This window comes from Papio anubis, chromosome 3 (assembly GCF_008728515.1).
Source record: "Papio anubis isolate 15944 chromosome 3, Panubis1.0, whole genome shotgun sequence".
NCBI lineage: Eukaryota > Metazoa > Chordata > Mammalia > Primates > Cercopithecidae > Papio > Papio anubis.
In genome coordinates this window covers 90,367,098-90,439,186 of record NC_044978.1, presented here as the reverse complement: position 1 = coordinate 90,439,186, position 72,089 = coordinate 90,367,098, and the positions used below count along the sequence as shown (strand labels likewise).

The following is a 72,089-nucleotide window of genomic DNA, read 5'->3' as shown; positions in this document are numbered from 1 at the left end:
CAGTGCCCAGGTAATACTCTTCACCTGGGAATATTGGAAAATACTGTGTTCAAGCACTCTTCAAAGTGCTCACCCTAGTCTCTTGGTGAGGGAGTTGCTGCTTATGGATTTAAACCTTGTCCTCTATGAGATGATAAAAGTGAGAATGCTGGGAAGTCTGTGTAAATCCAAGGCATGCTACCATTACCATGATTACATACCTTTAGCCACAGCCACCTGGTGACAATAGCTCGGGTGAGGCTCTTCTCAATACACAGAGCTAAGTGACTGAGAGCCTAGAAGATGGAGTAAGACAAGGAGTGGCCAAAGGCAGTGGAGAGAGGGAGGAGGAGTAAAGCCTGAAATCTGGAAATCAATGCATATGGATTTCAATCTACAATTGCTTTGGCTGCTGATATAAATCAAAGGAAGAAGGAGGGAGATGCAGGGAGAGAATGTAAACAGCTAGGTAAGTGCAGTCTTCTGTTAAACATGAATTTTCAGATAATAAAGAATGAATATCTTAGCAAAGTTATTCATTTATTTATTGAACTTCCAATTTTATTTTTTAGTACTGCTATGTAAATGAATCTGAGTTGGATTCCTTAACTCAACTAGGTGCTAAGATAAGCATCTGTATGAAGGATACTCGTGAGTTTTACTGATTGCCACCCTGGGAAAAGTTTTCTATCCTGCCAATTTTGCTGCTGACTTACACCATGAATTACAGAGGGATGTAGTTAGAGCATGTTCCTCTCACAGACACGAATATCAGGACCTTCCCTACAATATGAATGAAGAAAATTTGCAGTGATGCCAGAAATGAAAGAAATGAGTATTGTTGCAGGGTGCTGGAAGATAATTTGGAGATAACAACTACTCTCTTGGAGATCTGAACAAGAAGTTGCATTAAACAGTGCCTGCAGGAATCGCCTCAGACACACACAAGGAAACCTTGCTCCGTGTCTTCTTAAAAAAAAGATGAACACAGTCTTCTGTGATTGAACTATGTGCCTGCATAGTAACAAGGCAATGGACTAGCTTTTTATGATCCCATCTAGACCTGTGATTATACAGCGAAATGTTAACAATGAATGCAACCTCAGCAAAGGCACATTGTGCAAGAAAATAGCATGTATGAGAAACGAGGTTATATCTTCTAAATGCAATTATTTATGAAGAATCCTTCAAGTCTCTAAATAACTTTTTTCTTAAATATAGAATTGTGCCATATCCTGTCAGAAATTCATCTCACCCTCTTTAGAAGCTGTGGTTCCTTCTGTTGTGACAAACATACGCAAAGAGTTGGATGCAGCTAGGACAAAGCTTTGGGACAACTAGGGAGTATACTAGATGCCGTGCCATCCAGCCAAACATGCCCGCAGGCCTCATGCTGAAAAAGATGTCACCTCACCAGCAATGCCTTAACTGGCCATTTTCTCCTGACTGGCAGCTCTTCCATGCTCATCCTGATGTCCTCACAACCACCCCAAACCTTTAAAATCCAATAAGGTTTTATCTCCCTGCATTGGCCAGATAACGATTTTACAGGCCACTCAGAATTACCAGAGAGAGCTGAAACTGGAGCAGCAGAGATAAATGAGATCCCTGTAGATAAACCACATAATTCAGGGCAGTCAGGAGTTGCATCTTCTTCCCTCACTTAACCTTGTACCAAGGCTGCTGTGGGTAATTTGATTCCCTGCGCACCTTTCTCTGTCGGAATGGAGAGTGAATTTTAGGGAGATGTCAGACTGGCAGAAGGGGAGACAACATCCCGTGAAGGAAGGAAAACTGCGTAAGGATTTAGGAGATTTAACTGAATTATGCCACCTAAGATCGATTATTTCACTACTCACAAATCTTAATTTCCTTACCTGAAAGAGAGAAGGTGGCACTGAACCTATGAGATAGAGATCCTGAGATCTGCAAGGACTGTCTAAAGTCCTTGCTTGGGGCAAGTGGGGAAGTAAGTGGGCTCGGGGTGTGGTTCTCTCAGAATGGTTCTGCTTTGGTTTGTTTACACATTGGGATTTCATGTAAGATTTCATTTTCTGAAAGGTATCCGATGCTAAAGAAAGTTAAAACATCTGTTTCCTTCTAGCTCTACCACCCTCTGATTTTTTTTTTGTAACAGTCTACAATAAGAGGAGATGAATGCCTGCTAAAGTGACCAGAAGGCTCTCAGTAAAAAGTATTAACTAGATATCAGTAGAATCTGCAAAACGAAGAGGTGCTTGAAAGATGTGAAAGAGGAAACTTAAAGAGAAACCCAGATGGCACATCTCTCTTCCTGGCTAGGTACTAGAGGCTGTCTCAATCTTGCTTTCTCACAGCAACATTTCTACCGTTTCTCCAGTGGTGCTCAACTCTGGCTGCCCAGCGGATCCCCTGTGGTGGTATTACATGATAGAAGGGTCTGATCTCCCACTCTGGGGATTCTCATTCAACAGATGTGGTTTTTACGATCCAGAGGTGGTTTTGACCTGTAACTAGGATTGAGAATTTCTGCCTGGCTTCAGCTCTTCGACCTTTAGTAAAACTGCTCTCTTTAAAAGATCGAGATGGTTGGGCGTAACTCAATGCTCGTAATCCCAGCACTTTGGGAGGCCACATGGATCACGAAGCCAGGAGATTGAGACCATCCTGGCTAACACTGTGAAACTCATTTCTACTAAAAAAATACTTAAAATTAGCCGGACATCGTGGCGGCTGTAGTCCCAGCCATCGGGAGGCTGAGCCAGGAGAATGGCGTGGAACTGGGAGTCGGAGCTTGCAGTGAGCTGAGATCACGCCACTGCACTCCAGCCTGGGCGGCTGTGAGCGGTGACCCGCCTCGAAAAAAAAAAAAAAAAACACATGGATGACACCCCACAATGTCAGTTATCATTTTTAGGTAGATGACTCCAAATCCAATCCTCTATAAACAACCACCTTCTATCTGGGTGTCTCATCAACTTTTTTTCCAACAACCAGTCTTGCCTTCCAAGGTCCTCTTATCTGTAGTGGCCCAACCCTTCTTCCAGTGACTCAGGCTCCCAGTGACTTGAAGGTATCCACGACTGCCATTCCCTGTGCTCCAGAATCCCATCTGCACAAACATAGTAAATCTACCCTTGTATCTGATCCTAAACCAGGTCCTTGCTTTCCATTCCTCCTGCCACTCTTCAAACCAGGCTCCCTTTATTACTTGATAAATTGTTTACAGTAATGTGATCCGAGTGTCATTCTCCCATCTTTACCCACTATGATTCACCCCAAGCTGACTTCTTAGCCCCTTATTCAAACAGCAATGGCTCCCCGCTGACTACCTTTTAAAAACAAATCCCTTCATCTGTCTCTTAGATTTCACAATAGGAACCCACTCTAAGTTTCCAGGCTTATCTTGATTACTAGCACCCTGAACACAATCCACCATCTAAAGAGCATTACCCTTTCTTGTGCGAACATGTCCTAGGCTTTTCAGATCCTATGCCTTCGCCCTTACTCCTCTCTCCACCTGAAATACCCTCCTCTCCATGCTAAGCCACCTCCTTCCCAATAGCTCTCCAGCTCTTTCCAAATGAATCTGAATGGCAGTAACATTGTGCTTGACTCTTCCGCAGCAGTCATAACATCCTGTCTTGCAGCATGCTTATCTTCCGTCTCCTCATTTGCTGAGGTGCTGCTTCTTCAGAGCACTGCCCTGTGAGTCTTGTCGCTGTATGGAAAGAGAGTAGGCTTTGAAGCCAGTGATCCCTGTGTTTAAATTTCAGCTCTACCAACAAACAGCCGTTTGAACTGTTAAATTATTTGAACTGTTCAAATTATTTAACCCTTTCCTGCCTTAGTTTCTCCGTCTGTAAAATGGGAATATTAATATTCGATTCCTGGAATTAAGATGAAGCCTGAGATAATGCATGTAAAGTGCCTGAAACACACACAAAAGGCTTTCAACAAATGGCAGTTCCCATTAACAAATGTCAAACGGAGGCTTGACAGGCTTTTATCTATATTGGAAGGTGACACCCTACTAATCCAGCTTGATGGAACCATTTCCTGTAGATATTCACCACCTGGTCCTTCTTACCCATTAAGAAGATTACAGGGCTATTTTTATTTTTGAGACAATACTCTGAAGCAGAGAAGTAATAGCTTCCTCTCCCCACATTCAGTTCCGCTGCCGCACAATAAAGATTGGTGGTAATAGTGAAATGACAGGTAGACAAGAACAGGAAGAAAGAGCATCAAGAAAACTCTGAATTAAAATATTCAGCACTTACTGAGAGACATAAAATGCCCACAACTGGCTGGCTGTGGTGGCTCACACATGTAATCCCAGCACTCTGGGAGGCCAAGGCAGACAGATCGCTTGAGCCCAGGAGTTTGAGGCCACCCTGGGCAACATGGTGAAACCTCATCTCTACAAAAAATACAAAAATTAGGTGGGGGTGGTGGCATTCACCTGTAGTCCCAGCTACTCCAGAGGCTGAGGTGGGAAGATCGTCTGCACCTGGGGAGGTCAAGGCTGCAGTGAGCCAAGATTGTACCCCTGCGCTCTAGCCTGGCTGACAGAGTGAGACTTTGTCTCAAAAAAAAAAAAAGAAAAAACCACTGAAAACCTTCCAAAATAAATATTATCAAGTTGCAAATGTAGTATATAAAACAGTAATTCACCACAGTCAGCTAGTTTATTTCAGAGAGGTAGAAGTTACTAAATAATAGGAAGGTCATTAACATAATACATCCAATCATTATGTCAAATACAAAAGAGAAGACTTGCTTCTATACATGCTTAAAATGTATTTGGTAAGAATCAACAGGCATCCCTGATAATATTATTTTAAGAGGAGAAACAGAAAAAATATTTACTCAGTATAAGAAAAAGTATTTGATTAAAACCAATAGCTATCATTATATTTAACAGCAAAACATTAATGATATTCCCATTAAAATATGCACAAAAAAGGGATATTGTTTAATATCGTTCTAAAAGCTGTGATCAATGCAATAACATGTGATTCAAAAGATATACTATTAACAAAGAGATAAATGATACTTATTTTGTGACAGTTATTGTACAACTATAAGTCCAACTAAATAGTTTTAAAATTGTTTAAGCACAAGAGGCTGAATGTAAGATAGGCAGAAATCAAAAGCACTCCAATATAATTTTAATAATCAGCTAGAAACTTTTAAATGTACATATGTATATATATGTAGTTTACCTTTTCTAAAAAAGATTTGAGATGGTTTTAAAAAAATAAAGCCCATATAGTAGTAAGAAGAAAAAATATATAAAACATCTAGAAGTAGCTTTAATGCATAATGTCTTTCAAATAGTCAAAGAACAAAATTTTATTGAGCTATATTTATTAAAGTTTGAGAAAATGGAAAAATACACTATGTTCCTGGGCAGAAAGATGTTGATATAAATACTTAAATATTTTCCAAATAATGTAGGTTTAATCGAGACATTCAACAAGTATTTCTTGAGCACCCACTGTATACCAAGCAAAATGCTAGGTACTAGGGATATGGTCGTGAACAACACAAAGGCTCTGCCCTCCTGGTGTTTCAATTCCTGTGGACTTGGCACAACAAACAAATAAAGCCTTAATATAATACAGCGTCAGGTAATGATATGTGCATTGAATAAAGATAAAATAGGGTTAAGGGATAGAGAATGAAAGAAGGGGGATGTGGTCAGGGAAGGTCTTTAAGGGAGTAACATTGGAACAGATACTTGAATAAAGTATAGGGGAGAGCCATGTGGCTATCTGGGAGAGCAGTATTTCTTGCAGAGGGAACAGCAAATGCAAAGGCCCCAACATGCTACCAACTTGATATAGTCCAGAAACTGCAAGAAATGGAGGTTATGCATGAAAGCAGCACGCCTATAATCCCAGCACTTGGGAGTGCCGGAGGTGGGGAGGGATTACCTTGAGGCTCTGTGGAGTTCAAGACCAGCCTGACCAACATGGAGAAATCCCATCTCTATTAAAAATACAAAAAAATTAGCCGGGTATGGTGGTGCATGTCTGTAATCCCAGCTACTGAGGCTGAGTGGTGAGGAACTACAGATCCTCGGGAGGCGGAGGTTGGCGTGAGCTGGAGATCACACCACTGCACTCCAGCCTGGGCAAAATGCTAAAACTCCATCTAAAAAAAAAAAAAGAAAGAAAAAGAAAAGAAAAGAAAAGAAATGCAGTGTTGCTAAAGCAGAGTGAGTAAAGTGGAGACCTGTGGGAGATGAAGATGGGGCACTGTGAGGGCAGACAAACAGCAGTCTGTAGAACAGGACTTTGGGGTATAAGTCTTGTGGTAGCTATTTTGACCAGATGAGGATGTGATCTAATAAAGTTTTTTTTAAAGAACTGTCTGGTCTTGATGCTGAGAATAGACAGGGTAGAGGTGAGAGGAATATAGTGTAGTAAGAACATTAGGAGGTTATTTCAGTAATTCGGTCTGGAAAAGATGGGCTTGTACTTGTGTGGTAAGGGTGGAAAGAACCAGAATCAGATTTCAGATAGATTTTGGAGATAGACATAAAAGATTTACTGGTGGGTTGGGTATGAAGGGTGGTACCAAGAGAGGAATCCAGGCTGGTCCCTTGGTTTTTGTCCTGAAGCTACTGGTTAGATCACGGTGCTAATTATTTCACTGGGGAAGACTGGGAAAGGAGCAGGAGCTGGAGATTGAAACCAGGAGTCTTAAGACATGTTAAGTTTGAAATGTCTAATAGACTCCAAGTGGAGATGTTGAGTAGACAGTTGCTAAAAAAGAACATGAAACTGACAGAAACATGTTGGGCCATCAAGGGATAGATGGAATGTACAGCCAGAGGGTTGAATGAGGTCATCCGCGGAGAGAATGCAGAGAAAATCCTGGGGCTCAGCAACATGAAGAATTTGGGACAAGAAAGAAGATCCAGCAGAGAAGACTGAAAGGCAGCTAATAAAATAGGAGAGAACCTGGAGAGCATAGAATCATAGAGGCCAAGAAAGTGGTTTAATATAATCCCTATCAAAGCATTCATAGTTTATTTTTAACTGACAAAATGATTCTAAAACATACCTGAAAAGTATAATTCACACCTAGGATAATGGATCATTCTGCCACATTGTTCCTTTTTCACAACTGATATGAACATGATATTTTCATGACTTTGTAAAATAAAAATGGAATCTATTTTTTTAAAAAAACTGCTTGCTTATGTAAGCCTTCTGTCTCTCACTGTTTAACCCCTCCACTTTTATACGGGCACACGTATTTCTGTCACTTTCCTGGAACCCTTGTAGCAATTAATTAAATGTAGCACATGCTTGAAGAAAAATTTGTCTAGGACATTTTGTTTTTGAGATTCATAAATTGACTCTATTTTGCATAAGAATCTATTATGCCATAGGAAGCTTATTAAACCTTGAGCAGAGACAAATTATTCAATAAATGGTGATGAGATGAATGTCTAGAAATACGACAACTTTGATTTCTCACTTCATTCCACACACCAAAGTGAAATCTAGATTGGTTAAAAATTAAAATATTTAAAAATTTAACAGTAGAAACATTTGAAGAAAACATGGATATTTATTTATAAAACTTCTTAAAGGGAGAAGTTTTCCTATACTAGAAATAACAGAAAAAACTATAAAGATCAGCAGAGCTATAAAAATGAGAAATTCTATACACAAAACAACTATTAGGCAAATATTAAAATGGAAAAATGTTTTCCATAAAATGTCAAAGTTAATGTAGTTTCTATGTAAAGACCTCAGGCAAACAGATATGAAAACCCATAGGGTCCCTGTTGATAGCTGGCCAATGGAATATTTATCAAAGAGATCATTACCCAAAAGAGAAAATTCATTTAGTCAACTCATATATGCAAGCATGTTGATCCTTGATAGTAACCAAAGAAACAACACAAAAAAATTGTGCTCATTTTTCACTAATACTATAACTAAAGGTTTTGTGTTGTTTTTGTTTTGTTTTTGACACAGGGTCTCACTCTGTTGCTTAGGCTAGAGTACAGTGGCACAATCATAGCTCACTTCATTCCTGAATTCCTCAGTTCAAGAGATCTTCCCACCTAAGCCTTGAGTAGCTGGGACTACAGGCACATGTCACCATTCCCTGATAAGTTTAAACATTTGTTTTGGCCGGGCACGGTGGCTCACGCCTGTAATCCCAGTACTCTGGGAGGCCGAGGCGGGTGAATCTCGAGGTCAGGAACTCAAGACCAACCTGGATAAGATGGTGAAACCCTGTATCTACTAAAAATACAAAAAAATTAGCCAGTGGTGGTGGCAGTCACCTGTAATCCCAGCTACTCAGGAGGCTGAGGCAGGAGAATCGCTTGAACCCAGGTGGCAGAGATTGCAGTGAGCCAAGATGGCACCACTGCTCTCCAGCCTGGGCAACAGGCTGAGATTCCATCTCAAAAACAAACAAACAAACAAACAAACAAACAAATTTTTTTTTTGTAGAAATGGGGTCTGCTATGTTGCCCAGGCTGGTCTTGAACTCCTGACTTCAAGGAATCCTCCCACCTCAGTATCCCAAAATGCTGGATTACCAGTGTGAGCCACTGTACTCAGCCCTAAAGATTTGTTTTTAAAAATAATAATATACATCCTTGGGAAAGGTTCAGTTAAGGGGACTCTCTTTTGTACTGATGATATAAATTTAGACAAGCGATTTGAATTTGTATCAAAATTCTTCAAAAAGAAAAAGTCTGTTGTCAGCGGATGACTTGGCATCTCCACTTGTAAACTATCTTAAAGAAATATAAAGCTTTTCATAAAAATATATATCTCGTTCTTTATAATTTTCTACAAATGGAAATACACGTTTCGCAGATACAGTGGACCTGAAACGGTTAAATTGGAAAACAGTCTTCCTGTTGCATCCAGAAAATAATTCCTAATAATGTTACAAAGGAAGCTTCACTGCAGGCATTCTTTTGCCCAGTGGGGATCTCTTTGTAGCCCTGACCCCAATCAGTAAGTTACTTCATCCACCAAAAGAAGAATTTAGCTTCCATCCACACAATGTGGGCACAACCTAGAGGCTGCTGACCAGGGAACACGGAGAACTAGATTAAAGGGCTGGAAAACGACAGGGTCATGCAAATAGAAAGGGAAGCTTCCTCTGATAACAAACAAGTAGCAACAGGCATTCTTGCAGAGTTTATTGAAAGAAAACAACGTCTCCTTTGCAATAAAATTGATACAGGCTATTATTTTGAGCAAATTCAAAGACAGAATTTCTGCAGAGAAATTAGGGTGAAAAATGAAAGAAAATGACTTTACTGAAAATACTGCCTTAGGACAAGTCTATTGAGGAAGATCATCAGCAGATTTTAGGTAAAGTCCAAAGCAGGGGAATCAGACTCAGACTTCACACTCCAAGCATGCATTCATTTATTCACTCATTCATTCTTTCAGTAATTTATGTGTTGACTTAGCAAATATTTATTGAGCAGCAATACATGCTAGACACTAAGCAAACATTGAGGTTAAATTACCTTAGTGAAAAAGACAAGAAGAGTATACTTTCATGGATTTTATAATAGCGGCAAAGCTAGGCATTAAAACAATTTAAAAAACATGATTTCAGTTCAAATTGATAAGTACTAACAACAAGGAAGTTTTGAAATCTGTGAGAGTGAGTGACAGGAGAACCTAACCTAACTCAGGGGATCAGATAATTCATTTTGGGGTTTCTATGAGATTTGAATTTTTTTTTTTTTTTTTTGAGACGAGTCTCAGCTTCTGCCGCCCAGGCTGGAGTGCAGTGGTCGATCTCAGCTCACTGCAAGCTCGGGCCCCGGGTTCACTTACCCCTCCCCTGCCTCAGCCTCCCGAGTAGCTGGGACTACAGGCGCCCGCCACCTCGCCTGGCTAGTTTTTTGTAGTTTTAGTAGAGGCAGGGTTTCACTGTGTTCACCAGGATGGTCTCGATCTCCTGACCTCGTGATCCACCCGTCTCGGCCTCCCAAAGTGCTGGGATTACAGGCTTGAGCCACTGCGCCCGGCCTAGATTTGAAATTTTTAATGAAATTTTAAAGGTGAAAGATATTTACCTAGGGTAATCATTTTTACCAATTCCTTACTGGGGACAGAAATGGAAACTTAACTATTTGTGGTTTACTGAATATACAATATACACATATTTTCTATAGGGCTAAATATTAACTATATTAACTATAGGTTTTATACCATTGTATGAATTCCAGCAAACACATTCTATTATTTCTATAAAGACCTAAATTATTCTTTTGAATAGATATTTAGGCTGAGAGGAACCTTCCCATCTATTTAGTAAAGAGTATGGTATTTAACATCATTTTCTTCTGTCTAGTTATTCTAACCAATGCCAAACCATAACCATTTAGTATAGGCATTTCAAGATAATACATCAATTCAAAACAAGCATGCATCGAGTGTGTGTTGTGTGCTAAGCTGTGTTTTTGCAGCTGAGATAACAGTGGTGAGGAAAACAGACAAGTCCCTGACTTTCTGGAATTTACATCTTAAAATGAACCTAAATTATTTGTTTCTAATGTTCTAATTGACATTTCCAATAGCAATGGGAATAACCACTTTACTGCGCATTGTATTCTCATCAACGGTGAGTACTCCCAATACTTGCTTTCATAGAAGGAAAGTACGAAAAAATGAAGGCATTGTTATGGGTTGAATTGTGTCCCCCCAAAAAAGGTATGTTGAAGTCTTAAGCCCTACTACCTCAGAAATGTGACCTTATTTGGAAACAGGGCTTATGCAGTTGTAGACAAGTTAAGATGAAATCATTAAAGTGGGCCCAACTCCAACGTGACTGTTCTCCCTGTGAATGCCATGTGAAGAGAAGGCAGAGATCGGGGTCATGCAACTATAAGCCAAGAAACACCGATTGCCAGCAACCACCAGTAGCTAGGAGAGAGGCACTGAACAGATTCTCCCTCATGTTCTCAGAAGGAACCAGCCCTGCCAACTCCTCGATCTCCAACTTCTACTGTCCAGACTGAGACAATACACTTGTTGGTTAAGCCACCCAGTTTGTGGTACTTTGTGATGTTAGCCCTATTAAACCAATACAGGTATGTTTCTTAATTTGGGTTCCACTGGAAGCAGAGATTGACGAATGACTTGGGTGGTAATTGATGTTTGACACGTGCTCAGGATATAAATCTCACTCTCAAAAGTATCATGATGTTTTGTTTGTTTTCTCCTATTTTCCTTGTGGGTTTAGACATAAAAGATAACGAAGCCGGTGGTGGCATGTCTGTAATACCAGTACTTTGATAAGCCAAGGTGAGAAGATTGCTTGAGATCAGGAGTTTGAGACCAGCCTGGGCAACATAGTGAGACCCTATACAAAATTTTTTTTAAAAAATAGCCTGCCATGGTGGCATGTGCCTGTAGCCCTACCTACACTGGAGGCTGAGGCAGGGGGACCTCATAAGTCTAAGAATTCAAGGCCATAGTGAGCTAGGATCTTGCGATTGCATTCCAGCCTGGGTGGCAGACAGAGACCCTGTCTCTAATTTAAAACAAAGAAAGATAACCAAGCCATCCAGAAACTGCAATGGGCAATAAAGGCCTTTACCATGAATTAACAAATTTGGGTAATCAGTGATTAGAATTGGATGCAGGAGGAGTAGATCTAACTTTTGGGAGGCTTGAAGTTTATTTAATCTACTCTTTAAGAAAAAGAGTATAAGATTATAAATGTAAAATCAGATACAAAAGTAAATATTTATTTAGAATAAAAATAAAAAATTTCAAACATTAGAAAGATGATAAATACTATGAATACCCATACATTTAGAACTTTTTGTTTTTTAATTCTCTGACAGGTTTTTATAATATATTTTTCTACATATATTGGCTTCATATTCTTTGATCACCTCTTTAACATCAGTTTTGTAACACGGCTTTCTATAGATAGAAAATGGCCTTCCTCTAGCATGGTTGGTCTAAATTTGTGTTTTATTATTGATAGATGGGATGCATAAAACATGCAACCTCACACATAGATGTGTTCACTGCCACAGGATTATGCATCAAAAACCCAAGAATTCTGATAAAATCTACTTCAGATGATTTTCATGAAAATATATTTTGGGTTTATAATTATGTATTATATATGTAATATATATAGTATACTTGTATTATCAAGTATATTCCTGAACAGGAGAGAATTTCTGTCTTGATGGGGCATTGAGGAGAATCAGATTCTTCGTTTACAAGTTTACATGTCTGATGTTCGAAAGGAATTTTCCACAGAATTTCTTCTGGCTCTGCACATTGCAGACCTTGCTTATCTCTCTCCGCACATACTCCTACTACAGGGCAGGTTCATATCCTGATATGGCCTCTGGCCCTAGTCCTTCAACATCATGCCTGGTATGTTGGCTCAAGGGCAGAAGGAGAATCCGGAAGACATTTATATGCCAGATCAGCCAGTAATAGCTTAACTATATAAGGAAGTGACTTGACCCTCATAAATATATCCTACTAAAATCACAATTTATTTAATATTCCCCAATTCAACTTCCCCTTAGCCAGCTCCCCAAAACACTTAAGTCCCCAGTAATACCACCTGACTGCAATGTAATAGATGAGAAGTCAAAGTGAAAAGAGACAAGGGTCATAACCAATTGCAATAGAAATATTTTACTTTTGAGCCAGGTGCAGTGGCTCAACCCTATAATCCCAGTGACTTGGGAGGCTGAGCCAGGTGTTTAAGGCTGCAGTGAGCTATGACGATGGCATTGCACTCCAGCATGGGCCACAGAGCAAAATCCTATTTCTATAAAAAAAAAAGAAAAGAAAAGAAAAAAGAAAAAAATTTACTTTTCTGAATTTTACAAAAATCTACAAGTATGTGAATGTATGTGCCAGGATCCTTCCTGGGACCTTGTAAGGAGCCCAGGCATGAGAGGACCCACTACGTGAGGGACCTGAAGCTTAACCTTCATTCATACATCAGAGTAACCTGCCTTTCACAGTACTAAACAAATGATCTGAAGCTTTATCACAGGTTTTGTTTTGTTTTGTTTTTGAGACGGAGTTTTGCTCACTGCCCAGGCTGGAGTGCAGTGGCACAGTCTCAGCTCACTGCAACCCCGACCTCCCAGGTTCAGGCGATTCTCCTACCTCAGCCTCCTGAGTAGCTGGGATTACAGGTGCCTGACACCATGCCTGGCCAAGTTTTTGTATTTTTAGTAAAGACAGGGTTTCATCATGTTGGCCAGGTTGGTCTTGGACTCCTGACCTCAGGTGATCCATCTGCCTTGGTCTCCCAAAGTGTTGGGATTACAGGTGTGAGCCACTGTGCCCAGCCAGGTAAATTCTTTATATATTTAATTATTTATCATTTAGGCTTTGGCAACAGGGAATGAAATTTAGACCATCCCTCTGGGGTAAGGGGAGGCTGTGATGAGTGGGAAAGAGAGTGAGTAAAAGACAGAGGAATGTTTATAAGAGTTGGAAAGTGGTAATATGGATGGAAATAATAAGCCATGAGTGTAAAATATAGGTATTTTTTTCTGACTCTTCCACTTCTGACATAAAAGGATAGAAGATAATCTTCAAAGAGGAGATATTGTTAGTCTGGCTTATGTAACAAAGAGAGTCAGAAAACTTGGTTTTGTTAAAACCACAAAGGTCTGTGACTGAAGACCTACCCACTGAAAGTTAATTTGAGTTATTACTTTATACCTTATTTATAGGTGGGCCTAAGACCAAATGCTTTTAATTAAAATGTTTATAAATGGAATGTGCACAAGGGTTGTTTTGAGCAAAAGCGATAAATATATTTGAATATGCCCAAGTTTTGTTATTTGTCATAGTGATAATAATGATAATATTAGTTTGGGGGCCCAGCGAATACTGTTTGGTTTGATATTGTTTGGTCCAACGGAAGCCATTGGTGTTAAGGTAAAAATCGTCCTTGGCTGTAGGGTAGATTTCTTTACAGTAAAAGAGGGGCTCTTTTGATTAATAATTAAATGTAGGCCTTCAGATAGCGGAAAGGCAAAGAAATGATCTTAAAGACAGTAATATATGATTCATATCCTTTAGTGAGTATAAAAACAAAATCACAATCTAATAGATCAGTAAAAGTAACAAGGACTTTGACAGGCTTTGACTTTGGTCTAAGAAGCTAGAAATTACTTAGGTGTTCTCCCTAACCACGACGGATCCGTCGCCTAGTTTAACATGGAGCAGTAGGGAGAAAGGACGTGCTGATGAAAAGCCTCAGGCTCTGTAATTGCCTTGACTTGGTCTCTCCTGTATTAGTTTTCTGTTGCTGTTGTAAGAAATTACCATAAACTTGGTGGCTTTAAACTACACAAAAATACATTATCTTATAGCTCTTATACCGGAAGTCGAACGTCGATCTGGCTGGGCTAAAATCGAGCTGTCAGCAGGGCTGCACTCCTTTCTGGAGGCTCTAGGCAGGGAATTCCTTTTCGTGCCTTTCCTGGCTTGTGAAGGATGCCCACACTCATGGCCCTTACTCTCCATCTTCACGTCAGCAACGTAGCATCACTCTGACCCTTCTTCCATTGTCACAGCTTTTTCTAACCACAGCTGGGAAAGGTCCTTCACTTTTCAGGACTCATGTGATTAGATTGGGCCTGCCAGGCTAATCCAAGATAATCTCTCCATCTCAAGGTTCTTAATTTAATTACTTCTGCAAAGTCTCTTTTGCCACGTAAGGTAGCATATTCATGGGTTCTAGAGATTGAAATGTGGACATCTTTGAAGCGCCATTATACTGTCTACCACATTTCCCCAGCCTAAAACAGAGTTGAGGGAGGCACAGTGGTCAGCAGCCTTCCCCGGCTCCTTCCTACTCTACTGCCAGGGACGTTTTATGGAATATCACCAATGTGTAGCCTTCTGGAGAGATTTTCCAACATGGTAATGTGAGAGTGAGGAGGATGAGAATGGCTCCTGTCCTTAAAATTAATAATAATAAAGATTATTGGTAAAATCTCTCCTTTTAAGAACTTCGAGTGTTGTGTTTTGTATGAGTTGAGTGACTATCTAGCCTGAACACACAACCAAGAGATAAAATACTACTATTTTTGTTATTATTTGTCTTGGCCTGATTTAAACTGCTGATTCCACAATAAAATGAAAGGGCATCAAAGTCCATTTCCAGATTCCTGAGAGGTTCATTTCCTTTCATTGCTACTTTGCTATTTTGTGCTTTCCTGATTTTGCGCAAATATTTGCAATTTGGGTGGGGGCCACAGTTTACCAGTCAACCCAGAATTCTTTTCACCTGCATGCTGTTATTCAACTTGTCTAACAAACTTCTTTGAACTTTACATATCAAAGAAAAAAGCACTCTTTCTTAGACTAACATCTAAAGCAGCTCAGCGTGCACAAAGAAAGAGATGCTACTGCTGCAATTGACTTCAAGACCTAACAGATCTTCTGGCAGACCATTCCCTATTGACTGGAGATCTTTGATTTTTAAAATTATTGTTTTTATGTAGATGTTACTCTCTGCTAAGTAATCCTATCCTTTTTATGCTTTTCCATTAAAACTATTTACAACCAAGACATTAACCGCTATCCTGTTGTTTTGCTAATTATGATACATAAATGCTGTCCCACAATCAAGGCAGTTCTTTGTATACTACAATAATGAATGAATAGACGAATGAATGAACAAAAGGTACGATGTTTTGTGGCGGATAAGCCCAAGTCTATCAAGTCTTGGCTGCATCTACTATATCTCTATGGCTTTGGGCCACTTAGCTTCTCTGGACCTCAGTTTCCTCATCTAGAAAATGTGGGTAATAATGCTTATCTTGTAAGTTTATCATAAGTATTTGGGATAATATATGTAAAATCCCTGAAGCACAGAAACAGGCAGTAAATCTCTCTCTCTCTCTCTCAATAGGAATCAGTAATCAGTGTTTTGCTCTTTGGGGATTACACAGCTAACCCTCAATAATCCACATGTGGGTTATTCTCTTTGCAAATTAGCTCCAGTACATTTTTGAAGTAAGTAGATTTTCCCATGAACTCCTCGTTTACTCTTGGCTGACTTCCCACCACCAATCTCATGTGTGTTTATATAATGCAAACAATTTAATATTAAGCTATGTGTTACTTTTGTAGAAAGGTAAATTTACAACCACAAAAAAGATACATTAAAAAAAACCAAACGTGTATGACATTTGAAATTCTCTAACTCGCAGTGACTTGCCAAGTTGCTGAATGAGCCAGATGTAAAATTTTTAATTTTATTGTATTAGAAGGGGGGAACAGGATTGTGTGGCCAAATAATTGTGTGGTTTTGTAAATTTTAATTTTTCTTTTTACTTGCAACTCTCAGACCACGTCTGTGTATAAACAACAATATTAATTTTCACCCAGCAGCTCTTCTGACATCTAAAATGTTTGCTGTCACTGGTTCAGTTGAGATAATCAGATCAGTAATGTCTAACCTCAGACCCATTCCTGGGCCCCTGGAGAGAAGAGTTAATGGAATCAAGGCTGGCTCATGAGTTATCAGCTACTCCACGAAGCTGAGTCTCATAGATTAATGCAGAACTGGCAAGCTCAAAGTCATGGGGAAAAGGCTGAAATGATACATGGGGATGGTTAAAAACAGTGGTAAACATTTGAAAATGAAGGTCTTAGGTACGGTATAGAGGGTAAAGCATCACAATTTCGAACAAAATGAAAGATACTGTACCTCTAATACATCACCAGAGGCTAGCAAATAAAGTTTAAAAAGAAGGAAAAAATAGAACACCTAAGTATTCCTGATGTTTATTGAGGATGAAGAAAAAAATGAATAGAAAGAAAAGAAGGCAAAGACCAAAGAACCTTCTCTGGAAAAGCAGGGCTGTGCTTTGGCATCGGGAGCCAAACCTCATACCCACCTGCGCTTCTGGGCTCCACTACCTAGCTAGGAAGGACAGGGTGCTTGTTGTGTGCTCGTTTCAACAGCTTCATTGAGATAAAGTTCACATGCCAGAAGAGTCACCCATTTAAAGTATGCAATTTAGTGGTTTTTCGCATATTCCCAGATACGTGCAGTCATCATAATTTTAGAACATTTCCTTCAGCTCAGAAAGAAACCTTGTACCCTTGAGCTCTGACTCTCATCCATCCTCCTGTTCATCGCCCAACTCATGCAGCCACTAATCTACTTTCTGTATCTATAGATTTTCCTATTCTGGACATTTCCTATAAATGAAAATGTGACTTTTGTGACTTATTGCACTTAGCCTCATGTTTTCAAGGTCCATCCATGCTGCAGTGTCTATTGGTACTTCATTTCTTTTATAGCTGAATAATATTCTGTTGTGTAACTGTGCCACATTTTGCTTATCCATTCAGCAGCTGAAGGACATTTGGGTTGTTTTCACTTTGGGACTATTGTGGATATTTTGAATAAACATTCATGTGGAGGTTTTTGTGTGGACATATGTTTCCATTTCTCTTGTGTATGTACCTAGCAGTGGAATTGTTGGGTCACGTGGCAATTCTGTGCCTGTTTGAGAAACTGCCAGACTGTTTTCCAAAGTGCCTGCACCATTTTACATTCCAGCAGCAGTGCATAAGGTTTCTCCACAACCTCATCTATCATGTGTGCTCATCTTTTGGCTTTGCATAGCTTCTTCTATGTGACAAGAGAAATGAGATAAAAATATAGGATTTGCTTTCTAGGCAAAAGAACTCACTGTTATTAATATTCTAAGAAATGCTTATTTTCTACTTTATAGTTCTAGTACAAATGTGAGCTTTTTTTTCAGGATGTACTATAATAATTTGAGTGATGAAGAGAAAATCCAATGTTGAATGTGAAATATGTAAAAAATATTTCCTGTGTTACCATTTAAACAGCAAACAGCCCAAAGCCTCCCCCAAATACCCCAATACCTCACCACCTTGAACTGGCCAATTCTTACTCATCTTTGAGCTCTCTGGATGCCTTCCCCAAGTCACTGGCTTGAGCTAGGTCACCTTGGGGTGAAGCTCCCATGGCACCTCTACTTCCTCTGACAAAATGTGCCTCAGAGTTTTGTTTTGTTTTTTATCATTATTTCATATCCGCCTTGTCCTCTAGTCTGTAAGTCACCGGGACAGAGTGACCTTGGCTATCTTTCCTACAGTATCTCCAGCATCTAGCCATGTGTGTACTCCACAAGTATTTGCTGCATGAAGACGCAAAAAAGGTTTTCCACTAAGAAGTTTTCCTGATTACTAAACTTTTCAGTGAATGTGTATAAATTAGGCTTCACTAAAGTGTTTGCTTTGTTTATGAAAAACCCAAGCTGCATCTTAGTTCTTTGGCACACTCTGAGAGCATGCTTATTTTACCAGCAAATTCCTCCCTGAGTCAGCTAATGCTAAGGTATGTTCAATACTTTTCTGAAAACTAACCTAATCTCCCCTAACAGAGGCCAGAGTGTAGCTGAAACAGCTCTTCTGACATTTGGGAAGCTCTGATTCTGTCAGTCATTTTCTGTTCTTTATCACGTTTTTTTAAAGGAAAAAGCTGTTTTCCTGTATGTGAGAACATTCTCTCCTATCTAATAATGCTCAATTGTCTTTCTGTTCCATTAGTGTGTAGGAAACCACCTGTCCAATTGAGATCAGAGCTACAGATGTCAAAGTGTCTCATTTTATATAGATGTGCAGCTGTCAGATCAGAGATCAAAGGTTTCTCTTTAATGAAAACAAGTCATCTTTACCAACATGACTGTAGAATTTATACGAATACAGTTATCTGGATCGAATGATTGGCATTCATGTTTTTCAAGCTCCCGTCATTTTAACAATGACTTGGCTCTGCCGACTTCCTCAAGTAAAAGAACGAGGGAGACATCCTAACCTCTGCTCCCTCCCCTCTAATCCTGCTCCTGTTTCTCTGGTCCCTGTACCAGAGGATTCATAATGGTCTTGATGGATTATGCTTGAGAGAGTTTTATTTGACCAAATACATATAAAAAAAATTGTTGGGATTAAGGGCCAGTAGTTTCAAATTGGAAGATTTCACATAAAAATCAGATCTCCAATTTTTCTTGAAAAATCAGGCAGGCCCAACACTGAGTTGTATTCTCAAAGGTGAATATTGTAGTGTAGTCACTAAGGTGGTTTCCAGTGATGCTTACCTCCTGGTTTGCATGCCTTTGTCAAATCTCCTCGAGTGTGGGGCGAACTTGGCTCACTTCTAATTAATAGAATCCAGCAACAATGATAGGATGTCACTTCTGAGATTGGGTTACAAAAAGACTGCCTTCCATCTTTCTTCTTCACTTGCTCTGGAGGGGTGCTGACCTTCCTAAGGAGAGACCCACATGAAAAGGAACCAATGCCACCAGCCACCGACCACCAAGGACCTAAGGCCTGCCAACAACCACATGAATGAATTCAGAAGTAGATCCTCCCTCAGTTGAACCTTAAGCCAAGACCACAGACATAGCTGACACCTTGATTACTATCTTGTGAGAGACCGTGGATTACAGGACCCAGTTAAACCATGCCTGGATTCCTGGCCCACAAAAACTGTGAGAAAATATGTTTGTGTTTTAAGTCAATACGTGTTGGGGTAATTTGTTACCCAGCAATAGATAACCATTGCAGTTACCATTAGTGATCAGCTGGAGCTGAGCACAGCTGTGCCCTTTGGAAGGCATGCATTCTCTCTGCTTGCACTTGTCCAGCCCACCTGTGGTCACTGAGACCCTGCTCTATGTTGTGTATTAATCCACTGTTCATTCAGTCACCCCATCAGGACCTAGAGTCCTCCCTCGATCCACCAGTTACTAAGTGCTACAGGAGATACCTCTGGTTTTCATTCTTTCTTCTTTGCTCTGCATGTCCTAATCATGGTTCGATCCCTCCTGTTGTCTTGCTTGGACTTTGGCAGCTGTCTCCTAATTATTCTCTGTTTCTGGTCCCGCCTGCCTCCAATTCATCCCTCCATGCTGCTGCCAGACAGCTCTTTCTAAATGCTCTCCAGGATGAAATCTAAACTTTTGGCTTGGTTTCCAAGGCCCTCCAGGATGACCAAGCCCGCCTCATGCTCCAGCCACATCTCTCCCATACCTCCCTTTGCTGCTGATGGGAACTATGCACTCTAGTCACCCAAAACTCCTCACTCCTCCTCAAATGCACCTACCTGCACCATACTTCTGGGCCTTTGCCCACCCTGATCCGTTGGCCTACAATGAAATGCCCTTCTCTGCCTCCCTGCCTCGTGACCACACCTCAACTTACTAGCATCACCTCCTCTGTGAAGCCATTGCTAAATCATGCCCCCAAGTAACCAGCTGCTGCTTGCTGGTGCCCCTGCAGTCATCTGTTCATGCTGTTCTCTTGGTGTCTGGATCACCCAATCACACTTGCTGCCTCATCTGTCATTATCTCACCTGGAGGGAAGGGTGGCAAGATCACCACCTTGTGCCTGCATTGTCCAGCATAGTGCCCAGCACAGGGAGGGGACTCGACTCACAACAGTGTTTCTACAAGAAAACAACAACAATATTTCCATTGTTTCCCCTTAATGCCACCACTTGACAGTTCCCCTACCTGGAATAGAAGCTACCCAACTTTCCTTCTATTTATTCTTCAGGTCACAGCTTAAGCGACATTCTCTGAGACCATTCCCTAAGCCCTTAGATCACACTGACATCACCTTTAATAAGATTCGACACTGCTGTAATCATTTACATGGCATCTCAGTGATTTGATTATATATTTGTTCATTTAATGCCTGCAACAATCCTATCAGGGTTCTCCCAGTTGACAGACAAAGACACTGAGGCATTTGAACCCAGGCAGTCTGACTCAGGGTCTGTATGCCTGAATAGGCACTCTTACAGTATCTGTGTATCAGCTACCCTCCTACCTCCCACACAAACAAACCATTAGACAGTAGGCTCCAACAAGGTCCAGCCTGACTTGTCCCTAACATTCCCCAACCCAGTGGCTGCTACAAAGTAGGTGTATGGATGGATTAACTCTGAATTCCTGAGAACAGATGGACAATGAATTTTGAAAATTCAGTAATCTGTACCTGGCCGTCTGGGTCAAGAGATGCAACTCTAAATAGCCCACCTCGTAGAGCCAGGTGGAGTTCACCACATTTCATCACAAGGCCAGGTGTCTAAAGTTTGATAATGCAGACATTCCAGAGCTGGTTGCAGCCTTCTCAGGAAACAGGAGATATCCGAGCTCCGTATTTGGTTGTGAGTGCCCTGGTAACTGGTCTGACTCTGCCCGTTGAGTGGGCTCAGGAATTCTTGAGTGGACCCTCAAGAATGCATCGACTTCTCGTAGAGAAGGAGCTAATGTCTGTTAAGCCCTCCTACAGTGCTCCGGCAACTCCCTGACAGAAGTTCCGAGCCTCGCAATTCTCCAGGGACACTTTGCTGTGAGGGTTTGAGCTCTGACATGGATGCTCCATGAGGCCAGGGCTCTCTATTCCCAGCACCTAGAACAGCTCATGGTGGCTCAGGGTGGGTGTTGAATGAGTATTTGTTGAGTGAACTTTAGAGAAGAGGACACAGGCTTGGGAAGTTCAAGCGTCCTACCCGTCACCACACAGCTGGTAAGTTGTACAGTCAGGATCCCCATGCAAGGCTCTCTGGAAATAAATTCATGCTTCTCCCACTGTTTCATACTTATTCCACATAATTACCCATTCCCAAGAAACTTCTCAGTATTGTTAGGGTCTTGAGGCTTCTGGGGTGAGGGCCATGTTACCCAAGGCCCAAAATGCGGCTCTTAAAATTTGCACTTATGTGAATTGAGCTGGCTGTGGATATCAGAGAACTTCAGAAACTCTTCAGCCTTAAAGCAGATTGCAGCTATGGGAAAGTGGAAACCATATTCTAAGGGGCTAGTGAATTCTCTTCCCCCACAGTCGTCAAACTAATCTTTTCCCTTCATTATCACGGTTTGCCAAAAAAAAAAAAAAAAAAAAAAAAAATCAGAAAGGCTCTTTTTGCACTTTCTTTCCTGAACATTCATGTCAGCAGGCTCTCTTCTTTTCCTGAACATTCATGAGCCACTGATGGTTCCTGTTAAATGCATTGCTTTCAGGGCTGACTCTCAGGCTGGATTAAAAGGTGTGCAGTCCTGTACAAGCATTAACTTGTGGCCGTGCGCTGCATTTTTAAAGGCCCAGAGAGCTGCTGAAGTATGAAATGAAATATCTTTACAAATGACTGGCCTCATTTAGTCTATAAATATGCTGGGCTTGTTATTTATGTGGATTACCTATCCCCTCATTATAAATCTTGGAGAGAAATTTCTATCTTCACCCTTTCATGTTATATATTTTTGAGATTCTATTTGTTATCTGCAAAGAAAAATTTAGCTTCCAGATGAAGTATTATGGTTACCCTGGAAAAAAATTAATTTTAACTAGTTATTATTAATTATTTATTATTAATAACTAGTTATTCTAACTAGTTATAGAATAAGTGTTATTGGATATGAATTCATCAACCTCCTTGCCTACTATGCCCTTTCTTGTTTGGTGTGTGTGTGTGTAAGAACCAGAACATAATGATGGGTTTGCTAGACAACTCATGTGTAGGGAAGCTCTGTTAACATCTGATTTGGAGAGCTGTGGCTCTCAATTTACAAATTTGAAAACTGGTAGCAGACACAGAAAATATGAGTCTATGTGAGAAACTGATACAACTAGCCTTATATGTTACTGAGTGAGGCAATTGGTCACTAGGGGGCATAATTTGAGGCTAAGTATTAATATTGTTAGTGTTAGATTTGCTACTCCAGCTCACAGTGTTATTAATCTGAGGGTTTAGTGGTAGGGAAAAATCAAACATAGACTAGACCATACTGAAGAGGTGATATCCTGAGATGAAAACTGTATGGGATTTAGAATCTAAGTTCTGCCACTGTTTGCCATGTGTCCTGCAGCAAGTCACTTGCCCTCTCTGAGCCCTACATTTCCCATTTATTCTTGTTTTTGTTTTTTTAATTGAGACAGAGTCTCGCTCTGTCTCCCAGGCTGGAGTGCAGTGGCGCGATCTCGGCTCACTGCAAGCTCTGCCACCCGGATTCACTCCATTCTCCTGCCTCAGCCTCCCGAGTGGGGACTACAGGCACCCGCCACCATGCCTGGCTAATTTTTTTGTATTTTTAGTAGAGACGGGGTTTCGCCATGTTAGCCAGGATGATCTCGATCTCCTGACCTCGTGATCCGCTCACCTTGGCCTCCCAAAGTGCTGGGATTACAGGTGTGAGCCACCGCGCCCGGCCTCACATTTCCCATTTCTAAAAAAATATTTAGGCTAGGTGCAGTGTCTCATGCCTGTAATCCCAGCACTTTGGGAGGCCAAGGAGGGTGGTTTACCTAAGGTCAGGAGTTCGAGACCAGCCTGGCCAACATGGCAAAACTCCGTCTCTACTAAAAACAACAACAAAAAATTAGCTGGGCACCTGTAGTCCCAGCTACTTGGAAAGCTGAGGCAGGAGAATCGCTTGAACCCAGGAGGCAGAGGTGGCAGTGAGCTGAGATGGTGCCACTGTCCTCCCGCCTGGGCAACAGAGTAAGACTCCGTTTCAAAAAAATAAAGTAAAATAAATTTATTAATATTCACTTCACAGGATTGTGGGAAGGGTCAAATTCAAGACTGTTGGTGAAAGCACTGATGCCTCCACCTAGCTCCCTTAAACCGGGGCTGTGATCTCACTTTAGCCTGCTAAGGCAAGCTGCATCCCACTCAGCTTTCCTCTGCCTTTCTCTCAGCCTAGGGTATTTTACAGTTTGTAGTTCCCTCTTATTCTCAATGTTCTTGAGTTATCTTGTGTTTGCTAGTCAGATTATGGGTAGAAAATTAATAAACATGGCTGAAAAATGTAAATGTTGGGAGCAGGAGTCAAACGTTCAGGCTGGTTTTGCCAATCATTCACCTATGCACATTAGTATCTCAATGTGGCCTCTGACTTGCTGTGCAGGATAGGAGTCTTGACACTGGTTCTCCTCAGCACCCTGTGACCAGTCATCAGAGAAGAGCCACACCTGAGACCTCCAGCCTAGAGCGTGAGGAATCACAAAGATGAGGGTGGGGCGCCATCTGCATTCAGGTGAAGCGCTCCGTCGCGGAGCAAGACTGCCCGTGTGAGAATCCTGCCCTGCACTTGCCAGCCATACAATGTTTGGTACATCAGTACCAAACATTCTTATGCTGCAGTGGCCTCGTTGTGAAATGGAGACATGAATAATACTTCCTTGTTGTTAAACATTTGTGTTAATATTCATAGCATTTGTGTTAATATTCATATCAGCATTAGAATTATTCCAGCTGTTTTAGTTTTCGGAAATGAACTCGTTCAGATCAGATTCTGTTGGTTACAAAGAACAGACATCACCCAAACAAGGTCAAGTAAAAGGGGATTATGAAGAGGTATGAGAGATCCGCAGGTTAATGAATTGTGAGAAGTATAGCCAAGCCTCATGGGGACTAGACGGGAATCTTTTTCTCTCTCCACGCATGCAAGCATGCACATGCAGCGCACACACACACATACGGAGTGAGAGAGAATTCTTCACATTTCTCTCTCTGCATTTGCCCCATTTTCCATGGCAGATCAGCATCCTCTATTTCCCATGGTTTCTGCTCCTCCACACAACTTCAACTTGCATGTGGTGTGAGCCAGCCAGGGGCCTTGAATATGTAATTTTCATGGTCATGTAATCACAGGCACTGCATTTCTTCTGTCAAATTCTAGAGAGAAACTGATGGAATTTTGGCCAGATTATGGATTGATTTTTGGGGGGACTCAGATGTGGTGCTCCCTGGCTCAATTCGCTGTGATTGGTGAGTGTGGGTCACATGATACTGGAATCACTGTCCAAGGGAGGCAGGAAGGGCCCAGTAAGTTAAAAACAGGACTTCTACCACAAAAAACTTTAGAACACAAATTTTACCTTAACTATGGAAACTGTTACATTTTAAATTTCATAGAAAAATCTTTTCATTATACACGACTCATTTTTTCATGTTTCATAAAACCACTTTTTTCTGATAAAGGTAATATACACATATTTTATACCTTTGGAAAATATACACAAAGAATATTAAAAGTAAGAGCCAAACTTATTTTTCCAATTTAGAGATTAACTGGATTAACATTTTTATATTTTTCTCTAGTCTTTCTTCATTATTGAGGTTATAGCTATTATTTTGTAACCATTTTTCTTGGTTTGAATTCTCGAGGAACAAATTCTGAAATGAGGATTCAAGGCTGGGCACAATCACAGCTATAATCCCAGCACTTTGGGAGGCTGAGGCGGGCAGACTACTTGAGGCCAGGAGTTTGAGACCAGCCTGGGCAACATGGCGAAACTCCGTCTCTATTAAAAATACAAAAAAGTTAACTGGGCATGATTGTGTGTGCTCGTAGTCCCAGCTACTCAGGAGGCTGAGATGAGAGAATCACCTGAGCTTCGGAGGTTGAGGCTGCGGTGAGATGAGATCATGCCACACACGGCCTGGGCAACTGGAGTGAGACCCTGTCTCAAAAAAAATAAAAATAAAAAATAATTCAAGAGCATATAATTTATATTAAAAACCATCCCAGGAAACACCAGTAGGAAAGTGAAGAAGAGATATAAGGAAGGGAAATGTTACAATCATTATAGCTATGTAACAAATTACATAGCTAGTGATATAAAACAACCACAGTGTTATTTTGCATAAGATTTTGTGCATCAGGAACTCAAGAAGGGCTCAGCTATAGAAGTCCACCAGGGCTGCAGGCATCTGAAAATTCTACTAGGCTGGATGTTCAAGATGGCCATTTCCATGACTGGCAGGAGATCCTGAGGGATCCAGATCTTTGCGTGGGGGACCCCAGCATAGCAACTTCTGTTTAGTCAGACTTCTTACTCTGTGACTAGTTTCCCCAAGAGTGAGTATCCACGAGAAGTAAATGGAAGCCAATGGCCTTTTATGGTCTATCATTGAAAATCATACAGTGTCACTTCTGCCATCTTCTTTTACGAAAGCAGTTGCAAGCCCATGAGGGAAGAGACATAGACCCTACCCCTTTATGGGAGGAGTGCTGTAGAACTTGAAGCCTATTAAAAAAAATCACCACAGAAAGGAAGCCAATAAATTGTATGTAGTTAATCCAGTTGGCACTGTATTGCAGCAGGAGCTGAGTTCTGCTGGAGAAATCTAGAAAATTTTGAGTATAAAAAACATCTCAAATTGTCCCAATGGAAGGCTGTGAAAACTAAGGTGTTTAATCATCAATTTCCCATTAATAATTGGTCAGGCTAGGGAGTGGGAAGAGGGAGCATTAATTGCCCTGGGAATGGAGAAGTTCCCTGGCATTGATTTCTAGCATACTGCTGGCCAGAGAAAAGCCTCAGGCGGAGAGTTTCAGGTCCTCACAGCAAGCAGCCTTTCAGAAACAGAGCTCTGCATAGAGATGAATGCCATGGGGTTCTGAGGAAGGTACCAATAGTAACTGGCACAAATATCTTAAGCATTTTTCTTTGTCATTAAATTGTCTCTGTGACAACTTTTAATGGTTAGATATTTTATTTTGTTTAACTAACATCTCTGAGCATCAAGCTGAGAGCTAGGGGGAGAAAAAATCACACCACGGTGTCAGTTAATGTCATTGCATATTCTCTAACTTTGGGCCACCAGTTGTTCATCTTTCTAATTTTCTTTAGTCGGTTCCTTCTCTTGACACTAAACTTTCACCTCTTTCTCCAAACCTCTTTTCAACTTGCATCCTATTTACTCTTAGCCGATGAGCTAATCTGCTTCAGTGAGAAAATGGAGGTCAGCAGACCATCAGCCTCAACTTCATGTTCTCCTACTGTAAACCAAAAATAAAATTTTAAGCCCTCAAATGACTGAATGGACTCCCCTCTTGGCCAAGGGGCTCCTAAAGAAACCTGAAAAATGAGTTCAGGCCATGACAGGAAGGGGAGGGGCTGGACATGCCTCATTATACACTTCTGTCTTTGGAGTTTAGGGAACTGACCAGCATTAACATTAAAACAGAGACCTTAAGACTGAGCAAGACTCTTTGTAGCAATAAGATACAAAATTCCAAACTGACTCTGGTACAGCATCATATGGCAGATTGTTGGAGGCTGAAAGAGTGAGGGTCGTGATCAACTCAGTATACCACTGGAGGCTGTATGAGTAAACAGCAAACTGTTCTCATAAATGCAGAATGTTGGCAAACTGACAAACTGTGTCTGCCGCCCAGAAGGGCTGATGAGGGCAGTCACGACCCAGGCACAAGTGTTTCTTGTGATTAGGCAAAACTGAAGCCTGTTAGCAATAATGTGATCAATCAGGCAGCTGACCAATTGTCACCTCCTCCTCCCTGCTCTTGCTACCCAATAAATACAAAGGGCTGTAGAAGCTCAAGGCTGCTGCCTTCACTCACTAGAAGCAAGGAGCCCTCTTCTTCTTCCTGTGGCCCCTTTCTTTAAAACAGTTTCTTTTAAGTTTTAATTTCTGCGTTCGTCCACCTTCGTTCAGTCTGACATTGAGACTAATGTCAGTCTCAACTAGTAACAATAGTAACTGTCGTAGTGAGAGTCTCAAGTAGTAATTGTGGCAGTCTGTCACAGCAGATACCAGACCCTGAAAAAAATCAAAGTATTTTGCCCCTAAACATATTTCTTTGACATATTTTGAAATGGCTCTGCAAAGCTGTCTCTTGTGGGGGAAATTTGCATTCTATAGAGAATTTCTATCCCTTTTTAAGGTCTGATAAGAGACCTACACCATCTATTCTCTCTGAAGCCCGTTACCTGGAGGCAACATAAACATGACAAGAACCTTGGCTTCCACAACCCCCTTTATCTTTTTTTTTTTTTTTTAATGAGTTGTAGTTCTTTTTATTGTTCTTAAGAATGACACAAAGATAATCCAGCTTTGCTGTTGTCTAGGTGGATACTCTCAGCTTCTCTTTTTCTACTTTTAATACCTGGGTAATAAGATCAAAGAGGACCTGTTCCAGAGAGTTCAAGGGAACGTTTTCTGATATTTATTTAAAGTTCTGGGGTAAATGTGCAGGATGTGCAGATTTGTTATGTAGGTAAATGTGTGCCATGGTGGTTTGCTGCACCTATCAACCCATCACCTAATAAGCCCAGCATGTGTTAGCTACTTTTCCTGATGCTCTCCCCAACTCCACAGGCTCCAGTGTGTGTTATTCCCATTTCTGTGTCCATGTGTTCTTATCGTTCAGCTCTATGAGTGAGAACATGTGGTGCTTTCCTGTTCTGCATTAGTTAACTGAGGATAATGGCTTCCAGCTCCATCCATGTTCCTGCAAAGGACATGATATCACCCCTTTTTATGGCTGCGTAGTGTTCCATGGTGTATATGTACCACATTTTCCTTATCCAGTCTATCATTGATGGGCATTTGGGTTGATTCCACGTCTTTGCTATTGTGAATAGTACAGCAATAAATATATGAGTGCATGTATCTTTATAATAGAATGATTTATATTCCTTTGGGTATATACCAGTAATGCGATTGCTGGGTCAAATGGTGTTTCTGGTCTAGGTCTTTGAGGAATCACCACACTGTCTTCCACAATGGTTGAACTGATTTACATTTCCACCAACAGTGTAAAAGCATTCTTTTCTCTCCGCAGCCTTGCTAGCATCTGTTGTTTCCTGACTTTTTAGTAATTACCATTTTGACTGGTGTGAGATGGTATCTCATTGTGGTTTTGATTTGCATTTCTCTAATGATCAGTGATACAACTCCCTTTATCTTTTTTTTTTTTTTTTTTTTGAGACGGAGTCTTGCTCTTTCGCCCGGGCTGGGGTGCTGTGGCCGGATCTCCGCTCGCTGCAAGCTCTGCTTCCTGGGTTTACGCCATTCTCCTGCCTCAGCCTCCCGAGTAGCTGGGACTACAGGTGCCCACCACCTCGCCCGGCTAGTTTTTTGTGTTTTTTAGTAACTCAAGCTGACTTCAACTCTTCAGGCAGAGCTCAATTCTTTGGACCAATTGCCAATCAGGAAATCTTTGAATCCATCTATGACCTGGAAGCCCCCACTTCTAGATGTCCCACCTTTCCAAGTCAAACCAATGTATACCTTAAATATATTGATTTATGTCTTTGCCTGTAACTTCTGTCTCACCAAAATTATATAACCAAGTGGTAGCCCTACCACCTTGGGCCCATGTTCTCAGGACCTCCTGAGGCTGTGTCATGGGCTATGGTTCTTCACCTTGGCAAAATAAACCTCTCAACTGATTGAGACCTATCTCAGATACGTGGTTTACACTACCTAACCATTTTCTCTATCTGATCCCTTTCTGATCCCTTTTCTCCCAATCTTAGAAGATAAGGAGTTCCTCCAATTCGAGACTAGCCCCCAACATCCCCATCTGTACTTGGATCCCAACCTCATGCACTCCTGAGTTGTCTCTGCCTCCCCCTGGATCTTATCTCATTAGCTTGCCTCACTTTCTGCTTTATCTTCAGTCTTTCATTCTTTGCTTCTCCCTGCCTCCCTATAAACACACTCAAGGCTTTCTTCAGGCTAAAACAACATGCCCTTCTCCATCTAACAACTATATAATCTCTCTCCTCATTTCCCATTCATTTCACAGTCCACTGCATTGGAGTGGATCACATTCTGTTCCTACCTTTCCTCGGAACTGCTCTCACCAAGATCATCCATCAACCACCAATTGCCAACTCTGGAGGATAAGTTCTACTTCCAAGCTCTTAGACCCCTGCTGTACTTGAGTCCATGGATCATCCTCCTCCTTAAAGCTCTCTGTTCTCTGGGCCTTCAGGACTCTGCACTCTCCTGATTGGCCATACCTTATGAACATTCCTTCTCTCTCTTTGATTGGTCACCCTTCCTGTGTCTAGTCCAAAATGCTGCTGTTATCTCTCTATTGCTTGCATTTTGTCTACACTTTCTCCCTAGGTAATCTTATTCTTTATCATGCTCCCAATTACAGATCTATATTTTATCAGAAACTGTTGGAGCCAGATGGCTTCAGAGTTTAGGATTTTTAGATTTTGGAAAGGTAATATAACATATAGTAAAAATTACATACTGGTCCCAGTAGAGTTTGGGACAGCACCCATAGTTAAACAAATGGATATTTCTGTAGCAAAACGCAGAAATATTCACACTAAGTAGGACTTTTCAAAGCGGCTGCAAATAGTCCTCTCATATGTTCAGGTCATGTTTCGGGGTCAAAGGGGCTCAAATCTGATCAGGCTTTGTCACCAAATAAGTTTTTTAAAAACTGTTGTTTTTTAGATTTTCTTTTGAATTTGGAAACTACAGGTAAAGGATTATAGACAAATACTACTGGTGTGCTGATAACTCCCAAATCTTCTATTTCCAGATCATAGTTCTCCCTGGGGCTTTAGGTTTAGGTAAAAGCCAGCTGGATACCTCAACCTGGAAGTCTTATGGATATATCCAGCTCAGTTCACCCAAAACTTGAATGTCTTCCCATCTAAGGTCTGGTCCTCTGAGAAACAGACTCTGAAGCACGTATCTGTGTGCAAGACATTTATCAATGGGACACCATTTATCAGCTCCTCCCTTGGAGCTCTGGGGCTGGAATGACCCATCAGAGTTTTCCTGAATTAAGGAAAGCAGCCTGGCTTTTGTGACCCTATGTCGACCAGCCATCAAATGTGGGCTGCCCCTGTCAAGGCAGTATAACCTTGAGCAAAGCAGCTCCCCAGACTACAGAGGGCTCAGCTGTAAGCCATCAGCAACCATCCTTCCTGGAGGCTGGGGAAATGATGGCTTCTGTCTTGAAGCAGGGCAGCACAGCATCTACTTCAAGCTCTCCTTCTAGTTCGTGTGTGTGCCATCCAGCCAGGCACCCAAGTCAATAGCTTCCAGTCATCCCTGACTCCTGTTTCTTAGCACTTCTACATCTGATAACTCATCATGTCCTGCCAATTTACTCTTCTAAAAATACTTAAAAATCTGCCTCATCTCCTCCATCCTTATGTCCAATGTCCTAATTCAGATTCACACTGTCTTTCTTGCCTTGTTTACTGCAGTTGCCTCCTACCTGTTCTCCTTCTTTCACTCTTTCCCCAGTTACACTAATTTCCCATGTATGTAACAGAACGAACTATGTAAAACTCAAATTTGAACACGATGTTCTGCTACTAGAAATGTTCTAATAGCCATTGCTTACAGGGTAAACTCCAAGTTCCTTAGCCTATTATAAAAGGCCTCTCTGATCTGGGACCTGTCTAGCCTTCCTCAGCCACTTAGCTGGCTCACAACACTTAACATACTAGCCTCCTCCTCTACCTGCCTCTTGTTTCCCTTACACTCTGCTGCTGCTTGCCTCCATGCTGAAGCTCACGTGGTCCTCTCTGTGTAGATGCCCTTCACTCCACACACAACTTATCCTATAAAACTTGACTCAGTTGTCACTTGCTTTATGGACCTTCCCTAACTCCCCATCCTCAGTCTTGGTTGGGTGCCTATTCTCTTTGCATTTATGATACCCTATCCATACATCTACCAATGCACTTAGCACACTGTGTTATAATTAGATGTGTTTGTGTTGTTGCTTCTTGAAAGCCAGAACAGTGTTCTCATGTTTTCAGAAGTAGGGACATAATAGGCCCTTAGTAAAAGCTTGCTGAATGAATGAATGAATATGAGTTTTTTTAACTCCAAAATCCACACATTTTCCTTTAAACTATGTTGTCTATGCTGCAATGTCAATGCCTTCAGCATCCCTTGCTGCTCTGGTAATCGTAGTGGCTGAGGTTTTTTAGACTTTAGTGTGCACTAGGTACCATGTTAAGGAATTCGTACACATTTTCTCATTTTATGCTTAACCAGTTTGGTAAGGAAAGCACCATTATTCTCTCCTTTTCCTGAGGAAGAAACTGAAAATCTGAGGGCTTGGGTGACTTGCTCAAAGTCACAGAGCTAGTAGGCAGTAGAGCTGGAATTTGAATCAAAGTATGCCTGACCTCAGAGCATGAGTTCTTAACCACTGTGCAACAAGGCTTCTAGGAACCCCTGAAGCCTTGTTGAGCTTCTGATCTGCAGACTTGAAGCTGCAAAGGAGCTCTTGAGAAGATACTTATTAAACTGAGGCTTAAAAGATCTGGTTAGTCCAGAGTTCAGAACACGCCATTCTCCCAAATAAAACTCTTCACTGACTTCCTACAGAACATTGAATAAAACCCAGATCTGAAAAATGGCTCATAAGGCTTTGAACACCAAGGCCCCTGCCTTTCTCTCCATCTTTATACCCTCCTGCTACACTCTTTCCAGACCCACTGTAGTTCTCTCTGCAGTTGGAACACCCCAGCTCTTTCTAGCCCCAAGGCCTTGCATGTTCTTTGCCCCTGCGGGACTGCCCATTTCTACAATCTTTTCCTTCCATTTAGCTAGCTCTTTCATAACTATATAAATGTGGCTTCATAAAAGGTTTTCAAAGTAGTTCCCATTATCATCAGCCTCATCTCCTTATTTCCTTCATAGCATTTATCATGATTTGTAAGTATTTTATTTCTCTTTTGTTGTTTTTATCTGTTCCACTAAAGCAGGGTCTGTTTCTTGTATTCCCAGAGCCTCGTTCTGTGAATGGAGGAATAGGTGTTAAATGAAACAACTTTGTTGAAAGTTGTTTACCTATAAGATGTCTACCATTTAAAAAACAGAAAATAACGAGCTTTGGTGAGGATATAGAGACATTGGAATCCCACTGGTGGGAAAGTAAAATGGTGCAGCTGCTGTGGAATACAATATGGTGGTTCCTCAAAAAATTAAAAATAGAATTACCATATGATCTAGAAATTCCGCTTCTGGGTATATATCTAAAAGAATTAAAACTAGGGTCTTGAAAATCTATTTGTACCCCCATATTTATAGCAGCATTATTCAAAATAGACAAAAAGTGGAACCAGCCCAGTATCCATTAACAGATGATTGGGTAAGCAAAATGTGATATACACATACAATGGAATATTATTTTGCCTTAAAAAGAAGGAAATTCTGACACGCCCTCAAGGATGAACCTAGAGGACATTATGCTAAGTGAAATAAGCCAGTTGCATAAAAGCAAAAATATGTCATTCCACTTATATGAGGTACCTACAGTAGGAAAATTTATAAACACAGAAAGTAGAACAGTGGTTCCCACAAGCTGAGGGGAGGGAGAATAAGGAGTTACTGTTTAATGGGTACAGAGTTTTAGTTTCGTAAAATGAAAAAAGTTATATAGGTGGTGGTGATGGTATGAAATACTTAATACCACTGAACTATATACTTGAAAATGGTTAAAATGGTAAATTTTATGTTACGTGTATTTTACCACAGTTTTAAAAGAAGGAAAGGAAGTGTATTAGTCCATTCTCACACTGCTATGAAGAACTGCCTGAGACTGGGTAATTTACAAAGGAAAGAGGTTTAATTAACTCATAGTTCAGCATGGTTGGGGAGGCCTCAGGAAACTCACAATTATGGAAGAAGGGGAAGCAAACACACCATTTCTCACATGGCAGCAAGATAGAGAAGAATGAGTGCACAGTGAAGGGGGAATCCTCTTATAAAACCATCATATGTCATGAGAACTTACTATCACAAGAATAGCATGGGAGAGACCACTTCCATTGATATAGTTTGGCTCTGTGTCCCCACCCAAATCTCACCTTGAATTGTACTTCCATAATTACCATGTGTTGTGGTAGGGACCCGGTGGGAGATAACTTAATCATGGGGAAGTTTCCCCCATACTATTCTCAGGTAGTGAATAAGTCTCATGAGATATGATGGTTTCTTCAGGGGTTTCCTCTTTTGCATCTTCCTCACTCTGTCTTTGCCTGCTGCCATCTGCGTAAAATGAAACCTGCTCCTCCCTGCCCTTTGCCATGATTGTGAGGCTTTCCTAGCCATGTAGAACTGTAAGTCCAATTAATCCTTTCTTTTGTAAATTGCCCAGTCTCAGGTATGTATTTATCAACAGCATGAAAATGGACTAATACATAAAATTGGTACCAGTAGAGTGGGGCATTGCTGAAAAGATACCCAAAAATGTGGAAGCAATTTTAGAATTGGGTAATAGGCAGAGGTCAGAACAGTTTGGAGGGCTCAGAAGAAGACAGGAAAATGTGGGAAAGTTTGGAACTTCCCAGAGACTTACTTAATGGCTTTGACAAAAAATACTGATGATATGGACAATGAAATCCAGGCTGAGGTGGTCTCAAATGGAGATGAGCAACTTGTTGGGAACTGGAGCAAAGGCGACTCTTGTTACTTACATTTTAGCAAAAAGACTGGCAGCATTTTGCCCCTGCCCTAGAGATTTGTGAAACTTTGAACTTGAGAGAGATGATTTAGGGTATCTGGTAGAAGACATTTCTAAGCAGCAAAGCATTCAAGAGGTGACTTGGGTACCGTTAAAGGCATTCAGTTTTAAAAGGGAAGCAGAGTATAAAAGTTTGGAAAATTTGCAGCCTGACAATATGATAGAAAAGAAAATCCCATTTTCTGAGGAAAAATTCAAGCTGCCTGCAGATATTTGCATAAGTAACGAGGAGCCAAATGTTAATCACTGAGACAATAGGGAAAATGTCTCCAGGGCATGTCAGAGACTTTTGTGGCAGTCTCTCCCATCACAGACCCAGAGGTCTAGGAGGAAAAAATGGTTTTCTGGGAAGGGCCCAGGATCCCTGGGCTGTATGTAGTCTAGAGACTTGGTTCTCTGTGTCCTAACCACTCTAGTCATGGCTGAAAGGGGCCAATGTAGAGCTTGGGCCATGGCTTCAGAGGGTGCAAGCCACAAGCATTGTCAGCTTCCATGTGGTGTTGAGCCTATGGGTGCACAAAAGTCAAGAATTGAGGTTTGGGAACCTTCACCTAGATTTCAGAGGATGTATGGAAATGCCTGGATGTCCAGGCATAAGTTTACTGCAGGAATGGGGCTCTCATGGAGAACCTCTGCTAGGACAGTGTAGAAGGGAAATGTGGGGTGGAGCCCCCACACAGAGTCCCTACAGGGGCACCACCTAGTGGAGCTGTGACAAGAGGACCACCATCCTCCAGACCCCAGAATGGTAGATCCACCTATAGCTGCACCATGTCCCTGAGAAAGCTGCAGACACTCAATTCCAGCCCATGAAAGCAGCTTGGGTGGGGAGGCTCTACCCTGTAAAGCCACAAGGATGGAGCTGCCCAAGACCATGGGAACCCACCTCTTGCATCAATGTGACCTGGATGTGAGACCTGGAGGTCAAAGGAGATCATTTTGGAGCTTCAAAATTAGATTGTTCTATTGAATTTTGGACTTGCATGGGCACTGTAACCCCTCTGTTTTGGCCAATTTCTCCTATTTGGAATTGTTGTATTTACCCAATGTCTGTATTTCCATTGTATCTAGGAAATAACTACTTTGCTTTTGATTTTACAGACTCATAGGCAGAATAGACTTGCCTTGTCTAAGATAAGATGTTGGACTGTGGCCTTTTGAGTTAATGCTGAAATAAGTTAAGACTTTTGGGGACTATTGGGAGAGCATGATTGGTTTTGAAATGTAAGGACGTGAGATTTGAAAGGGGTAAGCGGTAGAATGATATGGTTTGGCTCCATGTCCGCACCCAAATCTCATCTTGAATTGTATTCCCATAATTTCCATGTGTTGTGGGAGCGACCCAGTTGGAGATAATTTAATCATGGCAGAAGTTTCACCCACACTGTTCTTGTGGTGGTGAATAAGTCACACTAAAGCTGATGGTCTGCTTTTGCATCTTCCTCATTCTGTCTTTGCCTTCTGCCCATCCATGTAAGATGCGACTTGCTCCTCTTTGCCTTCCACCATGATTGTGAGGCTTCTCCAGCCACGTGGAACTGTAAGTCCAGCTAACCTCTTTTTTTGTAAATTGCCCAGTCTCAGGTATATCTTTATCAGCAGTGTGAAAATGGACTAACACACCCATGATTCAATTACCTACCAGGTCCTTCCCATGACACTTGGGGATTATGGGAACTACAATTCAAGATGAGATTTGGGTGGGGACACAGCCAAACCATATTGGGAGAAAGTTATCTAACTACTTAGTAGCACTGCTGATCTCCTGCCTCCCAGTCCGGTTTCCTCTCATTTACACATGCTGGCTTCTCTCAGAGTATCATTTATTGGCTAAGCATTATAATAATGTGCTCTCCCAGCAGAGAATACCTTTCTAGGACATATCAAAAAGGTAAACTTTAGAGTTTACTTAAACTCATATCTTCTGTATCAGTCAGGGTGAAGATAGGGTTAAGATAGGCAGGAAGCCACTGCTGCTGTTTGAGAGGAAGGGGAGGAAGTGGTCACTGGAACTCGAAGAGCTGTGGTTGTATGAGAGGCATTGACCTTTGGTAGAGAAATGTTGCTGTGCATTTACTGCTAACAAGGAGGTATCTGGTCAAATAAATGTACCTTCTTCTGGTCTTCTGTTGCTGATGCCTCCCATTGGCTGAACCCAGCTGGAAGTCAGAGGGCAAGAAAACCTGTTGATGCAGTTCATAGGACCCAAAAACATTGAGTAGAGGGGAAAGGGTAGAGAATAGGTTTGAAGGTGGCATTATACCAAACTTCATTTTAAAAGTGAAAGCACTCAGACTCTGTATTAGTCATAGTTCTCTAAAGAAATAGAACTAATAGAATATAGATAAACAGATAGACAGAGATATAGATATTTCAGAAGGGATTTACTACGGGGATTGGCTCACTTGATTATGGAGGCTGAGAAGTCCCACAATATCCTGTCTGCAAGATGAACAAGGGAAGATGGTAGCATGGCTCAGTCCAAGTTCAAGGGCCCGAGGACCAGAGGAGCCACCGGTGTAACTCTCAGTCCTAAGCTGATGGCTTGAAAACTGGGGAGTATCTGGTACAACTCCTGGAGTCCAGAGGCCTGGAAGTTCTGATGTCCAAGGGCAGGAGAAGATGGGTGTCCCAGTTCCAGAAGAGAGTGAGCAAATTTGCCTTTCTTCTGCCTTTTTGTTCTGTCAGGCCCTGAGCCAACTGGATGGTATGGGCCTTCACTGGGTGAGGGGGGAATCTTCCTGGTCCAGTTATTCAAATGCCAGTCTCTTCTGGAACACCCTCACAGACATACCTAGAAACAATGCTTCACCAGCAGTTATCTGCATGTCCCTGAATCCAGTCAAATTGACACCTGAAATGAACCATCCCAGACCCAAAGAATTAAATGACTTGTTTCATGTCATTGATAGATTAAGATTCTCACTGTATTTATGACCTAATAATTGGGTTGTATTCAAATGGTGATAAAGAATGAGAATACAAGTCTAAACTTGGAAAATCTGCCACAAACAGAACACCTAAAAAAGTTTTGTTTTTGAAAGAGAGTGATATGCACATCTTCCACAGAATGAGCATTCATTAGGAGTTTTTATGCTTTGAACTTTGGAAGTCTGATTCATCACATGTTACAAAGAAAATAATCTTAAGACATTGAGTTTTCTTCCTGCTTCTGCCCTAATGATTATCACAGTTTATGGGACATTTAGGAGAAGCTGAAGCAGAGTATTAAATTATAGATGTTTAGTTAAAAACAAGATAGCTAACTCAAAGAACCTTGTTGAAGAGAGTCACAGAGTTGCATTCTCAAACATGGAGTTTTCATAATTAAAGGACTTTGAGACAACTTTTCAGGCTCATAGAAGTTCACAAGATGGTTCTTAAAAGAAAATTGATGTGACAAGACTTTTGAGCATAAAATACTGAAACTTTAGGGGAATAAAGCAAAAATTGTACTTTTCTTTCTTTAAAGGAAGTGATGCAGTATAGTAATTAAGTAATTAAGTCCATGTTCAAGAATCAAAATTCTTGAGCCCTCTGTTCATGGTTTCCTTTACTGTTATTTGAGAAATAAAGGCAAATCTTGCTTGTACCATCAAGGTTACAGTTTTCTAATTCCTTTGGCTGAGATTTGAATGGATTCACTAAGTTCTGTTTCCTTCTTTGCCCACCTTTTCTATGCCACAAATATTGCTTGTTCCAAGGCTTAGAGAAATTTTGTTATCTTTTCTGGTAGGTTTCTTGTGGTTCTTGTATGAGCAGCATTCTGCAAATGGGCATAACTTATTTATGTAGTATGTGCCTTATGTGAAGGAACTTAATATTCCTTTGAAGGAAACCAGTTAGAAACTTAAAAAATCTGAATTCTAATATGCTCAAGGATAGCTGATCTAAGCAAGAATCTATAGAGTGCCAAGACTATGTGTTTGCTTAGCTGGTTTTAAAATAATCTAACAAATTGGGGGATTTGATTCATTTAAAAGAATGCTACATGAAATAAGCATTTAATATTAGACTCTATAGTGTTTTAAGTTACACCCTACGTGCCATGCAGCCACCAGTAAAATAAAAGGTAAGTAGCTTAGATTAAGTTCACCATTATTCTGTGAAAAGAGATAAAAAGTATAACCTAAAACTTCAGAGAGTTAATATGGTCATTTTAGTAATTGATTACAAAGGGGAAGATTATAGAGAAGTGCTATCACAATAATGAGAGATTACTTGAAGCTTATGTTTCACAGTGAGAGGAGAAGGGAACACACATTAAGTGCTTGCTAGGTGACTGAACATTGCTGAGTGCTTTATGTATGTTGTTTTATACAATATTGTCAAAATGCAGTTGGGTATGGTGGCTCATGCCTATAATCCCAACACTTTGGGAGGCCGAGGAGGGTGGATCACTTGAAGTCAGGAGTTCGAGACCAGCCTGGCCAACATGAGGAAATCTAGTCTCTACTAAAGCTACAAAAATTAGCTGGGTGTGGTGGCACACACTTGTTGTCCCAGCTACTCAGGAGGCTGAGGCAGAGGAATCACTTGAATCCAGGAGGCAGATGTTGCGGTGGGCCAAGATCGCACCACTGCACTCCAGCCTGGGTGACAGGGCAAGACTCCATCTCAAAAAAAAAAAAAAAAAAAAAAAAAAAAAAAAGTGCTATGAAGCCTTCCATTATCATGACCTGTTTATAAAAAAAGGAAGTAGAGGCCAGGCGCGGTGGCTCAAGCCTGTAATCCCAGCACTTTGGGAGGCCGAAACGGGTGGATCACGAGGTCAGGAGATTGAGACCATCCTGGCTAACACGGTGAAACCCCGTCTCTACTAAAAAAATACAAAAAAATAGCCGGGCGAGGTGGTGGGCGCCTGTAGTCCCAGCTACTCGGGAGGCTGAGGCAGGAGAATGGCGTGAACCCGGGAGGCGAAGCTTGCAGTGAGCTGAGATCCGGCCACTGCACTCCAGCCTGGGTGACAGAGTGAGACTCCATCTCAAAAAAAAAAAAAAAGAGGTTAAATAATTGGCTGAAAGCCAAGTGCCTAGGAAGTGATGGAGCTTGGATCCTTTACAGTCAGATTCCTACATTTATCTTTTTGCCACTGAACCATCTGATATGTATTGTTTTTCTTATATTAAAACTTGCTTGCATTGGATAATGGATAACTCAGTGTCAAAATGGATTGGCTTTATCACCTTGATGGAGCACAGAACTCATTTTAGGATGAAAATGACGGGCAGAATGGAAAGCTTGCACTGTTTATTCTTCACTGAAGAGCCCTAGCCTCGTGCTTTCTATGTAGTGTTTGCTTCGTGAATAAATAAAATCTAAGCAGATCCTCTGTTTAAATTATTACTTCCTGAGCTGAGTGAAAATAGATTAAAAGAAATACTAAAATATTTGTAGTTGTCATTATTTATGAAGTTCATTGATCAACTAGGTTATGAAAATCTTTCATAACTCACGTTGACTCCCCTTTTAGAACACAGATGTATTAAAGGGGTGGCTCTGGGATCTCCTTCATGCCAAAAAGGGCCTGTGGAAACTGTGTGACCTTAAGAAAGTCGCTTAACCTCTCCAAACCTTATTCCTTCTTTAGCCAAATAGGGACAATTCCTTATCAGCCAAAGGTGGAAAGTCTAGGTAGTTATGTTTTTTTCTCATTGTTAAAAACATTCATTTTGATACATAAGTCAGTAGAGTTTCCACTATGCCACAGAAGCCTCTATGAAGAGCCCTGTGCCATCCAACCAGGAAACATATTTATTTATTTATTTGAGATAGGGTCTTGCTCTGTCACTCAGGCTAGGTGCCTGAGTGCAGTGGTGCCATCATAGCTCACTGCAGCCTCAACCTCCCAGTCTCAAGCAATCTTTCCATCTCAGCCTCTGGAGTAACTAGAACTATAGGCTCAGCTAATTTTTGTATATTTTGTAGAGTTTGGGTTTTGCCTTGCTGCCCAGGCTGATCTCTAATCCTGGGCTCAAGTGATCCACCTGCCTCGACCTCCCAAAGTGCTGGGATTATAGGTGTGAGCCACCGTGCCTGGCCAACTAGGGAACATTTGAATGATGCCCCATTTCTTATCCCCATCAGAGTGCACACCTCCATGTTGTTCCTGCCCACTGATGGCTTCCAAATCCAGATGATCAAATAGTCCTTTATCTCCAAAGCAGGCTCAAAACGATTGGCTCAGACATCCCAGGCTCTATACCATTCTTTAGTTCCAGGTAAGTCATGAGACGAATAAAGCCCCAGCAGATGGAAAATTGGCTGCCCTCGAAAAGCTACTGCAGCCTCTGCTTGGCCTCTTTGCCCAGCGTCACCATGGAGATGGCCAGGGTGGTATGGTGAGGTAATATTTGCTTTCTGATGCCCCTTGTGATAGGATTTGTGACATGAAAATTCTAACTCCTGGACTCATGATATGGTCCCACCTTACTCTCCAGCCTTCTCTCTTTTACTCTCCTTTCTGTTGCTTTCTTATACTCTCCTTTTTGCCGCAAGTCCCAGTACTGCCTCTTGAAGCTTTCTTCCACTAGAATCCCTTCCACCCACATCCACTCTGCAACCCTCTCTCACACAGCTCTGACGTTTCTTCAAGGCCTAGGCTATGCCTTGCAGCCTCCGCATTGCCCTACATCAACCAGGCAGCCCAGTATAGTAAATGAGCTCAACAAACATTTTTTGGAATAAACCAGAAATGGACTGTATTAGTCTGTTCTCACGCTGCCATGAAGAACTACTGGAGACTGGGTAATTTATGGAGAAAAGAGGTTTAATTGACTCACCATTCTGTAGGCTATACAGGAAGCACGGCTGGGAGGCCTCAGGAAACTTACATGGTGGAAGGTGAGGGGAAGCAAGCATGTCTTACATGAAGCAGGAGGAAGAGAGTAAAGGGGGAAGTGCCACACACTTTTAAATCATCAGATCTCATAAGAACTCACTCACTATCCACTATCATGAGAACAACAAGAGAGAAATCTACCCCTATGATCCAATTGCCTCCCACCAGGTCCCTCCCCCAACAATAGGAATGACAAACATGAGGTTTGGGTGGTGACACAGAGTCAAACCGTATCATGGACAAAAAGAGAAACCTAGTGAATGAAGAGGGTAATATCACCAACTGTTGCCAAAATATCAGTGCTGCTTCTTTACCTGGTTATTCCCTTCCACACTCGATCCACACTCAAGTGACACTTGCCCTTAAATGTCATCTTATCACTTTTTTCTCCCTTTCAAATTCATTCTTTCATGATTTCTCCTAAACCAAAAGTTTAGAAGTCAGGGCACAGGCGCACTTTCTCCTGACTCCTCTTTACCCCATAGCTCCTTTGAAATAGTCTTGATTGAGAAAAAAGATTAGTATATGATGGAAATGACACACAATAATAGTTATTGATGTGAAATAAAATTTAGCTTAAGAAAAATTATGATAAAATAAATCTTTTTTGGGGGTAGTTATTAAACCAAAGAAATGCCTTGTAGTCCTGACTGTGCAGAACTCTGTGTCCAAGAAAATTCTTAAGAAGAATGAGTTTGTAGAAGTACCTATGGAAGCGGAACTGCCCCAAGAGTTCAGGTGTGAACCGCCAAACCTGACGGTCTGGAATGTGCGTCTAATCTAATCCCAAGTATACATTACTGAGTAGTCACTGTGTGGGGGACACCATGCTAGGCTGGTAATAACTATAGCCTCTGTCTATTAAACCTGACATGGTGCCAGGCAAATAATAAATATCATCTCATTTAATCCTTCCAGTAACCCCAGTAAGGTAAGTATCACTATTCTCATTTTACAAATAAGTAAGTTGAATCTCATAGAAGGTAATTCAGTTGCATAAGATCCCACATGTTTTAGTGGCAGAACCAGGCTTTGAATCTAGGTTTTTCAAATTTTAAAACCATCTCTTATCTACCTTATTTCACAGGGAAAATTTGGCAATATAACTGAAGAAATTATTCTCAAAAAACAATCAAAGGGCAAGATAATATACAAAAAGTGCTAGTCTTAAGCATTGATAAATGATACTGATTTCTAATAGCTCTCTAAAGCAGTAACTACAATCAAGTCACCCATATCTGAAAATTAACAGTGAATAAATATTAAGTGGTACTTTTGGCCAAATCCTATGCAAGTTGCCTTTAGATACATGAAGCACATTTTCCTTACAGTGATCTGTGAAATATGTATTATTATTACCCACAACTTCCAGAAAAGGAAACTGACACTCAGGTCAATAATTTGTGGGGGCCGTGTTTTGCAACATGTGGTTTGAAATGTGGCTAGACTTTTGGGATAGGATCTCTTTCCAGCAGATTGCTAAGATAATAAGATGTTAGTTGGAGTCCTGATGTTCATTGCTGTCCCATTTAGTGACAGTATGTCTGAATATGGGCAATGTGGAGACAAGCACTGTGGAGAGGTGGGGAGAGACACGCTCCTGATAATGTCGTTTGAGTAGCAAGGTTACTCTGTATTGAGAAGAGACTACTCTGAGGAGCAGTGTGGAGAATGGAAGGAAGCCAATTCGGAGACTATAGCAATAATATCCAAGTGGAAGATTATAGTGACTAGGACCAGGGTGGTAGCAATGGACACAGTGGGTAGCAGTCTGATTCTGGATATATTTAGAAGGAAAATCATTAGAATTTGATGACAAATTAGATGTAGAATATGAAAAAAAATGGGATAGTCAATAACTTCAAGGATTTGTGACTTAATTGTGCAGGTATCTCTTTCTTCTCCATAAACTGGCTTGTTTAGGGGTAATATCTTCCTTGCCAGCTATTGATTTAGGAACAGGAATGTGACTTGATTATAGCCAATGGGATATAACAAGGCATCTGCTGGGAGCTTCTCCATAAAAGAACCACTGGTAGAAGAGAGTCACTCTTTTTTTCCCCCTTTAGATGTGGTTGTGCCTGGATGTGATACCCAGAGCATCTGCAATTATCTTGTTACCAGCCTACGAATGAACCAACAGAGAGGTTGGCAGAGCCGAGAGATGGAAGGAACCAGGGTCCTAGGTGACATCACTGAGCCACTGAAGCAACCAAGCCTGTCTATGAACTCTCTCATTGTGGGATACTGTATTTCTGTATTATTTAGGATAGCTGGTGATGGGATGACTGTTTCTTGCACCGTGAACCATCCTACTTCCAGGATGCTCTTTTGTAGGTTTTATCATTTGCCCTTTTTAGAATGAAGTACCAAAGAATTTAGAAATGTTTCCAAAGTTTCCAAAACAACAGATCCTATATTATAACACTCTTAGTTGAAGGAAAACAAGGCCGGATAGGAAAACAATTCCATGGTGCTAGTAGGCAATACATTATATGTATGTTGATTTATGCCATGGAAGGAAACAGATTAGTTGTGGAACTGTGAGTGCAAAGCTATGGTGCCCTAAGGAAGTGTTTTTCCAACTGCAGTTTGTGACCTACTAGTAGGTCACAGAAACAATCTAGTGAGTCTAGACTAGCATTTTAAAAAAAGAATAGAACAAATAAGATAGAATAAATAGAATAGAAAATGTTAGAGTACAAAGCACAGCATGTAGGAAGGATTATTATCTTGTGGAACTTTTGTATCAGTTATATATGTATGTATGTGTCTACTGAGTCATTGTGTAAGATGTATGTCTTCTTGTGGGTCAATCATGGTCAAAAGGGCTTGAGAAACACTGTCTAAGAATAAATTGAAGCACTGACCATCTCTCTTTACACATAGTGACACTCTAAATCACCAGCACTGGTCTGGTTGATTTCCTTTAATAATATAAGTAAATCTAACATCTTTTCTAATAAACATTATTCTCACTGAGTGATGTAATAAAATATTCCTTCTCAAATAAAAATGATGCCCCAGACGTATGAATCAACAGGGGCCCAAGGACACTAAGCTGAGCCCCCGTGGGCTCCTTGGGTCCTGGAGCCCCTGTTGTTTGGGGTAGTTTACCCTCGGGTTCTTTCCCAGGGTCTCTTTGGAAAGCTGTATTTGGTTTCTGCCTGAAACTTGCTTTTCATGCTAACTTTGGGGGAGGAGAAAAAAGAGATTTATTTCCATGGCCTTGCTGGTGTAAGTAATCTGGTATTGGTATGGCTTCTTATTAAAGCTGATTTTTTTTTTAATTCCAAAGAGATTAGAAATTGTTCCCAAATCCCAATTTTCAGTGTAACTAGTTGTTCACAAGGAGGCCAATCATGAGCTGTACTTGTTCTGAGGGCTCTTATGAATCATATATGTTTACAATATGAAAGCTTAAGGTAAGGGGTCTATTCTCCATGCCACATTCCCTCATCTCACTTTTAATCGCACGGCAAGGGTAATGGACAGTTCTGTGCAGTCTTAGGCCTCCCCTCAGGTACCTGCCTGTGATTTCTTTACATTTTCAGCCTCAGGGCCTGTCCCAATGCCTGCCACAATTGTCTGCCTATGCAGAAGGAAGACCAGAAATGTCAGAGACTTAACATCTCTCGGAGCAATCCTCAAGTAAGGAAGGATGCGAACTGATGGACACAAGCTCTGGCCTCCTGTCCTTCAGGGGACAGTGCTGGGAGGAACACCATATGCTTCTCAGAGCTCAGGGTGAAATTGAATTCCCACTGTCCATGGCTAGATCTTGGTACTATATTTGCTTTTCCTCCTTCACCTTCTCATTCTTCCTTTTCTCTTTTTTTTTTTTTTTTTTTTTTTTTTGAGACAAAGTCTCGCTTTGTCACCCAGGCTGGAGTGCAGTGGTGCAATCTTGGCTCACTGCAACCTCTGCCTTCCAGGTTAGAGTGATTCTCCTGCCTCAGCCTCCCAAGTGTCAGGGATTACAGGCACCCACCATCATGCCCGGCTAGTTTTTGTATTTTTAGTAGAGACCCGGTTTTACAATGTTGGCCAGGCTGGTCTGGAACTCCTGACCCCAAGTGATCTACTGGCCTCGGCCTCTCAAAGTGCTGGGATTATAAGCATGAGCCACTGCACCCGGACCCTTCCCCTCCTTCTTAATCTTTGAGATAACCTCTCAAACAGAATATCTGCACCCAAGTCCTTGTATGCAATTTGGCTTTTAAGAAAACTACTAAATAAAAGAGAATCTAAACAGAATCTGATTTAGGAAAAAACATAACTAATTTCATGAATCCATATTTCAATATGATATATACAAATGTTTCTAAAAGAATAGGAAGGAGTTTGATAAAAGAACTACTTGGGGAAGTACAGCTAGTCCTTGGAGGAACAAAAGAAATTCAGATCAAAACTTACGAATTAGGCCAGGTGCGGTGGCTCAAGCCTGTAATCCCAGCACTTCGGGAGGCCGAGACGGGCGGATCATGAGGTCAGGAGATCGAGACCATCCTGGCTAACACGGTGAAACCCCATCTCCACTAAAAAATACAAAAAAACTAGCTGGGTGAGGTGGCGGGCCCCTGTAGTCCCAGCTACTCGGGAGGCTGAGGCAGGAGAATGGTGTGAACCCAGGAGGCAGAGCTTGCAGTGAGCTGAGATTCGGCCACTGCACTCCAGTCTGGGCGACAAAGCAAGACTCCATCTCAAAAAAAACAAAAAAAAACAAAAAACAAAAACAAACCCTACGAATTAATAGTGAAATTTAGCAGTCTTATAGAACAGAGGGTCGTTGTTTCTGAACCCATTTCTCGCCTGCCTGGCAGCTGGAAAAGTCAAAAGTGGGTGAGCAGCAACTGAACATGGAAAGGAAACCAGGGACACCCTAAGAGCCAACCTTCTTTTCAGAGAGGTGCCAACAACTGCTAGCAACGCTATTGCACTACAGCATATTTCCGGGTAAAACGGGAACAGAGAATGTGAAAATCTGTTCTGGGGAACAGTGTTTCACAAATAAAAACTTAAAAGGAAACAGAAAACAAAAATCAATTAGAAATAGTTACTGGCTGGGTGTGGTGGCTCATGCCTGCAATCCCAGCACTTTGGGAGGCCAAGGTGGGAGGATCACTTGACGCCAGGAGTTCAAGACCAGCCGAGGCAACATTGTGAGACCCATCTCTACAAAAAATTTAAAAATTAGCTGTGTGTGGCGGCATGCACCTATCATCCTAGCTACCCAACAGACTGAGGCAGGAGGATCACTTGAGCCCAGGAGTTTGAGGCTGCAGTGATCTATGATCATGTCTCTACATTTCAACCTGGATGACAGAGCAAGACTGTTTCGGTCTCTAAAAAAATTAAAATAAAAGAAAAACAGTGATTTTAGAAATATGTCATTATTATTTTTAAAATACAGAAAAATACTAAATTTGAGAAACTTAGGAGGCAATTGAATAAAAGCTCTAATGAACAAAATGTATTTCAGCGTCAAAATGCAGCATCATTTTCAAATACCCACAGAAATACAATCTGATTTACTAAACCAATCTTTAAAAGAATTCCTTAGGCAAACTGGTCTAGTAAAAAGTTAAAAACAGCTTATAAGGTGTGATGCTGGTTATTTTCACTTATAAATTCCTGAAATAGTATATTGTTGTAAGCATTTCAAATATTTTCCTGAGCTTCTCTTTATTGTATTTATGGAGATTATTTTTAAAGTAGTAAATCCTTATTCAGCCTTGTTTTAGGATATCACAAATGATGCTTTAGTAATGTCTAGATTAATGGCATTCTCCACCCTGACATGTACTGACAGAGCATGGCACACAAGCTGAGAACCTATAATTTTTTCTATATTTAACTTTGGTCAGCTGCTTATTAATGTTGAGTCAAGTTTTGGTTTCTGAATTTCTAGAGAGTGGCAGAGAAGTTGGAAAAGATCCAGAGAGAAATGACAAAAACCATTAAGAGGATGAAGGATAAGACCCAGGAGGAAAGGTGAAAGAAGTTGAACTACCTTCACCTTGAAAATTACAGGCCAAGGACTGATTTAATAACTTTCTTCAAGAACAGGATGGTTTATTTTGAGGAGGATGCTAGCTGGCTTTTCTCTGTCTCTATAGAGATGAAAACCAGACAAAATTGGATTAGAATGCAACAAGAGAATTCTCTTTGACCTAAGGCAGAACTCAGCTGCAAAGGTGATTACACTCTGTCATTACCATCACTGGAGAGCTTTGAAAATGTGTTCAGCAACCATTAGTTATGGGTAGTTTAGGCAAGTCACTGGAGGAGGAAATCCCTTTCAACTCTATGTCTCCATGTATTTGGTTTCTCAAAAGCCACATTAATAGGTTTAGTCAGTGCATAGGAGAGAACAGATTTCCCAAAGAGGAATCTGGTACAAGGTGACCAGAATATATCATCTTTCATTCTGAAGCTAGAAAGTTTCAACACAGAATGAGTATTAGCCATATGCCAAAGTCATGCAACTCTAAGAGATGGTTTGCAAAAGCTATTAATAAAGCTGGTATTTCCCAAATGTCATAAATGGACTAATAGAAACCATGTTGCAACAAATCTAAGAGAAACTGAGATTTAATAAGATTCATTACACATCTATTGAACACCTGCTATGTTTCAAACAGTGTTCCAGGCACTGGGGATTCCAAGCCTAATACAACATGTCATTGCCCCTGGGAGCTGACAATCTAGGGAGGAACGAGACACGTTACTGGCAAATCTTGTGATAAAGAGAAACACAGCGTGCTATGGGAGCACCTGAGTGGGACCCCTAGTCCGAAAGGGGCATTCAGGGAAGGCTCCCGAAAACAGATGCTGGAGATGAGCTTCAGAGATAGATTAGGTGTAAAATTGGCACAGGAGGGATTTGTTGTAGAGAAGGTATATGCTGAATAAAAGTACAAAGAATAAGTATGTTTTCAGTGCTGACTAAGTACTGGACACTGTATCAAGTGCTTAGTCAGCATAAATTATTTTATCATCAGGCCATCTCTAGTTTATTCATTCATCAGATATTTGAGCATCTTCTATGTTCTAGGAACTGTGCGTACAACAGTGAGGCAAACACAGATTCTGCTCACTGAGAGCTTAGTGCAGTGAGGGACGCTATTCAATAATAAAGCAATTGTATATGAATATTATAAAATTATAAGTTGCTGAAAATATGTGACGTTTATCTAAAACAAAAGTACCTCCAAACTGTATGTTTCTAAATGCACATGCATTATGTCAATGTACTTTTAAAATATTAACAACTCAACTTTTAAAATTATTAGTATACAAAACAGGTCACCTGGTTAAACCTTAGAGATGGGGACGAAAATGTCCACTGAGCCCAGGCCTTGTGTAACTCCTTAGCTAAGTCCAAAACAGTCTGGTACTAAAATGTCTTAAGGGTTAGACTACTTAGCATCTCCATCTTTTTTCTCTGCCTTATCAAAGACTTCCAGAACTGCCACCACTTGACAGAGCTGTTTGTTGTTTTTTTTAAAGAATCTCTTTTACTTACTTTTACCAGGACCCCTCTTTCATTAATCTACTTTGTTATGGCCCAGAAAACAAGACAATCGATGGAAGAGAAACCTGCCACGTCTGATTGTAATAAACATGTTTTTACATACTGACAGGGAAATGTTTAAACAGTAACATCAAAATATTCTGCTTCAATGGTATTACAGGTAATCAGTACAAAAATTTAATTTTACTTTTGCAACCTAGATCTGAGCACTCCTCATTTGTCAGGTCTGGCTAGAAACAGACATTCTGAAAGAATCGATTCTATTCTTAAATGGTTTCTTACTTGTTTGTACATCATTACCCTATGAAGACAAAATCCAGCCATATGTGCACCAGGGGAAGAGGAAAGAGGGCTTTGCAAAACAAAACCCCCAAACACACACCTTCACATCGTTTTATTAAAACACGTGCACACACACACGTGTTTATATATTATGATTAAAACATGTTTGCATTTATGTAATTAAAATAATTTTTGTTTACAATTTGATAGTAAATTGGTCTGGATGGAAGTTTTGGAATTGTTTGGGAATACCAACCGTGAAGTGACAATTTAAAGGATGATCCTATGTCTACAAATATGCACATAATATTACATATATGTTTGTTTATATATATACACACACTAAACTTAAATGTGTGTATTGAAAATTCAAGTGACCTTTTTTTTTTTTTTTTTTTTTTGAGACGGAGTCTCGCTCTGTCACCCAGGCTGGAGTGCAGTGGCCGGATCTCAGCTCACTGCAAGCTCCGCCTCCCGGGTTTACGCCATTCTCCTGCCTCAGCCTCCCGAGTAGCTGGGACTACAGGCGCCCGCCACCTCGCCCGGCTAAGTTTTTGTATTTTTAGTAGAGACGGGGTTTCACTGTGTTAGCCAGGATGGTCTCGATCTCCTGACCTCGTGATCCGCCCGTCTCGGCCTCCCAAAGTGCTGGGATTACAGGCTTGAGCCACCGCGCCCGGCCTCAAGTGACCTTATAAGAATAATGTCCAACTTTTTCTTTTCCTTAAACAATAAAAATGTATTTTCTCACAGTTATGAAGGCTAGAAGTCTGGATGAAGCTGTTGTCAAAGTTAGTTTCTTCTCAAATCTCTCTCCTTGGCATGCAGATGGCTGCCTTCTATGTCTTTAAATGGTTTTTCCTCTGTAAGTGTCTGTGTCTTAATCTCCTCTTCTTGCAAAGGGCACCCATCACTGGGTTAGGACCCACCTATGTGACGTCATTTAACCTTAATTACCTCCTTTAAAGGCCCTATCTCCAAATAATGTCCAACATTTATTGAGCAACTACTGACAGGAACTGCTTTTAATGCTTACACTGCTAATTCAATCCCCACAGCAATCGTATGAGACAGGTTCTATTACTGTTTTCCACATCACGCATCTCAAATTTAACATCTCCAAAACTGACCTCCTGCTTGCCCAACCACAATCCTTCTAATCTTACCTTTCTGAGTTTGCGGAAGTATCTTTCCTGTTACTCATGCCAAAAATCCGAGTCATCTTTGATTCCTTGCTCTCTCCCTCTCCCTTCTTCTTTCTCAGGACCAGCACATATGGTTATGCAGGTTGTGCACTGAACAAATAAGTTGCCATTTATATTGTAGGCACCATAGATTTATGTTCTAAGTACAGTAATTTTCCAGCAGCTGGCAATTCTAATAAAATGAGTATATTCATGACAATTTTTTCTGTGGGATGGAAGGGAAATGTCTTGATTTCGGGACGTGAGGGTACGTTTCACCACCCACACTGAATTATTGCCATGGCTTCCTTGCCTCCATCCTGGTCCTCAAAAAATAAAACAATTAGTTGGGCATGGTTGCATGAGCTTGTAATTCCAGCTACTCCAGAGGCTGAGGCAGGAGGTTTGCTTGAGCCCAGGAGTTTGAGGTGACAGTGAGCTACAATTGTGCCACTGCACTCCAGCCTGGGTGGCAGAGTGAGACCCTGTGTTCCAAGTTAATCTTGGTCAAGAGATTCCTCATTCTCTGACTGACCCGAGAAGGGGATTCATGACAGCTGAGCTCCTTCTAGACGATCTGTCTTTAGGTAGATAAGGGGAGCTCAGAGAAAGCCTCTGCCTGTCTTCTGTTCCCCGAGTGCCCCCCAGTTTGAAGTAATCAGCAAACCAAAGCAGCAGGCATATTCTGGGGTGGCATTTGTTGAACTCCTTCAGGCCAATAACATTGTTTTTACTTACAACTAAAATCATCCTAATTGATATACTCTCTCTCCAGCTTCCCTCCCAATGCATAATCTGAATCCCAAAAATAAATTGAACATTTTATGGAAGCCCATAAAAGCAGAGGTTTTTGAGATTTTTCTAAGGAACATAGAAACATCAGTTAAAGCAGTTAGTAACATTTATTAACCAAAACTAAATTATTACTAAAATCATAACGGCAAGGGAGTAACCAGAAATTTAGAGGTGTAGCTCTTGCAAAACAAGGAAATTCACAGAGAAGGAGCAGGATGCTTGTTGCATATTAATGGCTCTTTCTGAGCTAGGAACCTGCAGTAAACAGCCTCCTGGCTATACGTGGCTTATCTGTAAGATGTCCAATACTGGAAAACCCACTCTACCTCAACCCCAGCCCACCTCCACCCCTTCCCTGAGCTTCATCCTAGATGCAGGAGCTGGCACGAGGTGACGTTCTGTGATGACGTGAGATAAGTGTTTTGCACGTGACTTGGTAATTTTAAGGAGTTGAAAATTAAATTACTTTCAGGCCACCTCAAAATATCCCCAAGTCAAAACACCTGCATCCAAGTAGCAGCTTCAAAATGCCAGGTATTTTTTGCCTTTTTCTGGCTGGGCTTGCCTCATTAACTTAGTTTCCATTCAGCCTCCTGAGGAATTTTTATAAGATCTGATCTAATCATGAATTTGTTTAAAAATCCTTCTGGCTTCTGTTTTTCTTCCTCCCATGTTGTCCGCTGGCTTCCTAGCTCTGGTTATACCAAGCTACACACAGTTGCCCAGATGAGCATGAGTCACGCCTCCACGCCTGTGCAAACCCCTTCCTCTGTGCAGGGGTTCATTTCCTGCACCCTGCCTGATGAAGCCCTGATCTCGGGTGGTATCCTCTGGGAAGTACTCCGTGTCTCGCAGGCAGGGGTTAGCCATTTCCTGCTCTGGGCTCCCACAGCATTCTGTGCTGATCCTCTAATATCACACTTATGCCTTCAGTGGAATTACTTACTCTATTTGTCTCTCTCACTAGGCTGTGAGTTCCTCAAAGGCAGAAGATGTGTCTTCTTTATCTTTATAGCCCTTGAACTTGGCATGGAACATCACAGGGCAAGTATTCAATAAAGGTTTGTCGAATGAGTGAATGCATGAATGAAGAAATGAATAATAAATTGAGTAGAAGAAGCCAACTATAATAGGATGACAACACTGGGGCCTCTCTCATAGCTACACACCAATTTGTTCCATGTGGAATTTGATACATACGGGTTTTCTGCCTTCTACTCGAGGAAAAGGGAAGTTTGTGTTGCCCTTTAGGGTTTGGGAAGAAAGCTCTGATCTTTAGTTGTACTTGTATGGCTTGATAGGTCATTGCCAAAACTTTAAGGATTTCAATCTGATTTAGATGGAAATTTCCTGGATACTAAATGAGAGAATCCATGGAAAGTGCATGCCACATATAGGCATTAGAAACATTAGCTATTATTGGCCAGCTCGGAGCGGTTCACACCCATGATCCTAGCCCTTTGGGAGGCCAAGGCAGGCGGATCACAAGGTCAGGAGATAGAGACCATCCTAACCAACACGGTGAAACCCGGCCCTCTACTTTAAAAATACAGCAACAGCCGGGAGCAGGCGGGCTCAGTCCCAGCCACTTGGGAGGCTGAGGCAGGACAATGGTGTTAACCTGGGAGGGCAGACCTGCAGTGAGCCGATCGCAAGCACTGTACTCAGCAGCCTGGGTGATGAGTGGGACTCTGTATCAAAAAAAAAGAAAAAGAAAAGGAAAAAAAAAAGAAAGAAACATTAGTTATTGTCTGGCTGGGCATGGTGGCTCATGCCTATAATCCTAGCACTTTGTGAGGCCAAGGGGGGTGGATTGCCTGAGCTCAGGAGTTGGAGACCAGCCTGGGCAACAAGGCAAAACCCTGTCTCTACCAAAAATACAAAAAAATTAGCTGGGTATGGTGGCGCACACCTATGGTACCAGCTACTTGGGAGGCTGTCGTGGGAGGATTGCTCGAGTCCAGGAGGTTCAGGCTGCAGTGAGTCTCGATCTCACCACTGCACTCCAGCCTGGGTGACAAAAGGAGATCCAGTCTCTAAACAAAAACAAAAACAAAAACATTAGCTATTATGGTCATCATCTTCATGATTAAAGAATCACATTGATTAGGTATATAGCGGTAGAGCATGGAGATGAGGACTTAGGTTTGGTTAAACCACTTGCTTTATCCTGCTTCATCACTTACTGGATATTGGCCTCCAAAAAGTGACAGTATTTCCTGAGTTTTAGTTACCTAATCTGTAAAATGAAGACATATTCACTTAGCAAGTAGTTTATTGAGTGCTTCTGCTCTATCAGGACTTGTTCTAGGTGCCTGAGATTCACACTGAACAGAACAAAAATCTCTGCCTTCATGAGATTTACATTCATAAAAATGAAGAAACATTTATTAATTTGGGATGGTGAAAATGCTATGATTTAAAGTTGGGGAAGGGGATAGGGAGTGACTGGGCAGGCTGTGATTTTATACGGGATGGCCAGTGAAGGCCACACAGAGGAGGTAGCATTTGAAAAAGGATTTGAAAGTGGAAAGGGAGTGAGCTGAGGGGGAATATGAGCAAAGGGACAGAGGTGGAAGTTTGCTTAGCACAGGAAGGAGGCAGACATGGCAGAGTGAGGGAGTGGGAAGGGGAGTGGAGATGAAATCAGAACACTATCAGGCACAGGGCTCCTAGGGCTGTTGTAAGGACTTTGTGTTTTCTGAGTGAAAGCTCATCGGAGGCACTTGAGTAGAGGCGTGACTTATATCAACCTACGGGGCCGTGCTGACTCCTGTGCTGAGGTTTAGTTTTGGTTAATAAATGTTACTAAGTGCTTTAATTGATGTTTCTATTTTCCTTAGAAAAATCTCAAAAACCTTTGCTTTTATGGGCTTCCATAAAATGTTCAATTTATTTTTGGGATTCAGATTATGCATTGGGAGGGAAGCTGGAGAGAGAGTATATCAATTAGGATGATTTTAGTTGTAAGTAAAAACAAAGTTATTGGCCTGAAGGAGTTCAACAAATGCCACCCCAGAATATGCCTGCTGCTTTGGTTTGGTTGACATCAAACTTAAAATTCTCGGGAACAGAAGACAGGCAGAGGCTTTCTGAGCTCCCCCCATCTACCTAAAGACAGATCGCCTAGAAGGAGCTCTCAGCTGTCATGAATCCCTTCGGTCGGTCAGAGAATGAGGAAATCTCTTGACCAAGATTAACTTGGAACACAGGGTCTCACTCTGCCACCCAGGCTGGAGTGCAGTGGCACAATTGTAGCTGACTGTCACCTCAAACTCCTGGGCTCAAGCAAACCTCCTGCCTCAGCCTCTGGAGTAGCTGGAATTACAAGCTCATGCAACCATGCCTAACTAATTGTTTTATTTTTTGTGGAGATGGGGTCTTGCCATGTTACCTAGGTTGCTCTTAAGCTCCTGGCCTCAAATGATCCTCCCTCATTGGCCTCCCAAAGTGCTGGGATTGCACAGACATGAGCCGCTATACACAGCCCAAAAGTCATCTTTTAGAAGAACTCATGAAAAATAATATTAAATAATACAGATGTGACTGAAGTATGAAGTGACAGTTTTTATAATTGGGAAATTGTGAAATACATAATAAATGTCAGGGATATTTTTGGTAACATAGAAAAAATGAATTTATATTTGTCCAGACTGTTTTGACTCAGAGGCTAGGGAACTGATTAGGACATAATCCCAGGAGTCCGAGGGTGAAGTAACTGGTCAGGGCCTAAAGTTGTGGTTGGGGGCTTTGGAAAGGAGGGAACTGAACTGAGAGATGTATTTAACAAATGGGACCCAGGACTCAGTGATTGGACCTGAAAGTGCAAAGGAGAGATTAACTTCCAGGTTTCTGGATCAGGTAGCTCACTAGGGAGGAAGACCTATCATAGAAATAAGAACTAGAGGAAGAAAAGGAAAATTGAAAGACGTGGGAAAAAAGTTGTTCCAAACTCTTTCTGGGTCTGACTTAATTTACAACCTCATTCTGGGAAGAAATATATGCATTCTCTGATAAAAATGGATAAGCAATTATCTGATAAACTTTAATAAAGACTCATTCTAGGAAGCAGTCATGATGACTTCGTCATCTCTGGATAGAGATGATGACTGACATCCCTACCTAGTTGACTGTCAGTGAAGAGTCTTGTGGCCATTAACCAAACCTTCGCTTGCCCTTCCTTGTTTAACAATGAGGATTTAACATTCTCTTTACCTACAAGAAGCACTACCAAGAGTTAGTTTTTGAAGTAACTCCTATAGGGCTTTTCTTTTGCAGCAAGACTATGACAAAACTTCAACAGATGCTTGTAACTGGAGGATTGTAGAGGAGGATCATGTCTTCTTCATTTATAGCTATTTTAAGTCCTAGTTCTATGGAAATAATAATCTAAAAATAATTGTTAAAGTAACACATGTTCACAGAAAGTTTGGAAAAATCCATAGAAGTAGAAAGCATAGGAAACTTATTTGTACGTCATCCTTACGCATTCATTTTTTTCACTATATTTCCTTCTACACATTTTATGTCCAAAGCCTTTAACTCTTTTTCTGTGGATGATTGTCTTTATAATGAAATTGTTGGAACTTTTTATAAATTAAGAATATGACCCCAAATCAATTGACTTTTTAAGGTGGGGAGTTCATTTTGTGGTGAAGACCCCTGCCTAAAGTTGGATTTCTTAGTAACTCCTCTCATTGTGTTGTTTATTATCAAAAGCTAATTGTTCTTCAGCACTTGCTACTCACCAGACACTAGTCAGCTTGGCTTCTTGAGAAGAACCATGTCTACCCTTAGCTGCAATCCTGATAGTGAATGCAGTGTCTAGCACACCAGAGGGAATAAGAACTTGATGAATATGACAATAGTAACATTCTTGAATAACTATTTGCCAGGAGTTACTAAACATGTTATATACATTATCTCATTTAAATCCTCATAATAACTCTATGAGGTAAGTACAATTATTGTCACCATTTTATGGATGAAGAAACCGAGCACATGAAGAAGTTAAACATCTCATCTGAGATCCCACAGTTAGAGTTGAGGTTAAAATCCGGTTCCATTTACTTTGAAACTCGAGCTTTTGATTGTGACGCTATCTAGAGGATTATTTCTAGAAGAGAGATTTTAGATGTGAGATATGAACACTTAATTCTTTAAACAATCCAGTCTTTGTGTGATCTCATGTCACAAAATTTATCCCTCAAAGTTTTTTGGAACATTTTTAGAGGAATGTGAGGGTTATCATTATATAACTAAAATAATCTCAGATCACAAATTTCAGTTTCTCAAAGCTTTTGAATTATAATACCGGGCAGAGCTTTCGGGAAAGTTATCCAGTGGAGGGTAAGAAGACCCCACAGGTAATAAAGTGAGCTAATGATCCAGACTAGTGTCATGAAACTGCCCAGAAGTACATAAAGACAAAGTTAATTTCATGGAATTTGTTCTTTCTTTAAATTTCACAGTAGCTCAGATTAAAACCTTAGTTTCACGTTATATCCAGTTTCTGTTCACAAGTTAATTGAGATCATTTTCCACTGCTGATATGTAAAATCTGCTCCCTACTGGTAAAATCAGAGATTCCTAATTGATTTGACCAATTTAGATTAAGTTTGATTCACATCTGCAAGTAGAGAGCCACCTTCATGGTCATGGAGGAAGAAGGCATCCTGTGCAGCCTTCCCGCCGTCTTCTCAGCTCAGCCCAGACGGACTTGTTGCTGGGGTTAAGCAGAGAGAGGCCTTTACCATTGTGCTGACTACTACTTTTCTCTGGGATGTTTATGAGAATGGCTCAGTTTACAGGCATTGCAGCCCAGGGGTGGGCAAATGACAGGCCAGACTGGACCTACAAGTATAGTCAAGAGTAGGAGCATGCTTGGATGATGGGCATTTTACCCATCTTTCTTTCAATCCATTTCTTCTATTGGTTGTTTAGCATTTTTTTTTTTACATGATTTTGTGGAAAGGGCATAGGATTGTGAATCAGAAGATAAGTGTCCCTATTCTGTGTGATTTAGTACAAGGCACTTCCATTTCTGAGCCTCAGTTTCTTCAACTGTAAATTAGCGATATCTTCCTCCTGGGATAATTGCAAGGAATAAATGAGCTAATGTATTTGAAAATGCATTATAAAACTCAGTGCACTTTATAAGTATTTTTTATACATAATTTTATTCCAGTTTTATAGCTGAGAAGCCTGAAATTCATAGAGATTAAAGCTACATTTCTAATAAGAAAGTAAAGATCTGAAACAGGGCTAGTTCCAGATTCTTCTTTTCACATGTTGTCTCCTTAAACTCAAGTTGCTACTGTGAATATATTTTTTTTCATAACTTATGCGAGTAATTTTTAACCCTGATTTCAGGAGCCCCGCGTAACACTCCAGAGGACTTTGTGCCAGCCATCCCTAGTGCCTAGCAAAGAGAAGAGTACCCAGGTCCATATCTCCCAGTTACACACAGATTTCTCATAGACCTGAAAATGGGGCACAACATAAAAGTATAAATTCCTATCACTGCAGGACCAGCTGCTATTATTTAGTGTGCTATTTTAACACTAAACAATTCAGAGTGAAGCAAACATCCTGTGTTTATTCTTCGTCCATTGCACTCCTTTGCCGTATATATCAAGGTCATATAACACCATATCATTGCAAGTAGCTTTAGAGAATCCTTTTTACCCAGACCATGGAATACAAAGGCACAAACTAGTGACCCTAACAAATAAGACAATGCTTGTTGACCGTTTGATGAAGTTACTAATTAAAAATATCTTCTAGGAAAACAAACAAACAAACAAAAAAATGCTTCCTAGGGGGAGGAAAAGTGTGGATATTTTCCTGCTTATTACCTGAGAAATCTCCTCTAAAAGTTGGTATATATCTTGACTTTGAGTAATCAGTTTCTTTATAATAAACACTTCTTTGTTGATTTGCAGTTTCTCATTCAGTATTTTTTCTTCAGCTAGTTATATAAATTCTATTAATTAACTGACTCTAATAATTCTTCATTTGCTACAGTGTGAAAGGTTCTGCCTGCAATATCTATAAATAACAGGGCAGGAAAGCAGGCATAGATTTTAAACATACAATTTCCAAAATGTGAAGGCCTAAAGTAGGGCAATCTGTCATCTCTGTGCAGGTGTCTGAAGGCGCTTCTTGTGCTTGATTGCCTCTGTTGTCAAGACTAACTCTCCATCAGGCCAAGCACCTGGTGCATGGAACAGAGGAGAGTCACCCACATCTCCTGGAAAGGGATCTGGAGATAACAGAGAGCTCAAAGAGGAAAGGAGAACAGGGCCCTGTGATAAGCTCAAGAACTTACCTTTGATTTTAAAGCTGTTTAAATTTATAGTCTAAAATAACTATGGGATCTCTAGTGTACTTCTGACTAGTTGGCTAGTGTACTGAACTGGGGTTACTTTGTTCCTTTTTATTATTACTAAAAATTATCTTTTCTTTCTACTATGTAATATATGCTCAGTGCAGACCAAATTTCAGAAAGGAACAGCAAAAGATAATCAAAAGAAATCAATTTCACTATCAGGAAAAGCTTTGTTGTATATGCTGCAGCATACACACAAGAATATATTTCATAACGTCATACCTCACATAAAATGTGTAGCCTTCACAATAAGTTGAACATTTTTCATGCCAATAAGTATTTGTCTGCAATGTGATTTGTAGCAACTAGTGTTTTAGTCTATAGATATCAAATTATTAGTGTAACCAGTCTTCTCTTTAGGCATTTATTTCCATTTTTTTCACTATTTTAAATCATGATGTAATAGTGATCTTTACATAAATCTTATTTTACTGTTTTCTAATTGTTTCTATAATGTAAATCCACAAAAGTGAAATTCTCAGGTCAAAGTATATTTTAAGCTTGTCAGTTTATACCACCTAACTTCCATCCAGAAAGGTACCCATCTTGCTTCTGCCTATCGTATAGATGAATGCTGTCCATCTCAGAAACTGATCATTCAAACTATGGCACGCTGGCATACTGTGTATTTTAAGCTGAAGGAAATCATGAAAACCACAGAAGCAGAAAGGTCTCTCTGACTTTCTTTCACCTGAAGACGCTCAAGTGACAGGTGTCCTCCCTATACTCACAGGGAAGAAATGTTACACAAGAGGCCAAGAAGAATCTGAACAAATAGACTTTGCTAAACTCTCCCCACCAGCTTATTACCATTAGATCATAGCCCCTTTTGCCCAATGATACTTTTATACACTGTCCACTCTTCACTGAGCCTAAGCATAAACATATGCAGACTAAGTTTTCCTGGGTCTTTGGGTCTTCATTACAGAAAGATCCTGTGTCATATAAAACTTTGGTTAAATAAATTCATTGTAATCTTCTCTTATTAATCTATCTTTTTTAATATCCTAGATTTATTTTTGGTTTTTGGGGTACATTATATTTGTACATATTTATGGGGTATGTGTGACATTTTGTTACATGCAAAGAATGTGTAATGATGAAGTCAGGGTATTTAAGGGTATCCATTACCTGAGTGTTTATCATTACTATGTGTTGGGCACATTTCAGATCCTCTCTAACTATTTTGAAAAAAAGTTGTTCAACTATTGTTGTTAACTCCAGTTACCCTACTTAGCTATCAAACATTAGAACTTATTCTTTCTACCTAACTGTATATTTGTGATCTGTCTTTTGTTATAAGAATATCACCCATGAGGGGCCTATTATGGGGACGGGGGAGGGGGGAGGGATGGCACTGGGAGTTATACCTGATGTAAATGACGAGTTGATGGGTGCAGCACACCAACATGGCACAAGTATACATATGTAACAAACCTGCACGTTGTGCACGTGTACCCTAGAACTTAAATAAGAAAGAAAAAGAAGCACCTGAAAAAAAAAAAGAATATCACCCATGAACTTTGCAATACGTGAGGAAAAGACACTACTTTTTCTCTCCTATAATGCCAGTTTTCCCATATTCTTGCCACTGACGTATTATTCTTTTTACTGTTAGTCAGTGTGTTGGGTTTGAAAATGGTAGCTCACTGAAATACTTAAAAAAAAAATTATTCTAGAGTGACACCAGCAAGATGGTGGAATAAGACTTTCTAGCATTCATCCTTCACAAGAAACATCAACTTGGACAACTATTCCTACATAAAAATACCATCACATGAGTTAAAGAATGCAGGTGAGAGGTTATAGCACCTGGGTATAACACAAATATAAGAAAAGATGCCTTGAAGAAGGTAAAAAGGACAGTTTCACATTTCCTGTGTCGCCTCTCCCTCAAGCCTGGGCAGCACAACACTGACAGAGAGACCCTCCACGAGGGCAAGGAAGTGAACTCTGAACTGTGTCCTAGATCCCAGCACCAGGCCCACCTCAGGGAAGTCTGGTGCCAGACTGGGTCCCACAGTCCCAGCTGCTAGGCCAGCCCCTGCAGCTCAAGGCCCACTACCACAGACCTAGGGCCAGGATCACCCCTGCAGACCCTGACACCGGTCAGCCCCTGTGGACCCAGGCTTGAGACCAGTCCCCACTGCCCCAGGCTCCAGAGGACCCAGTGTACACAAGATAAGGCCATGTATGACAAGCCTACAGCTAACATCGCAGTCAATGATAAAAACCTGAAAGCTTTTCCTCTGAAATCAGGAATAAGACAAGGAGGCCCACTCTCTCCGCTTCTCTTCAATATAGTACCGGAAGTCCTAGCCAGAGAAATTGGGCAAGAAAAAGAAATAAAAGGCATCAAGATTGGAAAGGAAAAAGTAAAATTGTCTCTGGTTGCAGATAACATGGTGTTTTGTATAGAAAACCTGGCCAGGCATGGTGGCTCATGCCTGTGATCCCAGCACTTTGGGAGGCTGAGGAACAAGGATCAATTGAGTCCAAGAGTTCAAGACCAGTCTGGCCAACATAGTGAGACCTGTCTTTATTAAAAAATAAATAAAATTAGCCAGGCTTGGAGGCACATGCCTGTCGTCCCAGCTACTCAGGAGGCTGAGGTGGGAGGATTGCTTGAGCCCAGGAGATTGAGGCTGCAGTGAGCCATGATCACTCCACATCTCTCCAGCTTGGGTGGGTAACAGAATGAGACAGACAGAAAGAGGAAATAAAATAAAGAGGGAAGGAAGGAAGGAAGGAAGGAAAGAAAGAAAGGGAGAAAGAGAAAGGAAAGGAGAGAAAGAGCAAGAAAGAGGGAAAGAAAGAAAATCTAAAGACTTGCCCCCACCCCCCCCACACACACACACGAACTGTCAGAGCTAATAAAGTCGGTATAGTTGCAGGATACAAAAATCAACACATAAAAATCAGTGACATTTCTGTACAGTAACAACAAACCATAAGAAAACAATCCCTTTTACAATAGCATCAAAAATAATAAAATACTTAGGAAAAAGTGTTATCAAGAAAGTAAAAGAGTTGTATACTGAAAACTATAAAATAGTGATTAAAGAAATTCAAGATGCAAATAAATGAAATTATATCCTGTGTTTACAGATTAGAAGAACATTGTTTAACTGACCATACCACCCAAAGCAATCTATAGATTCATTGTAATCCCTATCAAAATTCCAAAGATATTTTTAAAAATTACATTTTTATTTTTAAGTTACGGGGTACATGTGCAAGATGTGCATGTTTGTTACATAAGTAAATGTGTGCCATGGTGGTTTGCTGCCTATTAACCCATCACCTAGGTATTAAGCCAAGCATGCATTAGCTATTTTTCCTAATACTCTGCCTACCCATACCCCGCTCCCTGACAGGTCCCAGTGCGTTTTGTTCCCCTACATGTGTCCACGTGTTCTCATTGTTCAGCTCCCACTTATAAGTGAGAGCATGCAGTATTTGGTTTTCTGTTACTGTGTTAGTTTGCTGAAGAGAATGGCTTCCAGCTCCATCCATGTTCCTGCAAAGGACACGATCTCATTCCTTTTTATGGCTGCATAGTATTCGGTGGTGTGTATGTACCATATTTTCTTTATCTGGTCTATCATTGATGGGCATTTGGGTTGATTCCATGTTTCCAAAGACATTTTCCAAGAAGTAGAAGAAACAATCCTAAAATTCTTATGGAACCACAAAAAAACCCCAAGTAGCCAAACCAATCTGGAGCAAAAAGAGTAAAGCTGAAAATATCTCACTCCCTGACTTCAAAATATACTACAAAGAGATAAGAATCAAAACAGCATACTACTGGCATAAAAACAGACCCATAGACCAATGGAATAGAACGGAGAACCCAGAAATAAATCCACACATTTACGGTCAATTGACCTTTGGCAAAGATAGTAAGAACACACAATGGGGAAAGGACTATCTCTTCAGTAAGTGGTGTTGTGAAAACTAGGTATCCACAGGCAGTAGAATAAAACTGAACCCTTATCTCACACCATATATAAAAATCAACTCAAAACAGATTAAAGACTTAAATGTAAGAGCTGAAACTGTAAAACTACTAGAAACCAATATGGACACAAAGCTTCTTGACATTGGTCTGGGCAAAGATTTTTTAGATATGGCTCCAAAAGCACAGAAAACACAAGCAAAAAAAGGACAAATGGGATTGCATCAAATGAAGAAAAAACACAACAACTTCTGCATAGCTAAGGAAATGATCAACAGAGTGAAAAAAAATCCTACAGAATTGAAGAAAATATTTGCAAACAATACATCTGATAAGGGGTTAATATAAAAAATATATAAGGAACTCAAACAATTCAAGAGCAAGAAAACAACTCAAAACAATGGTCAAAGGACCTGAATAAATGCTCTGTTTTAATGTGTCCCCCAAAATTCACATGTTGAAAACTTAATCCTCTATGCAACAGTGTTGAGAGATGGGACACAACGAAGGTGACTGGTATAATGACAGAGCCTCATGAATGAATTAGTGTAGTCAAGTGAGTAGGTCAATTATCAAGAGAGCAGGTTGTTATAAAAGTGAGCCTGGTCCCTCTTGCTTTCTCAGTCTTGTGTGCTTGCTTCTATCTTCTGCTGTTTCACCATGGATATTGCAGCACAAAGCCCTCATCAAATGCCAGCAGCATGCTCTTAGATTTGTTAGACTGCAGAACCATGAGCCAAGCAAACTTATACTGTTTATAATTTACCCAGTCTGTGGTATTCTGTTGTAGCAACAGAGAATAGACTAAGACAATAGATATTTCTCACAAGAAGACACACAAATGGCCAGCAGGTATTTGAAAAAAATGCTCAGCATTAAGAAGGACCAGGGAGGCCGGGTGCGGTGGCTCAAGCCTGTAATCCTAGCACTTTGGGAGACCAAGACAGGCGGATCACGAGGTCAGAAGATCGAGACCATCCTGGCTAACACGGTGAAACCCCGTCTCTACTAAAAAATACAAAAAACTAGCCGGGCAAGGTGGCGGGCGCCTGTAGTCCCAGCTACTCGGGAGGCTGAGGCAGGAGAATGGCGTAAACCCGGGAGGCGGAGCTTGCAGTGAGCTGAGATCCGGCCACTGCACTCCAGCCTGGGCGACAGAGCCAGACTCCGTCTCAAAAAAAAAAAAAAAAAAAAAAAAAAGAAGGACCAGGGAAATGCAACAGAAAGCACAATAAGATATTGCCTCATATCTGTTAGAATGGCTATTAACAACAAGTGTTAAAAAGGATGTGGAGAAAAGGGAGCTCTTGTACACTGCTGGTAGAAATGCAAATTAGTACATCCATTATAGAAAAACAGTATGAAGTGTTCTTTAAAAATTAAAAAGATAAAGAAAATGTGGCACATATATACCATGGAATACTACGCAACCATAAAAAAGGATGAGTTCATGTCCTTTGCAGGCACATGGATGAAGCTGGAAACCATCATTCTCAGCAAACTAACACAGGAACAGAAAACCATACACATGCTCTCACTCATAAGTGGGAGCTGAAAAATGAGAACACATGGACACAGGGAGGGGAACATCACACACAGGGCCAGTCGGGGAGTGGGGGCTTAGGGGAGGGATAGCATTAGGAGAAATACCTAATGTAGATGATGGGTTAATGGGTGTTGCAAACCACCATGGCACGTGTATACTATGTAACAAACCCGCACGTTCTGCACATGTATTCCAGAACTTAAAGTATAATAAAAAAATTAAAAATAGAACTACCATGTGATCCAGCAATTTCGCTTCTGTGTATATACCCAAATGAAATGAAATCAGTGTATCAAAGAGATCTCTGCACTCCCATGTTTATTGCAGCACTATTCACAACAGCCAAGAAGTGGAAACAACCTAAGTGTCCATCAACAGATGACTGAAGAAAATATGATATATATACAATGGAATCTGATTCAGAAATCTGATTGTGATAAACAGGTGACAAGGGAAATAAACCAGAAAGACAAATACTGGATATTCTCACTCCTTAAAAAAAGCAAGCTTTTTAAGGAATGAGAACAACTGATCATTAAAGTTGGAGACATACCAGTGATGATATGATCTATCTATAGCTTCCCCTGGAGAAGGTGTTTTGTTTATAGACAAAGATAATTTGATTGCAACCAGGAACAGAGTCCGAAAGTCTGAGCTTCCCTTAGAACGTGGCTTTTTTTTTCTTTTGAGAAGTGAGTCTTGAATTGCAGTGTGCTTTTTTTTTTTTTTAAATTTTATCTTAGGTTGGGGCCACATGTGCAGGTTTGTTATACAGGTAAACTCGTGTGATGGGAGTTTGTTGTACAGATTATTTCATCATCCAGTTACTAAGCCTCGTATCCAATAGTCATTTTTTCTGCTCCTCTCCCTCCTCCCACCCTCCGCCCTCAAGTAGGCCCCAGTGTCTGTTGTTTCCTTCTTTGTGTTTATGAGTTCTCATCATTTAGCTCCTACTGAGGAGAACATGCAGCATTTGGTTTTCTGTTCCTGTGTAAGTTTGCTAAGGCTAATGGCCTCCAGCTCCATGCATGTTCCCACAAAGAACATGATCTCATTCAAAAGACAAACATAAAAGCAGAGAGTAGAACAATAGTTTCCAAGGGCAGGAGGTCAGGTAGAAGAGTGAGAAGGATGTTGGCTAAAGGGTACGTAGTTTTGGTTAGACAGGATGAATAAGTTTTGGAGATCTATTGTACAGCATGATGATGATGATAATAATGTATTACATACTTGAAAATTGCTGAGAGTAGATCTTAAATGTTCTTACCACAAAAAAGGTATAAGAGGTGATAGGTATGTTAATTAGCTTGACTTAATCATTTCACAATGTATACATATATCAAAATATCACACCATATATAATTTGTATTTGTCAATTATGCCTTTGTAAAGGAACACATTTTTATAAATAGTGAGGCTGAACATTTTTTCATATTTTTACTCATCCTTTGACATTCTTTCTCTGAGAACTGTCCATTTATGCCTTTTGTCCATTTTCTGGTTGGTAAGTTCCTTCTTTCCTTATAAATCTGAAAGATCCTCCCTCTAGCTGCCATCTCGCATCCCCGAGTGTGTGTGCCTAATCTCAGCTGGTCCACCCCAGATACCTGAGCACCAACCCTAGTCCCCCTAGCAGCCCCTTATCTGCTCCAACAAGATGAAAGAAACGATCATGAACCAGGAAAACCTCAAACTGCAGGCACAAGTGTGCACTGGTGGGAAAGGAACTGCTCACAGAAAGCAGAAAGGTGGTTCACAGAACAGCCACAGCTGATGATAAAACAAAACAAAACAAAACACTTCAATCCTTCTTAAAGAAGTTACAGGTAAACAGTATCTCTGGTATTGAAAAGGTGAATGTGCTTACAAAGCAAGGAACAGTAATCCACTTTAACAACCCTGAATTTCAGGCATGGCAGCAGACACTTTCACCATTACAGGCCATGCTGAGGCAAAGCAGGTGACAGAAATGCTACCCAGCCTCTTAAGCTGGATTGGTGCAGACAGTCTGACTAGTTTAAGGAGACCGACTGAAGCTCTGCCCAAACAATCTGTGGATGGAAAAGCACCACTTGCTACTGGAGAGGATGATGATGATGGAGTTCCAGAATTGTGGAGAATTTTGATGAGGCTTCCAAGAATGAGGCAAGCTGAACTGAGTCGACTTCTGAAGAAGATAAAACTTGAAGTTACTGGAAGCTGCTATTTTCCATTATGACTTCTTTTTAAGAAATTTTTGTTCATGGATCTGATAAAATCTAGATCTCTAATATTTTTAAGCCCAAGACCCTTGGACACTGTATCTCTTTTCAGTTTTCGCTTATACATAATCATTCTTTTTAGCTAGTTAAGCTCAACAAGCTGGGAAATAGTTTGAAACAAAGGTTAATAAAGTTCTTTGCCTAGTAAAAAATAAATAAAAAAGTAAAAATTTGAAAGACCATTTATATATTTTAATAGGCATTTTTCACATATGTTGCAAAGATTTTCCCTAGTGTTTTATCTTGTATTTTTATGTGTATATATGTTTAATCAACAGCAGTTGTAACTTTTTAAACTATGAACTAGAAATAAATGGTAAAACTTGTGACTGGGCATGGTGGTTTGTGCCTGTAATCCCAGCACTTTAAGAGGCTGAGGTGGACGGATCATGAGGTCAGGAGATCGAGACTATCCTGGCTAACACAGTGAAACCCCATCTCTGCTAAAAACACAAAAAATTAGCCTGGTGTGGTGGCGGGCACCTGTAGTCTCAGCTACTGGGGAGGCTGAGGCAAGAGAATCGCTTGAACCTGGGAGGAAGAGGTTGCAGTGAGCCGAGATTGCGTCTCTGCACTCCAGCCTGACCACAGAGTGAGACTCCGTCTCTAAAAAACAAACAAACAAACAAAAAACCCTAAAAGATTATTGTGGATTATTTTCAAGTGTTTAAAGGATGCTGAGGTATATTCTTTTCCACAAGTTTTTAAAAATTTGATCTCAATGTAATACATAAATTACATATGCATTTATTTATTCATTTATTTATTTGATGGAGTCTCGCTCTGTCATCCAGGCTAGAGTGCAGTGGCGCGATCTCTGCTCACTGCAACCTCCACCTCCCGAGTTCAAATGATTCTTGTGCCTCAGCCTCCTGAGTAGCTGGGATTACAGACCTGTGCCATCACACCCCGCTAATTCTTTTGTATTTTTAGTAGAGATGAGGTTTCATCATGTTGCCCAGGCTCTTCTGAAACTTCCGACCTCAGGTGATCTGCCTGCCTCAGCCTCCCAAAGTGCTGGGATTACATGTGTGAGCCACCTCGCCCAGCCTAAAATTTTTTTATACTAGTCCACACTGTCTTTTCTCATGAAAATGTATTATTAAGCAGGATTTTTCTAGTAGAATCAGTTTTCCCTTTGTTATGAATGCATAGAAGATCAAAAACTAAATTAAAGCTAGAGGATCAGAATTCTTTTCTTCAGCTAAAAATGTGGGGGACGATGTCCCTCTTTCCTTCAGTTAGAACCAGTGCTAAACTATCTAGTAACTTACAAGATTTATTTGTGACCCTTAGAGAAAATTCTATGTCTTCTTGATGTAACCTATTCCAACATTAAATGATTTTCTTTAATATAAAAATCTCTCGTGCAGCAATCTAAGCTGTTTTTCTTTTTCTCTCTCTTTAAAAAAAAAAAAAAAAAAAAAAAAAAAAAAATCTCTCTCTGTTGCCCAGGCTGGAGTGCAGTAGCACGATATTGGCTCACTACAACCTCCACCTTCCAGGTTCAAACAATTCTTGTGCCTCAGCCTTCCTAGTAGCTGGGATTACAGGTCTGTACCACTACGCCTGGCTAATTTTTTCTGGATTTTTAGTAGAGATGGGGATTCGCCATGTTGACCACGCTGGTCTCAAACTCCTGACCTCAAATGATCTACCCGCCTTGGCTTCCCAAAGTGCTGGGATTACAGGTGTGAGCCACTGTGCCCAGCCTGTTTTTGCTTTTCTTTTATTTATTTATTTATTTATTTTTGACACACAGTCTCGCTCTGTTGCCTCGGCTGGAGTACAGTGGTGCGATCTCAGCTCACTGCAAGCTCCGCCTCCCGGGTTCACACCATTTTTCTGCCTCAGCCTCCCGAGTAGCTGGGACTACAGGTGCCCGCCACCACACCCGGCTAATTTTTTGTATTTTTAGTAGAGACGGGGTTTCACCATGTTAGCCAGGATGGTCTTGATTTCCTGACCTCGTGATTCGCCCACCTCAGCATCCCAAAGTGCTGGGATTACAGGCGTGAGCCACCACGCCCGGCGGTTTTCTTTTTAAAGTTATTATTTAACAATGACTTTCCTCAGGCTATTGCCCCTTAGACTTCATGTTTCCAGATTGAACAATCCCAACTCCGTATGCAGACCAAATCAAATAATTGCCCTTATATTTATTTGGAGTTCAAAAACATATGAGCAACTAGAGACATTAAGTGAGGACCAAGCACACACACACACACACACACACACACAGACATGCACAGTCCCTTATTTTAAAAGTGTCTAAGGGTGACTTCAAATTTTCCATTTTAATTATGATAAAATGTACTTCATTTTGCCTAAACAAAGACCAACTGTAATAAACCACATTTGCTTTTCATTTTAGTGAAAACTTCGAGTAAAGCCCAAAAGGGTCTTCCACTGTGGAAGGGATGTGGGATAAGCTGTAGAGAAGTTACAAGACCATGTTTGTTGTGAATAATAGGCTTCTAGCATTCCCCGAGCCCTCACTGTGCATGGAGCTCTACTCTGAGCCCGAGACTTAAGGAAGAAGCTTATCCTTTCCTGAAAGACAGGGCAAACAAAATGAGAACCCGTGCTAATAGAGAAGATGGGCACATAAATAATGACTTACAGGGTAGAGCTAGGTGCTTGGGATGGCAAACCACGTGGGGTAGAATTCATGGATTTGACCTAAAGAGGTTTTTGTGGCTCTTTTATGGCTACATTCTAGGTCAAGAGACTTCAACCAAATAGCTCTATCTTCTTCCATTAGGGATCCTCTAACAAAAATACCTTAGACTAGTCATTTATAAACAGTAGAAACTTATTGCTCACAGTTCTGAAGGCTGGAAATTCTGACACCAAGGCTCCAGCAGATTCGGTGTCCTGTGAGGGCCCCTTCCTTATAGATGATGCGTTCCAGCTGCGTCTTCACGTGGCGGAAGGGGCAGACTAAGTTCCCTCTAGCTTCTCTTATAAGAGCATTAATCCCATTCATGTGGTTCTGCCCTCATGACCTAATCACCTCCTAAAGCCCTCACCTCTTGATACTATTGCTTTGGTGATTAGGTTTCAATAATAGATTGTGGGTGAGAGGACACAAATGTTCAGACCATAGCTTCTGGGTACAGAGGAGGTCCATCATATTCAGCCTCTCTGGGATGGCCTTACCCATGGTCCAGATGCCTCTCCAGAATCTCTGAAAAATCGTTTCATTCCCCAGGCCCTTTCTCCTCCACCTTGTGCATTCACCTATAGTACAGTCACCTGCCTTTCTAATTCCTACTGATGGGAGCTTCAGGTGTGGGGCCCAGAGACTCTTTATGTGGAGTCAACTCATCTCAGGTGGGTCTTGGTGAGAACGAGATGGTGCCAGTGTTAGCAGCAGTGAATCCGTATGGGTTTGCAGCAACTCGATTCTTGCCTCTTCAGAGGAAAGAATTCACTGGAGGGGTATAAGGTGGAGTGAGAGACCAAGGCAAGTTTTAGAGCAGGAACCAAAGGAAGTAAAGTATACTTGGAAGAGGGCCAAGCAGGCAACTTGAAAGATCCAAGTCCGCTTTCAGCCCTTCACTTGGGTTTTTTTTTTTTTTTTTTTGAGACGGAGTCTCGCTGTGTCTCCCAGGCTGGAGTGCGGTGGCGCGATCTCGGCTCACTGCAAGCTCCGCCTCCTGGGTTCACGCCATTCTCCCACCTCAGCCTCCGAGTAGCTGGGACTACAGGCGCCCGCCACCACGCCCGGCTAATTTTTTGTATTTTTAGTAGAGACGGGGTTTCACCGTGTTAGCCAGGATGGTCTCGATCTCCTGACCTCGTGATCCGCCCGTCTCGGCCTCCCAAAGTGCTGGGATTACAGGCTTGCGCCACCGCGCCCGGCCCACTTGGGGTTTTATACATTGGCATGGTTCCAGGGTTTGTGTCTCTCCTCCCTTGATTTTTTCCTTGGGGCAGGCTGTCTGCATGTGGTGGCCTGCCAAGACTTAGCAGGGGCTACATGTGCAGTGTGCTTACTGAAGTTTTGTGCATGTTCATTTGAGGTGTTTTTTCCTTACCAGTTCATATGGCTTGGCTGTGTCCCCACCCAAATCTCATCTTGAATTGTAGTTCCCATAATCCCCATGTGTCATGGGAGGGGCCCAGTGGGAGGTACTTGAATCATGGAGGTGGTTACCCCCATCCTGTTCTCATGATAGTGAGTTCTCATGAGATCCAATGATTTTATCAGCATCTGGCTTTCCCCTGCCAGCACTTCTCTCTCCTGCTACCCTGTGAAGAAGGATGTGTTTCCTTTCCCTTCTAGCATGATTGTAAGTTTCCTGAGGCCTCCCCAGGAATGTGGAACTGTGAGTCAATTAAATCTCTTTTGTTTATAAATTACCCAGTCTTGGGTATTTCTTCATAGCAGCATGACAATGGACTAATACACCAGCCGAATGTTCTTAGAAGAAGGTCATATACCAGTTAAGCACCACCACTTTGCCTTTTAGGGCACATGCTTGAGTCCACTTACCCAGTTCCTAAGATCTTATCAGGAAGCCACTGATCGCCCACTTCAGATGTTTTCTATCTATTGGGAGCCTGCCTTTCTCTGGTGCCAGCTGTGTCCAATTATTATTTTAGAGTGACAGTTAACAACCACTTGAGCATCACCTGATGGTCACCTGACATTCCTTGTGGCGACCTCTCCTACCCTGCTCATGTCTGCCCAGCTACCTACTTTTACACCAGTGGTAGTAGAACTAGGGTTTTACTACCATTAGATGCAATGACCTGTAAAAGTTGACTGAGTAACTGCACATATGTCCTGTTTCCTCTTTTATCCCTAAAGTATATATTCTCTGAGATCTCCCAATCTACTATCCACTCCCCAAGAGGGCGCTCTGGAACCAGGACACACTCAAATCACCTAGTTTTAAAAACTCTTCAGATGAGCAGTGCTGCCTCCATGATATGAACTAGTCAAATCTCCAAGATGTCAGACTCCTGAAGTCCAGGGTCTCAGCCAACATGTGCGAGCTCCTTGGCAAGCTAACATTTTGACACTGTTTCAAATTAATATTTTAAAAATATTCTAGGATTTTCAGCTTAATGTTTGCAAGAGATGACAGATGCTCTGGCAGATGGGTGGAGCAGGACATGGATGCCAGGACTCAGCATCTCCTCTGTTGACCCAGCAATCCTGCCTTAGCCGTGCCTCACTAAGGGAAACAGAAGCTTAGTGTTAATTGCACTCATCTTCCTTAGACCGTAGTTAGTTGACCAACTATTTTTATTCAAGGGTGCCTCTTAGAGATTCTAATTCTCAATCCAAGTGGCTATATAAAAGCTTTATTCCTTTGAACCACAGGCAGTACTTTCCCTGAGACGAATTTGGTGAGTGTAATTTTCACCTCTCATATTTCCAATGGGTTCTTAGTGCACTTGCATGCATGCCTGCACACACACGATCAGGACTCCTGGAAATTGCCAGATGAGTCCATGTCTTGATCTAATTTTGCATGGTCGGAACTTCACACGGGTCACTTATTGTCCTAGTACTTAGCTTAGTGCAAACAAAACACAAAACTAAAACAATTTACCTCCTAAACAATTCAGAGCAATTTAGAGAATGCATCATAAAAGACTGCTCTCAGTTTTTAAAATTCTGCTTCTTTTGCAAGACAGGGTATTGTTCTGTCACCCAGGCTGGAGTGCAGTGGCACCATTATGGCTCACAGCTACCTCAAACTCCCGGGCTCCCACAATCCTCTCTCCTCAACCTCCTGCCACCTGCCACTGTGACTGGCTAATTTTTTATTTTTTATTCTTTGGTAGAGACAGGGCCTCGCTTTGTTACCTAGGCTGGTCTCCTGGACTGAAATGATTCTCCTGCCTCAGCCTCCCAAAGTGTTGGGATTATAGGCGTGAGTCACCGTGCCCAGCCCAACCCTCGAATTATATCACACAGGCAGGAAGTGTCTGATAGCAGGTGGCATAGGCTCTGTGGGACTGTTTTCT

The 72,089-nt window shown here is 41.1% G+C and overlaps 1 long non-coding RNA gene across 1 annotated transcript; it reads left to right on the top strand.

Annotated features, from left to right (window-relative positions):
* The first annotated feature begins 41,326 nt into the window (after positions 1–41,326).
* On the top strand, positions 41,327–59,316 carry LOC103884509. The gene is made up of 6 exons (XR_001902678.3): positions 41,327–42,079; positions 43,218–43,481; positions 47,060–47,345; positions 48,686–48,845; positions 51,914–52,007; positions 58,904–59,316. It is a non-coding gene; the product is annotated as an uncharacterized LOC103884509 (long non-coding RNA).
* The last annotated feature ends 12,773 nt before the right edge of the window (positions 59,317–72,089 follow it).